This window comes from Podarcis raffonei, chromosome 8 (genome assembly GCF_027172205.1).
Source record: "Podarcis raffonei isolate rPodRaf1 chromosome 8, rPodRaf1.pri, whole genome shotgun sequence".
Classification (NCBI taxonomy): domain Eukaryota; kingdom Metazoa; phylum Chordata; class Lepidosauria; order Squamata; family Lacertidae; genus Podarcis; species Podarcis raffonei.
The window spans coordinates 13,536,760-13,608,635 of record NC_070609.1 but is presented as its reverse complement, the minus strand read 5'-3'; the positions used below and the strand labels follow the sequence as shown (position 1 = coordinate 13,608,635).

Sequence of the window (71,876 nt, the reverse complement as noted above, 5' to 3'; positions counted from 1 at the left end):
TAATTTCATTATATTTTATAAATATAACCTGTTATTAATAATCTTTGTGTCTTGAGACTCCTTTGGGTATGATGGCAATGTTGATTTACATCCGAGATATTTTTTTACCTGAACTTCTGATGTTGAAAATTTTGTATATTCATATTCTGATGAAATTATGAAATTTTTCTGATTTCTTAAATATATACAGTTTAAAACTAACTTATTAAAATTCTCATTTACCATCACTAGCACAATCTCCAATTCCTGGATAAAGGACTAATGTCAACATTTCTCTCCCCCCCACCAAGGTTTCTTTCTGCAGCACCACGATTTCACTTTCCAAGGTTGTGGAACAACAGATTTTTGTGCCATCCTGAGAAATGAAAGAAGAATAATCAGAATTGGGAGCTTTGTCCTTCTTGTTAAGCAAATAAACTGTTATAATGCTTTACGAATCTCACACCAGCTTGAACATGAAGGGTGAATAGGACAGTGTAGACCTCCTCCTTGTTTATTCCAAAATCCATAGCAATGAGAGGGAATTGGAGTCCTAGTGGTGAAATCCAGGACTCAGGATCTCTGGTTCTTACTTTTTTTAATTTTGGTGGTGGAAAAGGAAAGCAAGTGGCACAGAAAAAGGGGTTAAAATTGCCAGTTTGCATTTCTTGATGTAGAAAATATTGATCTGGTGACATCTTTCCTATTCTTATAAATTGAAGAGGGCTCTAGAAGCTTCTTTGTGTGAAAGAAACAAGCAGAAGGTTCCCTCAGAGAAGCTTAGTACAGCTGGGTTAAACTGGTTCTGTTATCTCTTCTTCAAGGTCATACTGACTATAGTAAGAGGCCAGAAGGAACCTGGGTTTCACTTTCACTTTCGATCTCTCTTCTGTATATAGTGTTCCGTATATAGTGTTAAGGTTTGTTGTTGTTGTTTAGTCGTTTAGTCGTGTCTGACTCTTCGTGACCCCATGGACCAGAGCACGCCAGGCACCCCTGTCCTCCACTGCCTCCCGCAGTTTGGTCAGACTCATGTTCATAGCCTCGAGAACACTGTCCAACCATCTTGTCCTCTGTCGTCCCCTTCTTCTTGTGCCCTCAATCTTTCCCAACATCAGGGTCTTTTCCAGGGAGTCTTCTCTTCTCATGAGGTGGCCAAAGTATTGGAGCCTCAGCTTCACAATCTGTCCTTCCAGTGAGCACTCAGGGCTGATTTACTTAAGAATGGATACGTTTGATCTTCTTGCAGTCCATGGGACTCTCAAGAGTCTCCTCCAGCACCATAATTCAATAGCATCAATTCTTCGGCGATCAGCCTTCTTTATTGTCCAGCTCTCACTTCCATACATCACTACTGAGAAAACCATGGCTTTAACTATACGGACCTTTGTTGGCAAGGTGATGTCTCTGCTTTTTAAGACGCTGTCTAGGTTTGCCATCGCCTTTCTCCCAAGGAGCAGGTGTCTTTTAATTTCGTGACTGCTGTTACCATCTTCAGTGATCATGGAGCCCAAGAAAGTAAAATCTCTCACTGCCTCCATTTCTTCCCCTTCTATTTGCCAGGAGGTGATGGGCCCAGTGGCCATGATCTTCGTTTTTTTGATGTTGAGCTTCAGATCATATTTTGTGCTCTCCTCTTTCACCCTCATTAAAAGGTTCTTTAATTCCTCCTCACTTTCTGCCATCAAGGTTGTGTCATCTGCATATCTGAGGTTGTTGATATTTCTTCCGACGATCTTAATTCCGGCTTGGGATTCATCCAGCCCAGCCTTTTGCATGATGAATTCTGCATATAAGTTAAATAAGCAGGGAGACACTATACAGCCTTGCCGTACTCCTTTCCCAATTTTGAACCAGTCAGTTGTTTCATATCCAGTTCTAACTGTAGCTTCTTGTCCCACATAGAGATTTCTCAGGAGACAGATGAGGTGATCAGGCACTCCCATTTCTTTAAGAACTTGCCATAGTTTGCTGTGGTCGACACAGTCAAAGGCTTTTGCATAGTCAATGAAGCAGAAGTAGATGTCTTTCTGGAACTCTCTAGCTTTCTCCATAATCCAGCGCATGTTTGCAATTTGGTCTCTGGTTCCTCTGCCCCTTCGAAATCCAGCTTGCACTTCTGGGAGTTCTCGTTCCACATACTGCTTAAGCCTGCCTTGTAGAATTTTAAGCATAACCTTGCTAGCGTGTGAAATGAGTGCAATTGTGCGGTAGTTGGAGCATTCTTTGGCACTGCCCTTCTTTGGGATTGGGACGTAGACTGATCTTCTCCAATCCTCTGCCCACTGCTGAGTTTTCCAAATTTGCTGGCATATTGAGTGTAGCACCTTAACAGCATCATCTTTTAAAATTTTAAATAGTTCAGCTGGAATATCATCACTTCCACTGGCTTTGTTATTAGCAGTGCTTTCTAAGGCCCATTTGACTTCATTCTCCAGGATGTCTGGCTCAAGGTCAGCAACCACACTACCTGGGGTATATGAGGCATCCATTTCTTTCTGGTATAGTTCCTCTGTGTATTCTTGCCACCTCTTCTTGATGTCTTCTGCTTCTGTTAGGTCCTTTCCACTTTTGTCTTTTATTATGGTAATCTTTGAACGAAATGTTCCTTTCATATCTCCAATTTTCTTGAACAGATCTCTGGTTTTTCCCATTCTATTGTTTTCCTCTATTTCTTTGCATTGCTCGTTTAAGAAGGCGTTCTTGTCTCTCCTTGCTATTTTTTGGAAATCTGCATTCAATTTCCTGTATCTTTCACTATCTCCTTTGCATTTTGCTTGCCTTCTCTCCCCCGCTATTTGTAAGGCCTCGTTGGACAGCCACTTTGCTTTCTTGCATTTCCTTTCCATTGGGATGGTTTTAGTTGCTGCCTCCTGTATAATGTTACGAGCCTCCATCCATAGTTCTTCAGGCACTCTGTCCACCAAATCTAAATCCTTAAACCTGTTCCTCACTTCCACTGTGTATTCATAAGGGATTTGACTTAGATTGTATCTTACCGGCCCAGTGGTTTTTCCTACTTTCTTCAGTTTAAGCTTGAATTTTGCTATAAGAAGCTGATGATCTGAGCCACAGTCAGCTCCAGGTCTTGTTTTTGCTGACTGTATAGAGCTTCTCCATCTTTGGCTGCAGAGAATATAATCAATCTGATTTCGATGCTGCCCATCTGGTGATGTCCATGTGTAGAGTCGTCTCTTGTGTTGTTGGAAAAGCGTGTTTGCGATGACCAGCTTGTTCTCTTGGCAGAACTCTATTAGCCTTTGCCCTGCTTCATTTTGAACTCCAAGGCCAAACTTGCCAGTTGTTCCTTTTATCTCTTGACTCCCTACTTTAGCATTCCAATCCCCTATAATGAGAGGAACATCCTTCTTTGGTGTCATTTCTATAAGGTGTTGTAAGTCTTCATAGAATTGCTCAATTTCAGTTTCTGCAGCACCAGTGGTTGGTGCATAAACTTGGATTACTGTGATGTTAAAAGGTCTGCCTTGGATTCGTATCGAGGTCATTCTATCATTTTTGAGATTGTATCCCAGTACAGCTTTTGCCACTCTTTTGTTGACTATGAGGGCCACTCCATTTCTTTTACGGGTTTCTTGCCCACAGTAGTAGATATGATGGTCATCCGAACTGAATTCGCCCATTCCTGTCTATTTTAGTTCACTGATGCCCAGGATGTCAATATTTATTCTTGTCATCTCATTTTTGACCACATCCAACTTATCAAGGTTCATGGTTCTTACATTCCAGGTTCCTATGCAATATTTTTCTTTACAGCATTGGACTTTCCTTTCGCTTCCAAGCATATCCGCAACTGAGCGTCCTTTCGGCTTTGGCCCAGCCGCTTCATCAGCTCTGGATCTACTTGTACTTGTCCTCCGCTCTTCCTCAGTAGCATGTTGGATGCCTTCCGACCTGAGGGGCTCATCTTCCAGTGTCATAACTTTTATATGCCTGTTGTCTTTGTCCATGGAGTTTTCTTGACAGGGATACTGGAGTGGCTTGCCGGTTCCTGCTCCAGGTGGATCACGTTTGGTCAAAACTCTCCACTATGACCTGTCCATCTTGGGTGGCCCTGCACGGCATAGCTCATAGCTCATAGGTTTAGACTTATTATAAGTTCTTGTAAGTTTAAGTCTGCTGCAAATGGATTGGATTTGTGACAATTATGCTCATTTGCCTTCAGTAGCCACAAAGTACAAAGCTCTGCTGGATGAAATGTTAATTGCCTGTGGTCTATTTTTTTGGGAATCCTGAATGTGTTTAAGTTTTTACTCTGCTAACTATACGTTGGGATCTGCTCTGGATCAATACTGAGTAGAATTTCCATGACAGGAATGTGGGGATTGTGGATTCTAACTACAAAGAACCTGGTAGTGTATCATTTTAAAATAGTTGAATTTTATTATGTTCATTGCAATAGAAAATAAATGGTTATGGGAAATAAAATGCTGGTTCTCAGATCTGTTTCTTTCACACACAAATGCAGTTATTATTTGTTTGTTTAGCTGAAGTGATTACAAAAGATAAAATATATAAAACAGGACACACTGCACAGTAAAAATCATTATTAAAATCAGATGTTTCGTTAGATGCGAAGTTTCTCCTCTGATGAATTTAACTTAGGGCATTTTTTCAGCCAGAGTTCACTGGAGCTCAGCTCCATCATCTCTCAGGTGGGTTCCATTGCCATTCTAAGTGAACAAGGGAGAGGTTCTTGGTGAGCTCTGGCACCGGTAAATCTAGAAAAATAGCACTGATCCCAAAAATCTTTTCTCCTTATAATCGTCACTGTAAGGGCAGAACAGACCACTTTTTCAGAGGTATAAGGGGACTTGTCCCTTAATAAAAAGTTAATCATATACCAATCCATCTCTCAATTGGGAGATTTAAATATTTGAATGAAGCTTCTCTTAAGTCCTCATAGATGGGACAAACCAGTAAGTAGTTGGGTAAATATGCAGGCACCTTACCTCTACGTAAGCAAACTTTTTCTACGTAGGGGATCCAGTGATAGCATCCTTCAATTATAACAGAGTTCATACACTGGAGTCACAGAGCTGTAAAACTTCTTCACCATTTGGTATTTGTGATGTTGGTTAAGTAGTGAGGGTGAGGGGGCTGAAAGGGACGTTTGGCATACCAAGGTGCAGGCTGGTCCCATCCACGAGGAAAGGTGTGGTGACCATAATAGGCCACTGGATCCATGAGGGCAGAAGATCCAGCCTCCAGGAATTCCTTGCCCACTGCTGCTGTCACAGTTGCAGTAACAGCTGCACTGAATTCCTCAGAGCCCAGATTTGCCCCCCCCCCTGATCAGGACACCTCTTAAGTGACCTCTTAGGCAATAGGAGGTGGTGCTAGTCTCCTTCCATCCTTGTTTCCTGTGGAGATCTTTATTCCTCACCCCTCACATTGTTCCTGATTTCAATTTTCACTCAACGCTTCTTTCCTGGAATGAGGAGGCAGCCTTGCCAAGGAGCACATTTCACCAGGCAGGCAGAAGTGTGATGAGCACACAAATCATGCTTTAGCATATGAGATTTCATATGACAAGGTGCCACCTCAATAGCTAACTCACACAGAATGTCCCAAGAAATATCATAATCATCAATAATGCATAGTATTTCTTTATCCCATGACGGGGGCTCTCTATTGTTAAAAGTCAGCATCTCCTTGAAACTTCCATCCCCTTTTAAAATTTAGCCAATACCTAAGGAAAAGGATATGCACTCTGGCCTTCACTGAACAAACACCAATTTACATAAGAGGCAACTCCTGGTGGCAAGGGTCCTTCACTCCCCCCCCCATAAAATGTCTGAGGGAGCTGGTCCCTCCCTAAGTTGATGGGCATTGCCATTAACATGGTATGCATGCACTGCATTCTGTGATTGATTATGCAGGGCCGGGCTTACCTTCAGCACCCCATATTTTATTCAAGGGGGCACTACTGCCAACTTCCAAAAGGAGAAGCTTTGAGCAGTTCAAATATAGTGCAAACATATTTATTCCATGGTATTTACAGATTCAGTTTTTTAGGGTATCCCCATATTTGTGCACCATAATAGATTTATGGGATGAGTTTGAGTTCATAAGTTTTGAGGGCTGGGGAAATCTGTCTACCCCCTTTACTCCAACAGAACCTTGACAAAGAGTTCACTGTAAATACAATGCATGGTATTTACAAACTGCTAATTCCAATTGAAAAGCATAAACCTAGATAATTAAAATTTCACCTGATCAGTGAGGTGCTCCTCAAGTTGCCACTTGTGTTTTTAAGCCTATTGGCAGAAATCAAAACATTAAGTTTTAGTTTTTTGCATTACGAAGCTTTCCTTCAGATGCATACTTCAGAATGTGGAAGCATATAAAGCAGACAGGAAGGCTGAAAGTTACAGGACCCTTGGGACAATCATGGTGAAACTTGAATATCAGGATTCAGGTTCAGTTTTCCAGTCACTCATCATCATCATCATCATCATCATCATCAAACCTTTATTGGCATCACTTACAAACATTCAGAATAAATAGGCCAGTGCGATCTCATCGCCATTTCAACAGTACAGTCATTTGCCAATGGGAAGAAGAGGCGAGCAATCTATTTCACCTCTGTGGGTCTCCAGCAAGGGCAGGGTCCTGTAGCATACTTTGGTGGCAAAAAATCAAATAGAGGAACTTACCTACTGTATTAGTGCACTCCTGGCCTCTTCCCTGTAATAAGAAGCGTATGACCTCTGTCTCTGGTTTCCATATTGGGATACATAGTTGGTCTAAGAAATGTTGGTGGAGATCATCATACATTTTACATTTAAGGACCATGTGAGCTAGTGTTTCCACCAGGTGAGCATCACATGGGCAGATCCTATCTCCATCTGCCATACGTCCAAACCTACACCAAATGAGGTTAGAAGGATTAGATTTGAACCTAGCCAGAAAAAAGCCCTTCTTTCTTGCGGGTGAAACAAAAATTGTAGATAATTGAAGTTAAATTCCTGCACCCAAGAGGGTCGAAAATAAAGAGGGGAACATGTTTTTTCCACAGCGGAAATTATTTCCTGGCAATCTATGTCCCACAGCCTAGTTTTTAACATAGCCTTGGCGAATGGAAAAGCCAGAACAACCTCTTTGTTCTGGAGACACCTCTGGAGGGTAAGGGGGCGCTGAGACAGCACAGGCGCAGTGTGCTAATGTTCCCACACATGATTCGTGTGCTCACTTGTGGCACAGGAGAGTGTCGCATAGCTGTTGGAAATATATCCAGAAGTTGCCAGAATGCACTGAGGGTTGCAAGATGAATGCATGTGATAAATTTTTGGATTGTAGGTCATGCAAAAGAGCAAAGATGAAAAGGCGCAGTTATCCCAGATTGGAGAGGGTAACCACAAGGCCTTTTGAGCTTGTGCATACAGACCTTTGTGGACCCATGCCAGTGCCGAGTCTGGGCGGAGCAAGGTATGCGCTCACGCTGACAGATGATTTTTCGAGGAACGGCTGGGATTTCTTGCTGAAACGGAAAAGCGAGGCGGCGCAACTGATCAAAGACTGGGTTGCGGCGGTGGAACTACAGTTTTCCACCAAGGTGCAGAGCTTTCAGAGCGACCGAGGCAGAGAGTTCACTGGGTCTGCTCTGCAGAGTTTCTTCCGCCAGAAGGGGATAAGTCACAGGCTGACGGTTGCTTTTTCTCCTCAGGAGAATGGCGTAGCGGAACGCAGGAACAGAACGCTAGCTGAGGCAGCTGATGCTCTACTGTTTGATGCTGGTTTGCCTCAGAGCTTTTGGGCCGAAGCTTGGAAAGCTGCCAGCTTCACTTTGAACAGGTCCTATAGCTCTGTTGTAGGAGACACGCCCTATTTTCTGTTGCACCAGAAGAAGCCCAAGGTGCATTTCTTCCGTGTGTTTGGTTGCGAAGCTTGGGTGCTTGTGCCAAAGGCTCAACGCAAGAAAGGTGACCCGAGGTTGCAGAAAATGATCTTTTGTGGGTACGAGCCTGGGACAAAAGGGTGGAGGTTTGCCTATCCAGAAGGCGATCAGTCCAGGATTCTAGTCAGCGGGAGTGCTGAGTTCTGTAAGCAGAGTGGTTGGTCAAAGATCCATGCGAATCCTGACGTTCTCTCAGAGTGTCTGTCTGATTCTGCTGAGGAGGGAGAGTTAGAAGCTGAACCTGTTGATTAGGACCAGGTTTCTGACCAGGGTCAAGAACAGGGAGGGGCATCTCCACAGGTTGTTTAAAGAGAGCCCAAAAGTGAGCCTTCGTCTCCCATTAGTCAAGTGCAGAAAGCCAGAAGACGCAGTAAGTCAGAGGGGGAGTCTTCTGATAACAAGGACATACTTGCTGGCCCCAGTGGGTCAGAGGGAGCACCTGAGACAGTGCTCAGACGTTCCACACACTCTACAAAGGGGGTACCACCTGAGAGGTTTGAGGTCACCAGCGTGTGGGTTGGTTTAGCACAATGCGAACCAGAGAGTTTTGAGGAGGTTCAACAGTTGCCTGAAGCGGAAGCCAGGAAATGGCAAGAGGCAATGGGAAAGGAGTTGAACTCAATGAGGTCCTTAGGTGTGTTCTCCACCACGAAGCTGCCAGAGGGCAAGCAGGCCGTGAGCTGTCGTTGGGTTTACAGGATTAAGCCCACAGCGTCAGGAGAACCTCAGTACAAGGCGAGGCTTGTAGCCAGAGGGTTCACGCAGAGAAGGGGGTTGCATTACACCGAAGTGTATGCTCCTACTTCCCGGAGTGAGACTCTGCGTGTGCTTTTAGCAGTAGCTGCTCAAAGAGGGCACCAAGTGCACCACTTTGATGTGGATGTGGCTTATTTGAACTCGGATCTGAAGGAGGATCTGTACATGCTACCTTCTCCAAGGTTTGAGGGCAATGAGCCAGGTGTTGTGTGGAAGCTGCACAAGTCAATTTATGGTTTGAAACAGTCAGCCAGAAATTGGAACATGTGCCTGAATGAAGCTCTGAAAAGTTTGGGTTTCCGGAAGAGTCTTGCAGACAGTTGCCTGTACCTGAAGGGGTCAGGAGGGACACAGGAAGCGATTCTGGTGTTTGTAGATGATATTCTGTACGTGGCACAGACAGGTAGACAGGTGCAAGGTTTTGCCAAAGAGCTTGGTAAGAAGTTTAAGCTCAAAAACCTTGGTCCCGTTCAGGTTTATCTAGGCATTAGGATAGACAGGTCTGAGAACGGGAGTTTCTTGCTCAGTCAGAAAGGCAAGATTGAGCAGTTGCTTGAGAAGTTCCGGATGTCTGACTGTGCAGGGGTCAGAACGCCCATGGAGACCAGCTTCATGAAGGACAGTCAGCTTGGGGAGCGTTCTGAGTTCCAAAACCCTGAGGTGTTTCAGTCAGTGCTAGGGAGTCTGTTGTATCTCTCTCAGTGGAGCAGACCAGACATAGCGTTTGCTGTGAATCTGCTCAGCAGGGAGGCTACAAAGCCCAGTGTGAATGCCTGGCAAGGCATCAAGAGAGTGTTGAGGTATTTGCAGGATACCAAAGAGTTTTGCCTCACGTTGTCAGCTGAAGGTGACGCACGGCTTACGTGCTGGAGTGACAGCGATTGGGCATCTCTTGGAGACAGGAAGTCTGTGTCTGGGCTGGTGGTAAAGTTCGGGGAATCCCTGGTTGGGTGGAAGTCCCGGAAGCAAAGTCTTATTGCACTTTCTTCCACTGAGGCTGAGTTCAGTGCGTTGTCGGATTTGTGCAGGGAGTTGAACTTCTACCGGTGCTTGATCCAAGAGATCTGTGGGGATTGTTACTTGCCCATAACTGTTTGGGGAGACAATCAACCTTGTCTTAGGTTGGCAGAATCTGGACAGTTCAAATCCAGAACCAAGCATTTTGACATACGTTTCCAGAATGTATGTCAGAGTGTCCAGGCAGGTTGGATACGGCTCAAGTATTGTTCGAGCCGGGAGAACCTAGCTGATGGGTTTACCAAACCCTTGACCTTCCAGCGACATGGGGAGTTCTGTGAAGGGTTGTGTTTGGGGTGAGTTATACTCACAGTTTCCCTCAGGATGCGAGATGAGAGGGTGTGTGAGGAGAATCAGAACTTCCACGGTTAAACAGTTCTGTGTGACGTCTCACATTCTGAGGCGTGGTTATGTTCACATACAGGAATCTTTCTTTGTGTGTGAGTTTCCTTTCGTTTTTGGCTGAGAGACGAAAGAATGTCCGCTCTCTAGCCTGGCTGATTTATGATGTTTTTCTTCTCATTAAAGGCTGTTAGAGATTAGCAAGAAGCCTGCGTTCAGTCTGATTTATTATCCACACACAAGGTAACACTTTCTACCGCTGCAGAACTCTGCTAAGAACTCTGCTATAAGAGCTCAAGTTTTTCTATCGGCACAGGTGTCCATCGGCACAGGTGAAGTGTGCCGGGCGCCATCTTATCTCAGCAGTTAATGATTCTACAATGATGCAGAAACTTACGGCTGAGAGTTGCATTGTTACACAGGTCAGTGTTGCAGCATTGCATCTTCATCTCAAAGAATTTACCATCCGCTGCAGTGAAGCTGTAATCGCCTGAGAAACAATATCTGGATGACAAACATGTATTCTGAATTTGCACTTCAGGTTTATCTATGAAAAAGAATTTGAAAGAACTATCAGGATCTGGGGGGAAATGCGGTCTATTGCTGCTAAAGCACATTCATTATAATGCTTCCAATTTTCTGTGTTGCCTGAATCAGGACCATTTCAAAGTAACAATATGGAAAGTATTATTCAGTTTGTCAATCTAAAGGTGCTCTTTATTTATTTAAATGTGTGCACATGTCTATATCATGAAAGAAAGAGATATGAAAATGTTTTTCAGTTATATTACATAAAAGATATATAAGAACCATATTAAAAGTAAATAGATAGATTTCAATAAACCAGTGTATTCTTAATTGTCTACACAGGCCTGGTGGAAAAGAAAGGTTTTCTGCAGGCATTTAAGAGTTCAGCTCTCAACCACAAGCCGTAGTCTTTTGCCTCCTTAATCCATAGGACCAGCCTCTTTTTTATGTTCACAATTAATTTGCAAAATGCATTAAATTAGGGATTTATGCAGAACTTCATTTTAGGTCAAATTTGTTGCATGAAGAATCATGCCTTTTTCTATACATCTGACAATACATCTGCCATACACTGCACTCTCTCTTCTAGTCGATTCTAACAGTTTGCAGGTTTGGGGCATGCTTCCCTGAACTCCTGTTGTTGAACACAAGACACTTTGCAAGGCACTTGCATTGCACCAACCTTACTAGCCCCTTGCCCCTCTCCTTCCAAGAATGTAGCAGTGAGGTTGGAACAGATGGTCAAGTAAACACCAAGCAAAGGGATCAAATCAACCTTAACCAATGGTTGAAGTAGGAACCAATAACCATCTAGGTGGAGGGACCCACTCTGAATCAAGCTGGGTAACTGAAACCCTTTTTAAGAGGTGAATTACAGGAATACTTCCTTCATGTTGGTTCCTACCTCATCATTTCATCACTGAGAATTCTTTCAAAATTACTTGAGGGGGGGATAAGGAGCCATGAGAGTGTGAAGCACCTTCATCTCCCATCCTGATTGCTCAGTTTTTGAATAGTTTTTATACAACTGGGAAAGGATTCTCAATTTTAATGTCATTTGCGGCAAAGGGGATATTCAGTTTAGATTCCAGGCTTCTTGTCCTAGTTTGATAAGCAAAACTAAACTGGAGTTCATTGGTTTGGCTCAATAGGGATTTCTGGTTGATGCAAATCAAGTTCTCCAAGCTTGACGATCAGCACCCAAATTCAGCCACTGCTTGTGATCAGGTGATATTAGATTCCCCATTTGCATATGCAAGACATTCATTGCTTACTTCAGATGTTGTTGGATTTCATCGCCCATCATCCCTGACTGGTGGCCAGGCTAGCTGAGGCTGATGGGAGTTCTAATTCATCTACAGCTGAAGTGCCACCGCTTCCTCACCTCACTTTTTTCTTCGGTGAGTTGCTCCAGCATAGACTTCTATATGCTAGTAGAACCCTTAAAGTTCACTTATCTTAACCTGGGTCAAACCCAACAGCAAAAGACAAAAAGACAGGCAAATCTTACCTATATTTGTACGCAGAACACTGGCAGAACAGGTATATATAACATTATTATTACAAGTTCTATTTGCTTTGCCTTTAGATGTTATTCCAGTCCCGTTAAACTTATGTTTGCACACCAGAAATACCGCTGAGGACAGGAGGAAAAGATTCGTGAATTATCATCATCATCAACATCATCATTGTTTTGTTTTGCTGTTTGCTTAATGAGGCACAGAGGAGGAGGTGATCGTGAATTAAACTTTTAAATTAAAAAGTGTTCAATTTAATAAGCATTTTAATAGAAGAGAATGAAATGAAATGAGTAAAACACTCATTAATTAAAACTTTTGTAGTCATTGTTCAGAACACTGGTTTAATTATTTCCAAGAAGTGGGGAGGTGTACCCTCCCTTTCCCACAGCCAACTTTCCCTCCCATCCATTAAAGACCTTTTAATCCCACTGTTTGGTCACAAGCTTGGATCTGAGCACAATGGTACTACCTCCAATATCAAAAGTAGCATATTTCAAATAACAGTTGCTGGAACCCACAGTAAGCCAGAGTTTTGCTGTGGTGTGGTCCCGGTTGTGTGCTTCCCATAGTCATTGGCCTGGCCAGTGTTGGGACAGGATCCTGGACTAGGGATGAACCAATCTATCAATTTCACTTGCTGTCAATTTCTTATTTTTCTAATTCTTTTATTTATCTGCAGCCACTTCCTCTAAGAAGCTCAAGGTAGTGTACATGGTTTTCCCCTCCCCATTTTATCCTCAGAAGATTCCTGTGAGGTAGGTTAAGCTGCGGGAAAGTGCCTGGTCTAGGATCCCCCAGTAAGCTTCATGGCTGAGTGAAGATTCAAACCCTAGCCTCCTGGATACTTGTCTGACACTCAAATCACATTCAACTCCCCGAATTTCCACAATCAACAAGTAGTAGTAGTGAATCTGGAACCTCACCAGTGGGTTGATGTGCTCTGTTCCAAGGAGTAGACTTCAAGGTGTCTTTCTTTGTAAAATGTATTTAATTTCTTTCGGCTATGGCCATACTTTCTCTTCTTCCCTTTCCTAAGCAACTTTTATGCTCCATTCCAATGGAATTATTATTCTGTCCTATCTTTAAGGCATATTTTCTCCATCTCTCCCACTAAAGAAAAGCTTATTCACCTTCTTAGCACTTTCCCTGCAATTTGAAATCATGCCCAACATTTTCATCTGGCAATCTCTTCCTTTTGCAAATCCCCCCTCTGTTTCCCTACCCTCACACACCCACACCCACACCCACTCAACACACCCTCACTCAGAGAGAGAGAGAGAGAGAGAGATTGAGAGAGAGAGAGAGAGATCTCCACATTTTGTGTGTATTGCTGAAATGCAGCTTCCATCTTAGAGTGGGAGATTTCATTATTTTTCTACATGACATAGTTTAACTGTATGACATCACAAGAAATGATCTCTTGATTTGACTCTCCCCTACTTTCTCTTTGTAACCCTGCAGTCCTTGCTCTCTATGGTGTTGTCCAGACTCCTAACTCCCCTTCCCTCCCAAGAAGCAAGTTTTCTTCAGTGTCCTCTAAATATCATCAATTGTTTCCCATCTTACCTGCAGAAAGTGGGGCCAAGAGGAGGCATGCGCTGAGGAGTGCTTTCAGTGTTCTAGAAAGATTAGGAGACTCAGAGCAGAGATGGATCAACAAGGGAATTGATGCAGGTAGAGGCTTGCCTGGAGGCATTTATTGGCCATGGTCTCATGTCACAGGGAACTCTTGGGAACAAAAGTGATGTCTGGGAATGGGAGTTGTTTTTTCCCCGCTACAAAGATAAAGAGGGAGATACTGAAATGCAAAGCTCATTAGTTATGATCTCATTAGTTGCTGATAGACGCTTCTGATTATTTTTTTGATATAGATAATTTACGATATAAATGGTGAAGGCACTCAAGAATGCATTTGAGAGCCAAATAGGCAAAGAGTGACTGGGGTGACCCAGATAGATGAGACCCACACCCCAAAGGAACTTAAACTGGACTTAACCATCTAGGGGTCCATCTAGTCCTTTTCTCCCCATCCTTTCTCAGGAAGCCACATTTAGTGGCTGGAAGTCGGGGGGGGGGCGCTTCCATACAAGAGATAGACAAAATCCTCACCTGCCCACATTTTCTGAATTTGTCCAAATTTGGTTTGCAGTTCCTCCAGAAGATTCACTTACCTGTCCTCCCTCCAGGGTAGGGCTCCCAAAAAGCATTGGAGCCTAACAGATGATTTGCATACTGTGCACATGTGGTCTTTCCCACCTATGTGGTTCAGAGTTTTTTCAGTAATAATTAATAAAGTGGCTCCAATTGAATCTGATACAGTATGTTTTTGTCTCCTCTCTTTATGCCCAGTCTCCTAACACAATGGGTGTAGAAGTACATCCACCTCTGGACTCTATAAAATCCACTTGTACCTTATGCAATTATCTCTGTCCTACAATCTGTTCCTCTGAGACATTGTTCTTTTATGCAGCCAGGCAACTACAGCTCTTCATTTTTATTTTTTATTTTTAGTAATCTGGATTTTAAAATTATTATTATTTTAACAGCATGCCACTCAGTTTTATAAAGCTGTATCTATATAGCAATTTTAAAGCAGAAACTCCTTAAAAAATACTAAAAAGTTTTGGATAGTGAGAATACAGGCAATTGTCTCTTAGCAAAAGAGGCAGCTGCCATATGTATTGGTGCAGGGCAGCAGGGAAGGTGTCGGTTCCCCCTGGTAGGGATACTGCAGGACAATAGGACAATGGACAGTTCAAAGGGAGCAACTTGTTGTAAGGAGGCTGAAAAGTCCATTGAGGCCATATGACTTTGTCCATCATTAAAGCAGAACAAATACTGTAATTTGTTTCTTTGGTTGTTCTGCTGCAAACATTAAGTGCTTGAATGGCTTGTGATAATATTTTTAAATATCTTCCCACAATGGCTGAGACCACCAACCATATTCTTCAGTGCCTGATTGTAGCACTCATTTGCTACAGACATGTGCACAAACTGCTAATACTATCACATCCAAGGTCTATGGAGAGTTGCTTGGTCTTTGATGAATAAAAGTATATTCTCTCTTTGCTCTTACTTGAAGTTGAGTCTTACAGAGTTGGACAGAGCAATATACTAATCAAATTGCAATGAAAGCCTCAAGGTACAGCTCAGGTGACTGCTCAGGTGGCAAAGCTAGGCATAGATCAGGGACACACTGGTATGCACTGAATGGAATACAGTGACTCCAAGATAATTACTGAGAACTAATTAAATCATATTATGGAACTTTGCTCCTCCTTGTTCTAATTGTGTCAGATTGTGTGTGTGGGGGAGGAGATACTTTAACTCAGCTGATCTGTTTGCTGATGACTGTCCTTAGCCACATTGTCTTGAATAGAGCCCAGCTAGTTGTTTATACCTGCTTCAAATCCCATTCTCCATTTTCAAAAGATAAGAAGAGCCCTGAAGTACAGCAGCATCCTTCTTGGAGTGGCTGTTCAGATGTCCATGGGTACAGGACTGTCATGACAGGAGGGCGGAAGGCCACTCCCACTGGGCCCTTATGCCTCTTTCGCTGTCTGGCAGGCTGACAGCAGCTCTGGCTGTGCTCATTTTGCCCTTCAAGATATGGCAACTAATAGGCTGCAGTGATGTCCACCAACTCAGATGACTTAAAAAGAGGATTAGATAAATTCAGAGAGGGCATGTTTTCCCACAATGCCTATGTTCTACTTCTACTGTAAAAAGAACTTTTGCCTTTCAATAATTGGTGCTGGGGATTTTTGATGGACAGAATATTGTCACAGTTTTGATCAGCTTGCAGGCTTTCCACAGGGATCGGTTGGGATGCTGGACTAGATGGGTGATTGTCCTGATCCAGCATGTTCACCTTGTGTTTAAAAGGGTGAGGGACAGCTTTTTGCCTATTTCCTTCTTCTCTTTCCACTGCTCTTAGACACAGAGCAATATCCTCATTTCCCGCTATACCACCAACCAAGGTGTTTTTAACCATACACAGCACAGAAGGCACAGAGGACATTCATCACTAAGCTATCTATCTTGGGGTGTCCTTCTCTTTGCTTCATTATTTATATTAGGCCTACTGAGCAATGCAACTCCTTCCTTGATAGCCAAAGATGCTTCTCAAGTTTCCACTCCATCCCTCACCAATACATATATTTGGCTGGAAGGATTGGAGGCGGCGTACAGATTTCAACACACTCCTATGCACTGTTGGTGGAAGTAGTAAGCATTTATTTCAAAGGGATTACAATGCAATTCTATATCTGTCTTCCTTGATGTAAGTGTCACTGATTTCAATGGGTCTTCCTCCTAGATAAGTCTGTATAGTTTTATATTGCAACTTCTTCAAAGTATATTTTGGAGTTTTGGTTTATCTGGCACTTCCCTTTATCTCCCCTGCCTCAAACTCTTTTCCAATTGAAATAACTATTATAATGCTTCACATATCTCACACCAACCTCACATTGATGGATAATTATGGTTCAGCATAAATCTCCTTCTTGTGAATTCAAGAATTCACAGCAATGGTGCAGTTGGGGAGTTGGAAGCCTAGTGGTGAGAGTCAGGCCTCAGGATCTCTGTCTCTTCATTTTTTGCTGTTGATGGAGGGAAATGGGAAGTACCGGTAGGATACAGAGAAAAAGGACTGTGTTGTTGTTTAGTTGTTTAGTCGTATCCGACTCTTCGTGACCCCATGGACCAGAGCACGCCAGGCATTCCTGTCTTCCACTGCCTCCCGCAGTTTGGTCAAACTCATGCTGGTAGTTTCGAGAACACTGTCCACCCATCTCATCTTCTGTCGTCCCCTTCTCCTTGTGCCCTCCATCTTTCCCAACATCAGGATCTTTTCCAGGGAGTCTTCTCTTCTCATGAGGTGGCCAAAGTATTGGAGCCTCAGCTTCAGGTTCTGTCCTTCCGGTGAGCACTCAGGGCTGATTTCCTTCAGAACGGATATATGTGATCTTGCAGTCCATGGGACTCTCAAGAGTCTCCTCCAGCACCATAATTCAAAAGCATCAATTCTTCCACAATCAGCCTTCTTTATGGTCCAGTTCTCACTTCCATACATCACTACCAGGAAAACCATAGCTTTATATAGTGCTGTATATTGTAGTGTATTATAGTGTATTATAGGGCTTTATTATAGTGTGTCATTATGATATTATGATAAATATAAAGGATTGTGTGAAATAAAAAGTTGGTTCTGAAATGTGTATCTTTCAAATCAATAGTTTGGAATGGGGAAATATGGTATTTCCTGATATAAATCATCAGAGTTTGAATGCATGGTTAGGTCATCTAACCCCAATGCAAGAGGACACATCTCTCAACTAAGTGAAATGAGAAAAAAGTTAGAACAGGTGGTGGAAGAGACTGGCTGGGCCTAACAATCTTTGTATGTTCAGGTACCTTAGCCTTTTTAAAACACAAAATACAAAAAGTCATATTTAAAAGGCAATGGACTTTTATGCCAATCCTATGGCCTTCTACTCTGACCATTTTGAGTTGTAAATGTTCTGATATTCTCCTTACAATTGAAGAGTACATTCACCTTGGAGGCAAAGTTATTTTCAAGCTGCTTTGAATGTATACCCCTCAACTGTCCCGATTTGGTCAAAATGGCGATGGAATTCATTAAGCTGTCATGGGCTGTGCCTTGATTCCAGGGTGTCCTGATTTCTCCCTGCCAGCAGAGAAGGGCCACGGAAGCAGTTCCTGGGGAATGAGGGCTCCTTCTCAAAGTCTAGTTACTATTTACCAGGCTTTGGGAAGAATACTGTTAGACTGTAGGACGATGTCGGAGTCCTCCTGTCAGAATCCGTACAAGTGCCTCCTTCTGCTGCTTCATTCATACCAGAAAGAAGGGGCTTTCCCAACCATTGCACTGCTCCCACACCTCTGTATTGTTCAGCCTGGGCACTAGTCGAAACCAACTGTGAAAAGAGGCATATCCCCAGGGAGGCCCACATAATGTCAGAGTAATCAAAAGCCAAATAGGCAACCTATGGAAGAAGAAGCTGACTTGGAGGGATTTATGGGCCAAGGATAGGTGCCCAAGGACCCCAACTGGGAAGCACTGGTCCAGTGAGGAGCAGGAATTTATGGAAATAGAGAATGCATGCTTTCCCAGAAATCCTATACTTTTTATGTTGTAACGCGAAGCTCTTTTTTCATATTGGATGCAATCTTTTTAAGGAACTCTGTGGGATTCAGCCAGATGCCTCTTCCAGTCTAACCACACCTACGCTGTCAGTAAACAGGTACTTTAAATAAATGTGTTCCTCCCTCAGGCTTTATAATAAAACTGAGATGGAAACAACCTAATTCTAATGAGGCACAAAGTAATCAACAATTAGCATGTCACACACATGCTCTTCCCAGAAATCAGGTGAACCTGGAACCTGCTCGCAACCATGGCACCATTCAAGTTTGAACTGTCAGTTTTGTAGCTTTTCAATATTTTTCTTTTTAAATGTAGTCATGATAGCTAACTTCCCTCCAGCATGAGAGCCTTTAAGCCTCTTAAAACCAGTTGTTGCAGATCATAGTGGAATATATTCTTCTTACAGTTCAAGAGTCCATTCACCTTGGAGGCAGAGTTATTTTAAATCTGATTTGAATGCACACCCCTCAAAAGTCCCAATTTGGCCGGAATGGCCATGGAATATATTAAGCTCTCATGAGTTATGCCTTGATTTGAAGGTGTCCTGATTTCTCCCTGCCAGCAGAGAAGAGCCACCTAAGCAGCTCCTGGGGACATGAGGGATCTTTCCCAAAGCCTAGTTACTGATTACCAGGCTTTGGGAAGGCTGTTGGACTCTAGGATCCTGTCAGAGTCCTCACACCTCCTGCCTGAAGCACCTTCTTTTGCTGCTTTTTTCAGACCAGAAACAAGGGGCTTTCCCAACCAGTACACTGCTCCCACACTTCTGTATTGTTTAGCCTGGCCAGAAGCCATCTGTCAAGGAAAAAGCCATCTGTGCATGGAAGAAGTATATCCTCAGGAAGGCCCTCATAATGCCGGAGTGACCTAAAGCCAAGGAAGAATGAACCAGCAGGTGACCTTTGGAAGAAGAAGCTGACTTGGAGGGATTTATGGGCCAAGGAAGGGTGCCGAAGGATTCCAACTGGGAAGGACTGGCCCAGTGAGGAGCAGGAACCTATGGAAATAGAGAGGGGGTGCTTTCCCAGAAATCCTATATTTCTATAATGTAAGACAAAACTCTTTTTTCATATTGGATGCAATCTTTTTAAGGAACTCTGTGGGATTCAGCCTCTGTGATGTTGTAAGTTATAGATACTATCCTCGCAACCTTCTCAACCCCAACTGACATTGTGTCTGTTCCAGCAGCAGAAGACTGTAGAAAAACTGTCAGCAATACAGAGTTTGCTAAAAGAGTGTTTGGTCTGTGCCAGGTTGTCATACTGACAGCCAGGCACCCAATTAATGTGGAAGATCAGGTTTGGCTGTGGACACATTATTTGCCCCAGCAGGGCAGATGCAGGAAACTGGACCCACAGAGATTGGGCCCATTTTAAGTTGTGGACCAGATCAACCCTATGACTTTCCGACTCCAATTGCCTGTATCCAGGAAGATTCACCCCATCCTCCACAGATCTTTCTTGTCACTGCTTGTACCTGCACACGCTTACCAAGCACCTAAGTCCCCTCCCCCCAAGTGGGCCCAAGCTGGCACTTCTGGGATGGGAGTTTTGGGGTGGCGTGTCATATGACATCATCAATCAAAGTCAGGAGGAGCAGGACATAAGCAATTGTCAGGAAGTAGTATCCTTCTGTATCTGTAATATCTGTAGTAAACCACAGAGCCTAGGGCTTGCCGATGAGAAGGTCGGCTGTTCAAATCCCCGAGATGGGTTGAGCTCCCATTGTTCAGTTCCTGCTCCTGCCAACCTAGAAGTTCAAAAGCACGTCAAAGTGCAAGTAGATAAATAGGTACCGCTCTGGCAGGAAGGTAAACGGTGTTCCGTGCGCTGCTCTGATTTGCCAGAAGTGGCTTAGTCATGCTGACCACATGACCTGGAAACTTTCTGTGGACAAACGTTGGCTCCCTCGGCCAGTAAAGCAAGATGAGTGCCGCGATCCCAGAGTCGTCCATGACTGGACTTAATGGCCAGGGGTCCTTTTAGTACCCCTATACTACTGGTGCCTGTTGCATGCATGACCAATGTATCCTGCCAGACTGCTCAGTCAGTGGAAAGGGGAGGGGTGTTCTGTCTATTTCACCCTGTCTGAAGGCATCTAGGGGAAACTGATAGACCAGTTGCCATGCCCCTGGCCTGCACTTCAATGTCAGGAGAGATGAGCTTGTTGTGTCGAGAAACGATACTCCATTGACTGGAAAACTGAACCTGAATCCTGATACTGAAGTTTCACCATGATTACCCCAAGGATCCTGTAACTTTCAGCCATCCTGTCTGCTATATATATTCTTCTGCATTCTGAAGTATTCATCTGGGGAAAAAAGACTTTATAATACAGTGGTGCCTCGCAAGACGAACGCCTCGCAAAACGAAAAACTCGCAAGACGAAAGAGTTTTCCGTTTTGGAGGTGCTTCACAAAACGAATTTCCCTATGGGCTTGCTTTGCAAGAAGAAAGCCCATAGGGAAATCTCCGCCGGCCTTCAGAAGAGGTCCTGGACCTCTTCTGAAGGCCGGCGGGGGCAAAAGTCTTTGCTCCCCCCGCCTGCCTTCCCGGGATAGCGGAGAAGCGCAGCGCGTTTCTCCGCTATCCCGAAGGCTTTTGAAGGCAGGCGGGGGGGGGGGGGGAGCAAAGACTTTGGCCCACCACCGGCCTTCAGAAGAGGTCCAGGACTTCTCTGCTGTCCCGGGGCGATCTGAAAATGCTGGTGGGAGGCAGCGAACGCTGCGCTGCCGCCCGCCAGCATTTTAAAAGCTCCCGGGACAGCGGAGAAGTCTCCGCTCTCCCGGGAAGGCAGGCGGGGGGAGCAAAGACTCCGGGGGCTTTTAAAATGCTGGAGGGCGGCAGCGCAGCATTCGCTGCCTCCCGCCAGCATTTTCAGATCGCCCCGGGACAGCAGAGAAGTCCTTGCCCCCCCCCCCAGCCTTCAGAAGAGATCGGGGGACAGACTGTCCCCGGACCTGGTCTGAAGGCGGTTTCCATAGGAACGCATTGATTGATTTTCACTGCATTCCTATGGGAAACCGTGCTTCGCAAGACGAAAAACTTGCAAGAAGAAAAAACTTGCGGAACGAATTAATTTCGTCTTGCGAGGCACCACTGTACAATAAAACCTAAAAGTTAATGTTTTGATTTTTGCCAAAGCGTGTTCTCCATAACAGAGAGCACGTGTTGCGGTGGGGGCCAGAAGGCCACCCCACTGTTATCGGGTTAAATTGGCCACGAGCTGTGATTGGGCAAGGAGTGTTGCTGGGGAGATTGTTATGTTGCTAAATGGTGGGAAGGGTCAGAGGTCTTAAATACAGGGCACGCAGCCTGGGGCGTTCTCTTGGGCTGCGTGCACCAGATCAGACTCTGAGCCTGTGTCGGAAGCCTTGGAGATGGTTGTATTAACTTTGAGCTTGCTCAAAATATTTTTATTATCCTATTCAGCTCCCTCCTAAGTCTTAAAGCCTGTTCCTTTTCTCCTTCCCGTCGCTTTCCCTTCCCCCTCCCCTCCGCAATTAGCGAATTTCTCCTTTTTCTTTTATACCCCCATTTCTTTTATAATTTGTTGAATCACTAAGAAGTGGACATTTGGGCCTGAGGGTGGGGTGTCCCCCCCCCCGGCCCTGGGGCAGCCACCACCCCACAGGGCCCCGATCCGCTTTGGGAGAACCGTTCTGCACCCTTGGCTGCCTGATGGGAGGGGGGAAGCTTCCGCTGCCGCCTTGCAGCCTTTCTGCAGCTTCGCCGGCGGCCCGGGGAGCAGAGGAGCGCCTGTTTAGGCTTGTGGGGAGGGGAAGCTTGTGGCGGCCTGTTGTGGCCTTGGCGGCACCCCATGGTTTCTCCCGCCGGTTGGGGAGCGATCCTTGGTGGTGCTGAGTGTCCGGGTGCCATCAGAGGGCTTGCGGGGGCTTTGGCCCGCTTCCCCCCTTCCACCTTGCTCTTGCGGCTTCTGCCGCCCTCGGGGGTGGTTATACTTCTCGGGGCCGCTGGCCGTGGCTGTGCTCAGCCGCGGCCCTATAAAAAGCATTTTCACGCCTCCTGAGGTACGGAGGAGGCGCGAGTGAGGCTGCCTTCCCCCTAGCACACCGCTCTTCGGTTGTGTGTGGGGGGGGATTTTTTGTGCTTCTGCGCTTCCCCCGGCCTGAGTTTGCCCGCCTTCGCACTAATGGGATCTCCTGGTCCCGGGGGGGGGGGGCTCCCCTGTGGGGAGAGCTGTTCGCTCTGCGTGCAGTCAGGAGCGCCCACCATTTTCTACTGCCGTGACTGGGCAAAATTTTCAGGAGTGCCATTTGGCCTATTGACTTCTGGTGGCCCTCTAGTGGCCAGCCTTAGGTATTGCACCTTTTTGGCTGGTTACTGTGGTGGTGCCCCCTCTAGTGGCTCAGAGTGGTATTGCGGCTTCTTTACAGTTCTGTACTTTCAACAGTGTTCTTGAAGCCACATACATGAGTCTGACCAAACTGCGGGAGGCAGTGGTAGACAGGAGTGCCTGGCGTTCTCTGGTCCATGGGGTCACGAAGAGTCGGACACGACTAAACGACTAAACAACAACTTTCAACTGCTTCGGGCCTGGTGGGGGCCTCTGCTGGCCATTCTGCAGAAGTGTGACTTATAATTTATTAGCCTCAGTAGAGGCCACCCTGTGGCGCTAATTGGTATTACAATGGTTGTGTAGTGCTGTTCTATCATGTTGGCAGTGTATGCAACAGAATAATATTATTCTTTTATTACCAATAACATCAATCCTCATTGAGCGTGAGTAATTCTGTATTTATTTTGTTTTGTTTACGATTTAGCAGGCATGGCTTCAAAGAAGGCCTCAGCCCGGCCTGCGCCTTCCACTGCTTCAGAGCGGCCTATCAGAGGCCTGTCCCAGGCCCTTCCGTCACCCACCCCAAGTCAGCCAGTGGGTTGCATCCAGTCTCTGGAGGCAAGCATGTCCGGTGACCCAGCAGTCTTATCTCGCTTTGCGGCTGAAATGGACGGTTTCCTTCAACGTTGCTCCTCTCAGCCTCCCTCTTCAGGAGGGCCCTCTCGTCCGGCTGGCACATCTTCTCCAGTTTCATCATCATCTAGTGGAGAAGGGGGAGAGGCGTTATTGTCCAGGGGGCTATTGGGGGATTCCCAGTTGTCCCAGTCCCCTGACTTACCTGCCTTACGAGCCTGTTCTCGGACAGTGAGTGGTGCTGTTAGCAGAGCAGTGGGGAGGAGAGGCCCCATGGCCTCCTCCACTCGTCGGAGTACATTCACCTGATCTCAGGTGGAACCGATGTCGGATTCAGCTTCTTCACATGTTGTGTCTTCTTGTCATTTACAGGGCGGTTGGCCAGGAGGGAAAGTGGATCTCCTCCCTCCATGTCTCAGGTGCTGGGATACTTGGCACACCTCTTTCAGATGGGCAGGGTGGCTAAAACGCTCAGAATTCAAGCAGCGGCTATTGCATTTTTCAGTAAATCCTTTTTTAATAAGGACCCTTGTGCGAAGTTTGTCATACACAAGGCTCTTGAAGGGTGGGATAGACTTTGTACCCCACGACCAGCAGCTTGTCACCCGGTCTTATTCGAGTTGTTGAGCAGGATGTGCACTAAGTTGCGGAGTGTGTGCTGCTCTAAGTACGAGGCCCGGCTGTTTTCAGCTGCCTTTTCTATATCCTTCTTCAGAGCCTTGAGAGTGGGTGAATTGGTTCTGGAGGTTGCTAAGGATAATCGTTCAAGGGGCATGCTTCTGCAGGATGTCTGTTTGTCCTCCTCGGAGTTGAGGCTCACAATTAGGAATTCAAAAATAGACCAGTTAGGCAGGGGTGCAGTCATTCATCTCCCTGCAATTGGGGAGGCAGGCCCTTGCCCCGTCAAGGATATGAGGAAATATTTGGCCGTTAGGGCTCCAGGGGATGGTCCATTGTTTAGACATTCGTTTCGCATTGGCGCCGCCACAACGGCTGTCCATTGGGACCTGTCAGTGGCCAGAATCAAGGATTTGCGTCATTGGAAATCTGATGCGTTCAAGGGTTATGTTTGTCATTCTTGTTGAATTCTTATATTTTCGTTGCTTGTTTTACCCTGCAGGTTTAGCAACTGTTCGTGTCTGGATGGTGGGGCACAGCATAGTGCATTGGGCTGGCATCAGAGTCTGGAGTGGGACCAGGACTCACTCGGCCTTCCTCAACATGTGCAGCTGTCCTGGCTGTCCAGACAGGGAATGCAGTGGGCAGAATTTCTGCCATTGATGCAGAGGCTTGTGTGAGTGGAAGGTCCCCCGATGGCGGTTGTGGTGCAGCTGGGTGAAAATGATTTGGTTTCCTCCGCTTGTTTTTCATTACGTGCCACAATACTGAGTGACTTGGGGGAGTTGCTGGCCCTTGTGCCCACAGTTAAAATATTCTGGTCAAAACTGTTGCAACGGCGCATATGGTTGGGTAGTCGTTGCCCAGCCGCCACCGAAAGAGGCAGGAAGCGTATTAATTTGGCCGTAACAAAAAAGGTGTTTGAATGGTGTTGGGATGTGATTTCCCATCCCGATATTACTTTCAGGCTGAGGCACTCTTTAGGGATGACGGGGTACATCTCAGTCCCTGTGGGAATGATGTTTGGTTGTGTGCGGTGGCGGCCAAGTTGAAGGAGTGGTTGGGTTTGTGAATGGTTTGGCGGTGAGCTAAGGCTCAGTGGCAGTTAGACATTGGTTAAAAGTGGTTGGTGGAGGGGTAAGTGCCTACCCCTCCAATGGTGTGCTGCATAGGGAATTCCATTAAAGGAATCCAGGGGCTTGCCATCCTTTTGTCCTAGTCCCTGGCATCGGACTTGGGCCATGCAAGCCCCCGGAGGCATGAGGGTGAGAGATGAGGGACTGATGCCCAGCTTCATTTCTCCCCAATATGGTTCTCCCTGACTGGCTTCCGCTGGAATGCGGAAGTCAGTTCTGTCCCTGGGGCAAGGACAGCTAGTTCTAACCAATGCCTAAGCAACCACTCACGTGTGTGTATTTAAATAAAGTTGTGGCCAATTCATGCCAAATACCTTAAACAAAAATTGATGTGTGGAGTGTGAGTTATTGGGGTGGCTTGGGGACCTCGATGCGCAATAGGTTTAAAAACACAAGTGGCAACGAGGAGCACATCACTGAACAGGTGAAATTCTTTAAATATCTAGGTTTATACTTTTCAGTTGGAATAAATACTTTGTAAATACAATATATTGGTTATTAATTCAGTCAACTCTCTATCAAGGTTCTGTTGCAATAAAGGGGGTACACTGATTCCCCCAGCCCTCAAAACCTGTTGTTGTTGTTAAATTCAATTTATATACTGCACTATACCCACACATCTCAGGGAGTTTCACAAGATAAAATTAAAATATAAAAACACTATATATACAGAAACAGCCAAATAACACCCCCCGAAAAACCCCCACATAAAAACAATTTAAAACAATTTTTAAAAATATCAAAGGCAATTAAAAAGCAGTTTAAAAGAAACAAAGTCAAAGTCAACCCACAAATCTGTTATGGTACACAAATATGGGGATCTCCTCAAAAGCTGAATCTGTAACAGAATAAATACATTTGCACCATCTTTGAGCTTGCAAGCCTTCTCCTTTTGGAAGTTGTCAGCAGCGGTAACTTGAACAAAATAGAGTGGGGGGGGGGGCAGGAAAGCCTCACTCTGCATAATCAATCACACCGTATTTTGGGATAACTCAGATCCTTTGACTTTGCTCCATTCCCTCCCCTGGTTCTTTTGTATTATCTTCTATTGTACATGTCTATAATTTCCTTATTCTTAATTATTCCCAATTTTGAACATTGTCCTTAATATTACAAGTGGTGTTTTGTTTTTTTTGTAGAACCTGTTATTGTGTTAATTTCCTTACAGTTCTTTTGTAAATATGCAGTAAACATTTTTCATTCTTTTTTTATATATTTGTTGTCTTCTTGATTTCTTAGTTTTCCGATTAATTTAGCCATTTCAGCATATGCCATTAATTTAAGTTGCCAATCTTTTTTGGTTGCAACTTGTTCTTCTTTCCAGTGTTGGGCTATCTATGTCCGTGAGGCTGTTGTTATGTACATAAACAGATTTTTGTATTCTTTCAGTATATCCATTCCAGTTATACCTATTAAAAAAGCTTCTGGTTTTGGGGCAGAATTTCTGCGATAAAGATGAATGTATTGTTTAAGTTGTTATTTTTGTTCCAAGTACTTCCTATCATTGAGAAGTTGAATTGTTTTAAGGAATGGCAAAATGTATTATCTAAATTTATCTGGCAGGGGAAAAACCCCAGAATTAAGTTTAAAATATTAAATCCCTGCCGGATTTAAGGATCTATTTTGAAGCTGCAGCCTTTTGCTGGTTGAAAGAATGTATGTTTTTGGAAGATACAAATGTTCTACATTTGGAAGGGTTCAATAATGTATTTGGTTGGCATGCATATTTATGGTATGACAAGATAAAAGCTCACAAATTATATAATCATATAATTAGAAAATCTTTGTACAAAGTTTGGATAAGATATAGGGATTTGTTAGAACGGAAAACACCCAGGTGGATATCTCCATTGGAAGCTAAGACCCATAAAAGGTTGAATATGAAAGATACGTGGATACGTGGTAAAGTATAATGATATTTTGATGGAAGCTGGGGACCAATTTAGATTAAAACCTTATCATCAGCTGAAAGATAAAGTAGACGATTGGTTCCAGTACATCCAGATAAATGAAGTGTTTAAAATGGATAAGAAAATTGGTTTTCAGACAGAGAAATCCAAACTGGAAACGGAATTCCTAGATACAAAAACAAAAACCTATCTAAGATGTATAATTTATTGCTGGAATGGCATACGAAAGATGAACAAGTGAAATCTGTAATTATTGAATGGGCCAGGGATGTGGGGCACAATATTATGATGGTGGATTGGGAGAAATTGTGGAAAAAGGGAATCAAATTTACAGCTTGTAATGTATTAAGAGAAAATTTGATGAAAATGATGTACAGATGGTATTTAACACCAGTGAAGTTAGCAAAAATGTATCATACTCATGATAATAAATGCTGGAAATGTAGAGAAAAAGAAGGAACCCTTTACCACATGTGGTGGACATGCCCCAAGATAAAAGACTTCTGGGAAAGGATTTATAATGAATTGAAAAAAGTGTTGTAAAACACATTTATTAAAAAACTAGAAGTCTTTTTACTTGGTATAGTGGGGGGTGAAATCCCCAAAAATGATGTTACTTTTTTTCTGTATGCCACAACAGCTGCGAGAATATTGTTAGTGAACAATTGGAAGAAACAAGATTTACCAACTATCAAAGAATGGCAGATGAAGATGATGGACTATATGGAACTTGCCGAACTGACCGGGAGACTCCAAGACCAGACTGGAAGAAGACTGGAAGAAGTTTAAGGAATATTTGAAAAAAAATGTTAATATTTAAACCTTAGAATAGCTTTGGAAGTGGATATAGGCTATAGGGTTAGAAGTAGAAGATAGGGTATTATTTGTAAGTGATAAAATGTGAAGTTATTTTAAGTGTGATTAAAAAAAAGATGGTTAGAAATTATGATATATGTAAACTGCTAAAGATGAAGTAAAATGAAAACTAGATAGGTGGGACTTGGGGAAACCCACTTAACAATGTTTAGAAAAATAAGGATATGACAAGAATTTGTTCGTATTGTTTGTCTTTTCTGTTTGTTTTTTATTTGTCTTACAAAATGAATAAAAAAAATGACAGAAAGAAAGAAAGCTAGCTTCCGTTTTTTAAACAAATGTTATTTTAACCTTTTTTTTCCAATTCATTATAAATCATTTCCCCAAAACTTTGTATAACCTTACATTGCCACCACATATGTTAAAATGTACCCCCTGCTTTTTTACATTTCCAACACTTCTTTTCTTTTCTTTTGTACTTTTTTGATAGTATAACCGGAGTTAAATACCATCTGTACATCATTTTCATACAACTCTCCTTAAGTGCCATAAGTTTTATATCACTTTTCCATAATCCTTCCCAATCTATCATCTGTATATTATGTCTCACATCTTTTGCCCATGGCACCCACATGAGAGGGGCCAGAGCTGAGCTCCAGTGAACTCTGGCTGAAAAAATGCCCTGTTAAATTCTTCAGAGGAGAAACCTCTTATCTAACAAATTGTCTGATTATAATAATGATTTTAGCTGTGTAATGTATATTATTATGTTTTTATCCAGTTTTATGTATTTTATTTTTGTATTCTCTTCAGCTAAATCAATAAATAATAACTGCATTTGTATCTGAAAGAAACAAATCTGAGCATTTTATTTTTCATAACAATTTATTTTGCATTATAATGATCATAATAAAACTTAACTATTTTTAAATAGTTCTTTGTATTTAGAATCCACAATCCCCACATGCTGACCCCCTTTTCTCTGCTCTTGTTTCTCTTTACCTCCACCAAAAGCAAGCAAGCAAGCAAGAAACAGAGATCCCGAGTCCTAGATTTCACCACTAGGCCTCCAATTCCCCCTCATTGCCATGGATTTTGGAATACACGAGGAGGTCTACAGTGTCCGATTTACCCTTCCTGTTCAGGCTGGTGTGAGATTCGTGAAGCATTATAACAGCTTTCTTCATAAACTGAAAGAATAAACCTCCGAATTCCAATAAAAACTCTTCCATTTTTCCGGATGGCACAGAAATTTGTTGTTGCACAACCTTGGAAAGTGAAATAGTTGGGGAAAACGGTATCTGGAAAATAGGAAAGAAGTGTTGACTTTAGTCCTTAACCAAGGGAACAGGAGATGGTGTCTGAGATGGTGAATGAGAATTTTAACACGTTAGATTTAAAAAGTGTATATTTAAGAAATCTGAAAACTATAATTTCATCAGAACATGAATATACAAAATTTTCAGCATTAGGAATTCAGGTAAAAAAATTACTGAGATGTAAACAAAAATGGCATTATACCCAAAGGAGTCGCAAGACATGTAAGGTTTATTAATAAACAAGTTATATTTATAAAATATAATGAAATTAGAGGTTCTGAAAACTGCCCTAATTAACTATGTTAACAAAATCAAATTCTTGTGGTCAAGTGATTTGCATTAAAATGCAAGGAATTTGATCCCTGCCATCTCCTGGCCCTGTTTAAAGGCACATGCTGTGGCTACACAATAATATTTGAAAACAACACTCCCTCATTTGTTTGTGAGCCTTGAGTGTGTGATCCTGGCATGAGTCAACAGTGTGATGCAGACGCATAAAAAGCTGGAGTTGCACTGTGTTGTCTCTCAGGATGGTTGGATGCCATACTGAGGCTCCCTCATTATCCCAAACTGACCTAAGCACGCAGAGAATCCTTTTATTTTACCATATCTATTTTCATGTTAAACACATCTAACATGAAGTGGGAGAAAAGGGGGGGGGTTCCCAAAAGCTGACCAGGAACTCCTATCAGAATTCTTACTCAGCCCTCAAAAGTGAAACTAGCAAAGCCCAGGCTGCAAAGGGGAGGAGAATATGGGATGATTTATTTGTAGCTTTACCAGCCCCCGGAGTCCACACGCTTCCTCTGCGCGGTGCTCTGCTCCGAAGGGCTCCTCACAGCTTCAGCAGAGTGTAAACACAGCGTAGAAACAGGAACAGTTGCCGTGTGTGCGTAATAAATCAGGCTTAACACACGGTGTTTTCCTTATCTTACAAACAGCTTTATTCTCGTAGCAAAACACAGTTCATAACTCTCCTGGTGACAGAGCACACATTCTTGCTCCTCTCTTGCAACGGAGCAATACACACACACTGAGAGACACAGTAAAACACTCCCCTCAGTATTCTAAACCACGCCTCAGAATGTGAGACGTCACTCAGAACTTCTTAACCCTGTAAGTTCTGATTCTCTCCACACCCCCTCTCGTATCACTTTCTGAGAGGAGTTGTGAACACACATTTACAGACCTCTGAGTGTTCAACACCTTCCCCACTGCCTTTCGCTCCTTCCTGGCATCATTGTCAGGCACCTGTTGAACCTCCTCACAAATCTCAGGTTCGCACTGTGCGAGACCAATCCACGCATTTGTGACCTGAAACCTCTCAGGTGGAATTCCCTTTGTTGCCCGAGATGACCGCCTGGGCACAAACTGGGGTGCTTCTTCTGGCCCACTGGGGCCAGCAAGTGCGTCTTCTTCATCAGACGATTCCCCCTCTGACTTGAACCGTCTGTGAGCTTTCTCCTTTATGCTAACAGGAGATGAGGGCTCACTCTTGGACACTCTTTTAACAACCTGTGGAGACGCCCTACCCTGGTCCTGACCCTGATCATGGACCTGGTCCCCATCATCTGGCTCTCCCTCCTCCTCAGATTCAAACAGACAATCTGAGTGAACGTCAGGGCTCGCTTTGCGCCTTGCCCAACCATCCTGCTCATAGAACTCAGCATGTTTACTGATCAGAAGCTTGGTCTGATCACCTTCTGGATATGCAAATCTCCACCCCTTTGTCGCAGGTTCATACCCACAGAAGATCATTTCCTGGTACCTTGGGCCACCCTCTTGCTGCTGAAACTTTGGTACAGGCACCATGGCTCTGCAACCGAACGCACGAAAGAAATGCAGCTGCGGTTTCCGTCCGTGAAGCAAGAAATACGGGGTGTCACCTACCTCTGAATTGTAGCGCCTGTTCATCGTGAAATTGGCCGTCTTTACCGCCTCCCCCCAAAAACTTTGAGGCAAACCAGAGTCACACAGTAGAATCTCTGATGCTTGAACCAGAGCTTTACTCCTAAGCTCTGCCACGCCACTCTCCTGAGGAGAAGTCACCTTGTGACGTATCCCTCTCTGGCGAAAGAAACTTTTTAGAGCAGACCCAGTGACCTCTGAACCTCGGTCACTCTGAAACCCCTGCACCTTGGTGGAGAACCTTAGTTCCACCTCTGCAACCCAATCTTTGATCAGTTGCGTTGCGTCCTCCTTCGTTCTCAGCGTGAACGCCCATGAGTTCTGCGTAAAATCATCTGTCAGCGTCAGCAGAAACTTGGCCCCTCCCAGACTTGGCTTTGGAACGGGACCAAAAAGGTCTGTGTGCACAAGCTCAAAAGGCTTTGTGGTTACTCTCTCCACCCTGGGATAACTGTATCCCTTGTTCTTGGCTTTCCTGCAAGCCCTGCAATTCAGAAGTTCACCACATTCTCTTACCTTGCACCCTTTGGTGCACTCTGATAACATCTGAATGTCTTCACAGGAGCCATGTGACATTCTCTTGTGCCACACGCAAGCACATGAAACATGAGTGTGAATGGTGGCTTTCCCAGCATTCCCCTCACCCTCCAGAGGTGTTTCCAGAACAAAGAGGTTGTTCTGATTTCTCTCAACACGTACTAGCTGCTTCCCCCCTCTGGAAATTGTACAGACATTCTTCTCAAAACAAACCTTATACCCTTCCTGTAAGAGACATGGTACAGATAAAAGACAATGTTTTATCCCTGGCGACACGTAGACTTCCAGCTGCGCCTGTAAAACAGAAACAAACATGTTTCCCACATTGGTTACACGTCTCTGTGACCCATCAGCAAAACACACTGATTTCCCAGCTGAAACAGCCCTGCAGTTCCTTATCTTGACACCAGGTGTCTCAGTCACGAGATTTTTATTTGCAGCAGAGTCCACAACCCAACGCAGCACTCTCTCCTCACTGGAGTTGTCCTTCGTTGTTGCCTTAGCAACAGACTTCCCGCTGCCCCCGTCCTTGGGGCCTTTGCAGGTGTTCTCTAAAACTGCCATCGAAGCAGATAGCTGATAAGCGCCTTCTTCCCCCTCTGAATCACATCGTCTCTGCTCCTTCCCATGCCTGCCTCCTCTGCTGGACTGGTTGCCATGGAAACCCGGCTGGTTCCCATGGGAAGCGACCTTGGAAACAGCCTGCCCTGTCTCCCTTGCTCTCTGTGGGCAGTTGCGACGCAGATGGTCAGGGGAATTGCAAACAAAGCAACGGCGAGTGGAAAACTTTGCAAACTTGCCTTTGGTCTTCTCTGCCCCCCCAACCTTGCCAGCAGCTCTCCTTGAGGCTGTACTGCTTCTGGGGACGTGGCTTTTGGCTTCCGCTGTGGTTTCTCTGCAAACCCTCTCCAGCTCCTGCCAAACAGCCTGGGCACTCTCAAGACCCTTGGAATGGCCTGCCTGGCCTGCACCCCCACTCCTGGGTGCATAGTTTCCAGAGGAACAGCTTGCCGCTGCTTCTCTCTTCTTTTTTGCTCTCAGCCGCTCTCCAGCACACAGCCCATCACACAGACGTGTGGAAGCATCGCAACAGCCTCCCAACACAGTCCCAGCCCCTTCTGGGCTTTCTGGGCATCCCTCAGCCCCTCCTGGGCTTGGTGCTTCCTCTGGGCAGCTTCCAGCCCCCTCTGGTCTGGCTCCCACTGCGGCCTGACATGCCGTCTCCAGTGCCTGCCACGCGACCCAGGGCTTCTTTCCGTCCACCTTATCAAAAGGGACTGAGTACGATTCATGGCTGTCTGCCATCTTCTCCCCCGGGGGCCCAGCTTACTTACGGTAGCAGCTTCCTTTCACACCCGGTTCAAGCGCAGATCTTCCCAGCGAGCTCCCTGCCTCAAACGTAGGCACAGCTCCAGCTGGCTTCGGCTTCTCTCCGGCATCTTCTGCGTTTCCCCAGCGTCTCTTCAGCTGACCACACACATAGGCACGTCTTTGCAACTGCTTCAAAGCGTTTGCTGACCACACCCATAACCTATGGGATGATTTATTTGTAGCTTTACCAGCCCCCGGAGTCCACACGCTTCCTCTGCGCGACTCTGCTCCGAAGGGCTCCTCACAGCTTCAGCAGAGTGTAAACACAGCGTAGAAACAGGAACAGTGCCGTGTGTGCATAATAAATCAGGCTTAACGCACGGTGTCTTCCTTATCTTACAAACAGCTTTATTCTCGTAGCAAAACACAGTTCATAACTCTCCTGGTGACAGAGCACACATTCTTGCTCCTCTCTCGCAACGGAGCAATACACACACACTGAGAGACACAGTAAAACACTCCCCTCAGTATTCTAAACCACGCCTCAGAATGTGAGACGTCACTCAGAACTTCTTAACCCTGTAAGTTCTGATTCTCTCCACAGAGAATAATGGGGGGGGGGTGTAGGGCAGAGGCAGCTTAAATGGCCTGGACTCTGCCTCTTCCTTCCTGGGGCAAATCAGCCCAAATACCCCTCCCCTGTTCATTCCCAATCTCTCTTCTTTTCAGGAAGGAAGGGTGTAGTAAATTTGCACCTCTCCAAAGAGCATTATTCTTCAAAAACACTGTTGATAGGGAGGTGTGCATATAAGGCTGGATCCAGGCACATGAATACAGTGATTCAGTTCAATGTGTTATGAAATCCCAATGCAGAAAGATAGGACTCCAAATCGACATCTGGTGTCACAGTGTAATAATGCATATAAAGCAATTTATCTTTTTCGGAATGTAGTTAAATTATAACTGCTAAATTTTGAAGCAGCTTTTAGGAGGATACAGAGCACCTACAGGTAGAAGAGAGTGGATATTCTGCTGCACAACTATAAATCCTTGCACTTATGGTCTGAGTTAGCCAGATACTGCTCATGGTCACAGAATTTAAGGAAATTTAATTACATTTCTTTTACACAATAAATATGCTTTTTGAGAAATAAATATGCTTTTTGAGAAAGAGGCACACATTTTGTCCTGGACTGCATCCCAGTGGTGGAAAGACTGAGATGCAACTGGGGTGGAGCAATGAATGCACTTTCCCCTTTTGTTCAGAAGGGTATTTAATATAAACATCATAATCTGAATCCTGCTTCTAGACAAGCAAGTGGCATTTTGAAAGTTAAAGGGCAAAGTCCAGGCAGGCAAGCAATAAGGAAGAGTGCAGAGTGCAGCCAGTAAGAGATATGATCCCTTTCACTTTTCCAGCCAAGTCCAATGGAAAAAGAGAGGAAGGAAGGGAGAGAAGGAGTGACCCAGCCGATGACTAGGCCTTTTCACCTGACTGAATAGCAATGTTACCTTTCTTAAAAGCTCCTCTAAAATCAACACATTGGGTCTCATTCTCAAGGCAGTTGATGATCGTCTCACTTTTACACTTTTCCTTTCCTTTGGAGAAGCACGATGGGCACTGCAGACCATTTTCAGCCAGCATGTTGCGATCAGGAACTGCCAAGATCAAATGTATAGTGAGCATCTTAATTAAGTCTTTGTCTGTTTTTGTATCTCTTTGTTATATAAATGGAATCCACCCTAGGAAATTACAGTTTTACTGGGGCAGCTGCAAGTGTTCTTGGATGAAAACATGCTCTAGAAGCAATCTGGGTTCAGGGCTGAGCATGGGACAAGGTCACCATTGGTCTCTGAGGTGAATGACCTTTACCCAAAGTGGGGTGGGAGAGTGTGAACTTTATTTTCCTTTTTATCTCTCTGAAGGTATTCATGCCATTGATTATGGTGTAGCCTCTCTGAAAATATAGGCTCTTAGTTCCCCATTTTTGTACAGAGATTCTGTCTCTCTTCTGCTCTTCAGCAATGAGCTATCAGTGTTTCTGTGAACTGATCCGAGACACCAAGGTACAGGGTGGTACATAAATTCAATAAATTCAATAAATAAATTTCGGAGAATGCTGTAAGGTAGGGTCTTATGTTTGCACCATTATAACTGCTGGCCAAGGTAGTGCTTGCCAATTAAAAGACAGAGAAGAACTAGCTGAAGGGTGATTCAGGAGGGCACTTGGATAAGATAGGTGGGTTGTAAGGTCGATGTTTGAAACAGCCAATGGAAAGTGGATTTGAAGGGACCATAAACTATTCATGAGCTGTTCAGGAGCTTAGGTATCCAATTATATATCTGATCCTTCATGGTGCTGCTTCAAGGGACAGGAAGAAGGAGAGGCCTGGCTGGAAAGGCAACCCATCCCTTCTCAGGCAGAGACAAAGCTGCCTAGTAGGTCCCTCTTTTTCACAGTTTTCTCCTCATGCCTGCCTCTCCGTCCTGCCTTATTCTCCATACCTTGAGAGCCCCTAATAGTCCTGAGCTGCTCAACCCAACCTGTAGCCACTTGGGCCTGTCTCACCCCATTTGAACAAGGCACAGGTCCCCTGAGTACTGCTGATTGACTAAGGATCCAAGCCTTGGAGAAACCCAGTGCAGAGCGTTAACATGTTAATCATTCTCCAATGATCCAGAAACTTACGGCTGAGAGTTTCATTGTTACACAGGTCAGTGTTGCAGCATTGCATCTTCATCTCAAAGAATTTACCATCCGCTGCAGTGAAACTGTAATCGCCTGAGAAACAGTATCTGGATGACAAACAAGTATTCTCAATTTGCACTTCAGGTTTAACTGTGAAAAAGTATTTGAAAGAACTATCAGGATCTGGGGGGAAACGCGGTCCATTGCTCCTAAAGCTCATTTATTATAATTCTTCCAATTTTCTGTGTTGCCTGAATCAGGACCTTTTCAAAGTAACAATATGGAAAGTATTATTCAATCTAAAATGAGGTGCTGTTTATTTATTTAAATGTGTGTGCACTGCTGTATCGTAAAAGGAAAGAGATATAAAAATGTTTTTCAGTTGTAATACATAAAAGATACAATAAGAACCAGTGTATTCTTAATGGAAAAGAAAGGTTTTCTGCAGGCATTTAAGTGTTCAGCTCTCAACCATAAGCAGTAGTCTCTTGCCTCCTTATTCCATAGAGCCAGCTTCTCTTTTAAGGTTCACAATTAATTTGCAAAATGCATTAAATTTTGAATTTATGCAGAACTTAATTTTAGGTCAAATTTGTTACATGAAGAATCATGCCTATTTCTATACATCTGACAATACATCTGCCATACACTGCACTCTCTCTTCTAGTCGATCCTAACAGTTTGCAGGTTCGGGACATGCTTCCCTGAACTCCTCTTGTTGAACGCAAGACACTTGGCAAGACACTTGCATTGCACCAACCTTACTACCCCCTTACCGCTCTCCCTCCAAGAATGTAGCAGTTATGTTGGAAGGGATGGTCAAGCAAGCACCATCCCACCCACAATTGCCCCAAGGCATTTTGGCACTGAGGTGTACCACAAAATGGCACCCACTCCCTCCTGGGTAGAAGGGATGGGTGAATCAGGAACAAGCAAAGGGATCAAATCAACCCTCAAGTGTGAAGCATGTTCTTCTCCCTCCTGGTTCCTCAGCTTTTGAATAGTTTTTATACATCTGTGAAAGGATTCTCAATTTTAATGTCATTTATGGCAAAGGGGATATTCAGCTTATATTGCAGGCTTCTTGTCCTAGTTTGATAACCAAAACTAAAGTGGAGTTCACTGGTTTGGGTCAATAGAGATTTCTGATTGATGCAAATCAAGTTCTCCAAGCTTGGCGATCAGCACCCAAATTCAGCCACTGCTTGTGATCAGGTGATGTTAGATTCCCCATTTTCATATGCAAGCCATTCATTGCTTACTTCAGATGTTGTTGGACTGCATCTCCCGTCATCCCTGACTGGTGGCCTGGCTAGCTAAGGCTGATGGGAGTTCTAATTCATCTACAGCTGAAGTGTCACAGCTTCTTCACCTCACTTTTTTCATAGGTGAGTTCCTCCAGCATAGACTTCTATATGCTAATAGATCCATTAAAGTTCACCTATATCTTAACCTGGGTCAAATCCAACAGCAAAAGACAAAAAGACAAGCAAATCTTACCTATATTTGTACGCAGAACACTGGCAGAACAGGTATATATAACATTATTATTACAAGTTGTTTCTGCATTGCTGTTATCTGTCATTCCAGTCCTGTTAAACTTATATTTGCATGTCAGAGATACCGCTGAGGACAGGAGCAAAAGATTCATGAATTATCATCATCATCATCATTTGGTTTTCCTGTTTGCTTAATGAGACACAGAGGAGGAGGTGATAGTATAATAAAACTTTAAAATAAAAAGTGTTCAATTTAATATGCATTGTAATAGAAGAGAATGAAATGAAATGAATAGAACACTCATTAATTAAAACTCTTGTAGCCATTGTTCAGAACACTGGTTTAATTATTTGCAAGAAGTGGGGAGGTGTACCCTCCCTTCCCCACAGCCAACTTTCCCTCCCATTCAGACTCTCACTTAAAGACAATTTCTTCCCACTGTTTGGTCACAAGCTTAGATCTGAGCACAATTAAACTATGGAATTTTCTACAAGAGGCACTGAATGCCACCTATTTCAATGACTTTTAAAGAGGATTCAATAAATTGATGGAGAATAAGACTACTAAAGCTACTAAGCATGATGGCTATGTACTACCTTCAATATCAAAAGTAGCATATGTCAAATAATAGTTGCTGGAACCCAAAGTAAACCAGAGTGTCGCTGTGGTGTGGTCCCGATTGTGTGCTTCCAATAGTCATTGGGCTGGCCAGTGTTAGGACAGGATCCTCGACTAGGGATGAACCAATCTATCAATTTGACTTGCTGTCAATTTCTTATTTTTCTAATTCATTTATTTATCGGCAGCAACTTCCTCTAATAAGTTCAAGGTAGTGTACATGGTTTTCCCCTCTCTATTTTATCCTCAGAAGTTTCCTGTGAGGTAGGTTAAGCCGAGGGATCCCCCAGTGAGCTTTGTGGCTGAGTGAAGATTCGAACCCTAGCCTCCTGGATCCTTGTCTGACACTCAAATCACATTCAGCTCCCCACATTTCCACAATCAATGAGTAGTAGTAGTGAATCTGGATCCTCACCAGTGGGTTGATGTGATCTGTTCCAAGGAGTAGACTTGAAGGTGTCTTTCTTTGTAAAATGTATTTAATTTCTTCCTGCTATGGCCATACTTTTTCATCTTCCCTTTCCTTTCCAAAGCAACTTTTACTATTCTGTCCTGTTTTTAAGGCATATTTTCTCCACCTCTCCCACTAAAGAAGAGCTTATTCACCTTCTTAGCACTTTCCCTGCACTTTGACATCATGCCCAACATTTTCATCTGGAAATTTCTTCCCTTTGCAAATCCCCCCTCTGTTTCCCTACCCTCACACACACAGAGGGAGGGAGGGAGGGAGGGAGGGAGAGACAGAGAGAGAGAGAGAGAGAGAGAGATATCCACATTTTGTGTGTATTGCTGAAATGCAGCTTCCATGTTAGAATGGGATATTTCATTATTTTTCTACATGACATAGTTTATCTGTATGACATCACAAGAAATAATCTCTTGACTTGACTCTCCCCTACTTTCTCTTGGTAACCCAGCAGTCCTTGCTCTCTATGGTGCTGATCTACACTGCTAACTCCCTTTCCCTCTCACGAAGCAAGTTTTCTTCAGTATCCTCTAAAGATCATCAGATGTTCCCCATCTTACCTGCAGAAAGCAGGGCCAAGAGGAGGCATGCACTCAGGAGTGCCTTCAGCATTCTAGAAAGATTAGGAGACTCAGAGCAGAGATGGATCAACAAGGGAATTGACGCAGGTAGAGGCTTACTTGGAGGAATTTATAGGCCATGGACTCATGTCACAGGGAACACTTGGGAACAAAAGTGAGGTCCAGGAATGGGAGTTGTTTTTTCACTACAAAGATAAAGAGGGAGATACTGAAATGCAAAGCTCATTAGTTATGATCTCATTAGTTGCTGATAGAAGCTTCTGATTACTTTTCTGAGATAGATACTTTACAATTTAAATGGTGAAGGCAACTGAGAGCCAAATAGGCAAAGAGTGACTGGGGTGACCCAGTTAGATGAGTGCCACACCCTGAAGGAAATTAAATTGGTCTTAACCATCTAGGGGTCATTTACCTTTACCTTTACCTGATACCCAAAGCTCACCTAACAAGAGGTGAGTCCTTTTCTCCCCATCCTTTCTCAGGAAGCCACATTTGGTGGCTTGCAGTCGAGAGGGGGGGGGGCGCTGCTTCCATACAAGAGTTAGACAAAATCCTCACCTGCCCACATTTTCTGAATTTGTCCAAATTTGGTTTGCAGTTCCTCCAGAAGATTAACTTACCTATCCTCCCTCCAGGGTAGGCCTCCCAAAAAGCATTGGAGCCTAACAGATGATTTGCATACTGTGCACATGTGGTCTTTCCCACCTATGTGGTTCAGAGTTTTTCAGTAATAATTAATAAAGTGGCTCCAGTTGAATCTGATACAGTATGTTTTTGTCTCCTCTCTTTATGTCCAGTCTTCTAATGCAATGGGTGTAGAAGTATATCCACCTCTGGACTCTATAAAATCCACTTGGACCTTATGCAATTATTTTTCTGTTCTACAATCTGCTCCTCTGAGATTTTGTTGTTTTATGCAGTCAGGCTACTACAGCTCTGCAACTAAAGTGGAATCTTACTGAGTTGGACGGAGCAATATACTAATCAAATTGCAATGAAAGCCTCAAGGTACAGCTCAGGTGACTGCTCAGCTGGCAAAGCTAGGCATAGCTCAGGACTGTTGAAAGGTGCCAGGGACACACTGGTATGCACTGAATGGAATACAATGACTCCAAGATAATTACTGAGAACTAATTAAATATTATGGAACTTTGCCCCTCCTTGTTCTAATTGTGTGAACACATTCTCTCGGCTAATGCAAATTGCAAACTTTTAGCAACAAAGGTAGAGCTGGAGAGCCAGGTCATGTTACTGGTCAAGGTGCATATTCCTCCCACCTCTACTGTCATAGCCAAGAACCATCAATGGGATGTCCTTGCACACGTGCTCGAGAATTTGGACACCATTTGCCCCAATCTACCTATTGTACTGACAGGGGATTCTAATGCCCGCCTAGGCCAAGGGAGGAAAGTATATACAAAAGGATCATTCTTGGAGTGGCTGTTCAGATGTCCATGGGTACAGGACTATCATGACAGGAGGGCAGAAGGCCACTCCCACTGGGCTCTTATGCCTCTTTCGCTGTCTGGCAGGCTAACAGCAGCTCTGGCTGTGCTCATTTTGCTCTTCAAGATATGGCAACTAATAGGCTGCAGTGATGTCCACCAACTCAGATGACTTAAAAAGAGGATTAGATAAATTCAGAGAGGGCATGTTTTCCCACAATGCCTATGTTCTACTTCCACTGTCAAAAAAAAGTTCTGCCTCTGAATAATTGGTGCTGGGAATAGCTGATGGACAGAATATTGTCGTAGTCTTGTCCAACTTGCAAGCTTTCCACAAGGATTGGTTGGGATGCTGGACTAGATGGGTGATTGTCCTCATCCAGCATCTTCACTTTGTGTTTAAAAGGGTGAGGGACAGCTTTTTGCCTATTTCCTTCTTCTCTTTCCACTGCTCTTGGACATAGAGCAATATCCTCATTTCCCGCTATACCACCAACCAAGGTATATTTAACCATACACAGCACAGAAGGCACAGAGGACATTCATCACTAAGCTGTCTATCTTGGGGTGTCCTTCTCTTCGCTTCATTCTTTATGTTAGGCCTACTGAGCAATGCAACTCCTTCCTTGATAGCCAAAGGTGCTTCTCAAGTTTCCACCCCATCCCTCACCAATAAATATATTTGGCTGGAAGGATTGGAGGCGGCATACGGATTTCAGCACACTCCTATGCACTGTTGGTGGAAGTAGTAAGCATTTATTTCAAAGGGATTACAATGCAATTCTATATCTGCCTTCCTTGATGTAAGTGTCACTGATTTCAATGGGTCTTACTCCCAGATAAGTCTGTATAGTTTTGTATTGCAACTTCTTCAAAGTATATTTTGGAGTTTTGGTTTCACTATCACCTCCTCCTCTGTGTCTCATTAAGCAAGCAACAAAACCAAATAATAATAATGGTAATGGTAATAATAATCTATGAAGTAATCTTTTGTTCATTTCCTCAGCATTATCTCTGAAGTGCAGATATATCTATAACAGGACTCGACTGACATATACTGGCTATTTAAAAACACATGCTGACTCCAAGGAAAATTTCTGTGAGGCCACTGTTCTGAGTACAAATATAAGTAAGATTTTCCTGACTTTTTGGCTTTTGTTGTTGGAGTAGATCCATGTTAATATATAGTTCTACTAGAATATAGCATATGTTAACATAGTTCTACTAGGGTTCTACTAGCATATAGAAGTCTATATGTCTATTCTGGGGCAACTCACCCATGAAAAAAGTGAGGTGAGGAAGCTGTGACACTTCAGCTATAGATGAATTAGAACTCCCATCAGCTTCAGCAAAGAAGCAACATCTGTTTAGCCTAAGATGCTCTCTTGGCTTTCTGCAAGAAGTGAAGTTACAGGGAACCAGGCAGAAGGCCTTCTCGGCAGTGGTGCCCTCCCTGTGGTATGCCCTGCCATCAAAAGTCAAGGAGATAAAGAACTACATAACTTTCAGAAAACATCTGAAGGCAGCCATGTTCTGGGAAGTTTTTAATGTTTGGTGTTTTATTATGGTTTCAAATTTATTGGAAGGCCCCCACCCTCTGAGTGATTGGAGCATTCCAGCCATATTTGGTGGGGTATGAATAATAAAATTCTTCTTCTTCTTCTTCTTCTTCTTCTTCTTCTTCTTCTTCTTCTTCTTCTTCTTCTTCTTCTTGCTGTTGTTGGCATTTCTGCATCATGTATGGCATTAGACTAGACAGCCTATCAGAAACAAAATCAACACATCAAACTTACATGGTTCTACCGGGTTGGAGTGTGAAGCTGTTGATCAATATTTTAAGGCAAAGACCCACAACTCAGGTGTTCTGACATGCTTAAATGGCTGCACACATGCAACTCCCCCCCACCGTTAAAGAGAACCCTTTGCAATTACAAAAGTGTCACCTGCAATCTGATTGAACAAATGTCCTGGGTTGGGCAGTGGTTGTGCACTGCAACACACTGTTCCATGTCACATGTGCCTAGGATATAAATTACCCAACATTGGAAAGGGTTGACTCTTCCCACTCATGAGAGCTGGTTTGGGAAAATCTGCGACAGATCTCTATTTGAGTACTTGATTCAGCAGAGGAGGGTACAGTGCCGGATTTACGTATAAACTAAACAAGCTATAGCTTATGGCCCCACACTCTTGGGGGCCCCTAAAAAATTTAATGGAAAAAAATATCATGATGCATATTTCCAAAATATAAGATTAAAAACAATAAAATAAAACCTACATACAGCAATAGTGGTTTGTGTTGTGTAGACTCCTATGATGTAAGTAGGGTATTTCAATCTGGTTTGAGCTATCACTAATTATGCTGCAGTCAGTAAGAAACCTACTAATTGTCTGTGGTGCAAGGTGAAATCCAAGTCTATGTTCAAAGATAGTAGGGCTAAGGCAGGAGTTGGATAAAGGGGTTGGCGTGTAATTCTGGATATAATGGAGACACTCGATTCCAAAAATTTTGAACATGGGGATATTCCCACCAAATATGCATAAATGAACCAAGCTTTCCACAGCCCTTCCAATATAAAGGGGAAAAGGTGGCATTAATTTTTGGAATAGGTAGGTTAGCTTCAGGAGGATTATCATTTTAAACATGACTATTTTGTCCAAGATGGTGACGTTGGTTTTATACCATCTCTTCAGGTCTATGTTGGTTTTCCACTGGGGGGTGGGTAGTTGTGAGGATATAGCTTGTTGAGTTTTCTAGTTATTTGTACTCCTAGGCATCTAAATTTGATGTGGCAGAGTCTGACATAGCTGAAGAAACCTTTTAAAAATTATTTTTAACCTATCTTGCAAGCCTGAGCTCATTCTGAGCTTTAACCAGCCTGACTTTCCCCCTGCAACTGTTGGCTTCTCTTGTGTACTCCTCCTTTGTGATTTCCCCTTTCTTCCATTTCTTATACATGCCCTTCTTAACTCTCAGCTCATCTGTAAGCTCCTTGTGTAGTCATACTGGTTCCCTTAGATGCCTCCTACTTTTCATTCTTGCTTGTATTGTCTGCATTTGGGCCTTCAGTATTTCTCCTTTTAGAAACCATGAGGAGATGAGCAAAAGGTCCAAGTCCCTGCCTGCTTGAACTTCTTTAAAAACCTTTTTTCTTACCACATTTCCCATGCCAAATTCTTGGCCAAATAAGGGAGATATGGACCCTGGAACGGAATGTGGAAAACAACCTCCCTCATCAAGATACAAAGCATCCTCCCTACGTGGATGATTCCACAACAACTCCTGCATGATTGTTATCCAAATTGGTCTGGGACCCTTTGCCAGAGGACCACTCCCCGGTCCTGGCTTCTTTCCATGAGCTTCCCTAACTCCACCTCTGGCTGGTCTAGCCCTGGGATAAGCTGTCAATCAATGAGTTGCTTCGCAAATGAAGCATTCATGCCTGAAGTGACATGGGTCTGTGCTACAAGCACCACAGAAACTGTATTCCCAACACAACAGGCAGAGTTGAACCCCTGCCACACTGATGCACTGAGTAATGTGGTCTGGGTTTGCCTAGTCATTAAGTGTACCACTGTCAGTCCTTTGGAGAAGTCCTTCACACAGGTGTTTAGAGGAAAAAAGGTAAAGGTAAAGGACCCCTGACAGTTAAGTCCAGCTGCGAATGACTCTGGGGTTGCGGCGCTCATTTCGCTTTACTGGCCAAGGGAGCCAGCGTTTGTCCGCAGATAGTTTTTCCGGGTCATGTGGCCAGCATGAGTAAGCTGCTTCTGGCGAAACCAGCGCAGCACACGGAAATGCCATTTACCTTCCCGCCGGAGCGGTAGCTATTTATCTACTTGCACTTTGATGTGCTTTGGAATTGCTAGGTTGGCAGGAGCTGGGACCGAACAATGGGAGCTCAACCTGTCATGGGGATTCGAACCACTGACCCTCCGATCAGCAAGCCCTAGGCTCTGTGGTTTAGACCACAGCGCCACCCGCGTCCCTTCTGTTTAGGGGAATGAAACAGTCAAACAATAGAGCTGTGATGCTGTAGGAATGATATGAAGCCATGGATGGAGAGAAGTGGAGACATCCTGAGCTGGCAGAGATAGTGCTGGGAGAGAAAGGACTATGTACAATTTGGAGTGAATTTAAAGGAGAAAGCTATTAAACCTATGGTGTTTTTCTTGGAAAAAGGGAGGAAGAAGCATAAATGGGAGTTTTCTTGTAATATATTTTTATTGATTTTTCAAAAGATTGACATATATACTCCAATACATAATAAACTTATCTTTTCTTGACTTCCTACCTCATTCGCCATGGTGTTTTAATCCCCCGCCCTCTGCTGCATGATACCTTCTTTTTCTTATATCAACACATCAATACTGTATTCTCTCATTCTTTCTGTTGCTCATATTTCAAATCCTGCTCATGAGGTCATCAAATTATAATATTTGAATAAAATTAATGAATAAAGTAAGTAAAGACCTATGGAATATTACTGTAATATATGCTCAAAGTGGAGAAACACTGGTGTGGATAAAGATGGTAAGATTTATTATTGTTTAATATGGAGGAATGGTTGTTGAAGATATTGGAGACAAAGTTCTTATGTTTGATTAGGGAAAAAATTATTGCTGACATTTGATAATAATAATTAGATAATCCATTTTGGACTATTGTGCAAAAAGGAAAATGAATTAATTTATTTTGTTCGGAAAATACGGAAAATATTGCCTAACCGAAAGTAGATCAATGGAGTTTCATTCTAGAGTGAATATTCTGAATAATTTCTTTTGTTGAACTGATAGGTGGAAAATCAGAAGTCCTTTTTAATTCTTTCTCTTCTCTTTTTTCCATTTTTTATTTTCTATTGTGTTTTCTTTTCCCTTTCCCTCTTTGTTTTTATATTTGTTTAGATTAGTTTCTTTTATTGCATTAACAAAATGTTTTGATAAAGTGTGTGTGTGTGTACGTGTGTGTGTGTATATATATATATATATATATAATGCATATATATATATATATATATATATATATATACATATATATATATATATATATATATATATATATATATGCATTATAACTTCTTAGACAGACATGGGTATGATTTGTAGGTTTCATAGTTACTCATTAGCAGATAAGAAAAGGGTGAATTTACTGTCTAAGTAAAGTTATTCCTTTGATTACAAGCTTGACTTGAGAGTAACATGTAGTAGATGCTTGTCCGTATTTTCTTTAATATCTGGATTGTCAAGATGCTGCAAAGCAGTCCAGAGCCCCTGTTTTGCCACATGACTCTAATGAGTGCTGCACACCCCCAGTCAGCATTGTCAGTGGTTAATGACGAGACAATGATAATTGAGGAATTAAGCATTTGTTTTATCTTAATGTGTCCATGTCTAACAGATCATAAAGTCTTTCGTTTGGGGCTTTTATCCTTTGGTTTGGAAATAACAACAAGGAGAGCATCTCTTCTATCTACTGTTCAAGGTCAATCTGCTTTGTGGATTTCTCAGCTTCATAGCATTTTGCTTTAATAGTCAGTAATAAAATAGCACCAAATGTTAAATTTTTCTCATTAAGGGCACACACACATCTTCAGTTGCACATCCTTGGAATATGAGTTTATAAGTTTCAATGACAAGATCTGGGAGATAAAAGGATAAGGTTTGCATTGGTTCTTTAATAAAACCTTGAGGGGGTGGGGGATGAAAATGGTTATTAAAGTGCTTGGAACTAACACACTGTATGATTAATCTGGCATCCACATATCACTAGTGGATGCCTTAGGAACCTTACCCTGTGAGCCAAATTAAGCCCAGCAGGTTACATAATGTGACCACTTTACCCAAGTGACACCCACTCGCCTTACATCGACATCATATTGCATCAGATGTGTGGCAGGTATGTTCACAGTTGCAGAAGAAGAACTAGGAGCCATGAAAATCACTCTGAATAGTTGTTTGAGAAGCAGGCCTAACAGTTACTGCCAAGCAGCCAAACACCTTTTTGAAAGCAATGTTTGCTATCAATGCCAATCAGCTAGGTGGCACTGACAGGAAGCTGTGCTGGCATTGGGATAAATAATTCCCTACTGAAGTCAACCCCTGCCAAACGCCGAGCCTGAAGGCTCCACTTTTGGCAGGGGTCTCCTTCTTCAGTCTGGCTTGAAAAGAAGAATGGAGGGAATTGGGCTGCCTACTGATTATTTGCTTTGAAGTTAGGTCTCATGACACCATAGTGATGAGGAGATTCCACCCCTCCCATATCCAAGAATCTGCTGATGTTCTCTGCTGATTCTCCAGAGAGGAGGGGGCGGTTTCTGCTCTCTACTTATTCCGCTCCAGCCTCACATCAAAGAGAGAGAGAGAGAGACTGAGTGTTAGAGAGGGAGAGTGTTATCTCTTTGTTGATAAGGTTGCTGCTAAGAGCAGCTGGAGACACTCAGTGCAGTTCAGCTTCTCCATTTAGCTCTGTATATAGTTTGTATGATAGTTGTAGATAGAATAAAAGTAGTTATTCTACAGAGCTGTTCTCCAAGTGGTTTATACTCTGCTGTACTCTGCTGTGCAACGATTGTCTTCAGAGTGAATCTGGTGCTCACAACTCTGAGTTGTGAGTCCACAGCACTTAGACCTGTTCCTGTGCAGAAGGTGGTCTCTGGAAGTGCTACCCCAGCTCGCCTGGCCCAGTCGGGGCTGAAGTGGATGAGTCCAGTCGGTGGCACTGGCTCAAGGGTGATGCTGACAAGTGATGCCAGGTAGTCAACTGGTAAGCATGCAGCAGCACCCACTTCTCCAGGCCCTTTAAAAAGCCTCAAAACCTCAAGGGTCAGGAACTAAATGTAAGGTTGAGGAACTATAAGCAGGAGCCCACCCCCACAGTCTTTGCCAACATGGCATTGTTGTTGTTGTTATTTGAATTTATATACTGCCCTACACCCGGAGGTCTCAGGGTAGTTCACAGAACAAAATCAAAATACAAAACCACAAGATATATAATCAAAATAAAAACAACAACCCAATAACCCCCCTCCCCCCAAACCCCCCTACATTTAAAAAGAGCATAGGATAATCAAATCAACCAAAGGCTTTATTAAAAAGAAACGGTTTTGCCTGGCACCTAAAGGTGTATAAGGAGGGTGCCAGGCAAACTTCCCTGGGGAGAGTGTGCCACAGATGGGGGGCCACTTCAGAGAAGGCCTGTTCTCGTGTTCCCATCCTCCGGACCTCTCTAGGAGGAGGCACACAAAGAAGGGCCTCAGGAGATGATCTCAGGGTCTGGGTAGGTCCGTATGGAAAGAGGCAGTCCTTGAGGTATTGTGGTCCTGAGCCATTTAAGGCTTTATAGGTCAAAACCAACACTTTGAATTGGGGCCAGAAACTAATTGGTAGCCAGTGCAGTCAGACAAGGATAGGTGTAATATGCTCAAATCATCTTGCTCTGGTGAGCAACCTGGCTGCTGAATTCTGCACTAGCTGAAGTTTCCGAATTGTCTTCAGAGGCAACCCTACGTATAACACACTGCAGTAATTTAACCTTGCAGTTACCAGAACATAGACAACAGTAGTTAGGCTATCTCTGTCCAGATAAGGGCATAACTGGGCCACCAGCCAAAGCTGATGGAAGGTACTCCAGGCCACTGAGGCCACCTGAGCCTCAAACAACAGTAAAGGATCCAGGGGTACCCCTAAGCTTCGAACCTGCTCCTTCAGAAGAAGTGTACCCCCATCAAGAACAGACAACCTCCCACCCATCTGGTCTATGGCCTCAGTCTTATCTGGATTGAGTTTCAGTTTGTTGGCTCTCATCCAGTCCACCTGCAGACGTAAAGGAGAAATAGAGCTGAGTGTCATCAGCATACTGCTGATAACGTACTCCAAACCTCAGGATAACCCCACCCAGCGGTTTCTTGAAGATGTTAAACAACATGGGGGATAGGATTGAGCCTTGCAGAATCCCACATTGAAGGTTCCATGGGGCTGAAAAGCATTCCCCAAGCAACACCCTCTAGGAATAACCATCCAAAGAGAACTGGAACCACCGCAATGCGGTGCCACCCACCCCTAGTTTGAAGAGTCGCTCCAGAAGGATACCATGTTGATGGTATCAAAAGCCGCTGAGAGGTTGAGAAGAATTAACAGGGACATGTTTTGCTTGTCTCTCTCTCGATACAGGGTGACCAAAGCAGTTTCTGTGCCAAAACCAGGCCAAAACCATGACTGAAATGGATCCAGAAAATCTGTTTCTTCCAAAAGCTCCTGAATCTAGTCTGTGACCACTCGCTCCAGAACCATGCTCAGGAAAGGGAGTTTAACAATTGGCAGGTAGGTAGTTAGGTTTTCTGAATCAAAGGAAGGTTTCTTAAGGAGTGGTTTTACCACTGCCTCCTTCAAACAGGCAGGCACTATTCCCCTCATAAAGAGGCATTGATCACCTCCCTGGCTCAGCCAGTTGTTCACTCCCTGCTGGTTATTATCAGCCAAGAGGGGCAAGGGACTAGAGTGCAAGTGGTCACCCTGACTTATCTGAGTCACTTGTCCACATTCTTGAGCCCTGCCAACTGAAACTCATCCGACACAACAGGACTAGACTGTGCTCTGGACACCCCTCAAGATACATCTGCTGTAACAGCAGAGTCAAGGTCTTGGTGGATGTAAGCAATTCTATCCTCAAAATGCTTTGCAAACAAGCAACAGTTAGCTACCGCCTGTTCTATCACCTCCTTTAGGCCAGCCTGCAAAAGGCCCCGTACAACCTGGAAAAGCTCTGCTGAATGGCATGATGAGGATGCAATGGAGGCAGCAAAGTATGCCTTCTTTGCTGCCTTCACTGCCACTAGGTAGGCTCAATAATGAGCCCTTACCAGTGTTCAGTTGCATTCATTCAGATCTTTCCTCCACATGTGTTCAAGCCATCTCCCAGCTTGTTTCTTCATCCTAAGCTCTGGAGTATACCAGGGGGCCAATCAGGCTCTACAAAGTGGGATAGGGCACTCAGGGGCATTGTAAACAGTAAATTACCATTTCCCACCCCTTGTATTTTGCTAGACTAAGATCACAGTTACCGGTATTTTGCATACTTGCAAAGTTTGTTTCCTCTATTATGGCATTGTAACTGGGGTAGTTTGGAATCCTAACCAGGACTAGAACATCCTCTTTTCCCTCAGAAAAAAGAATAAAAGCTATACATACATAACACATACAAAAAGCAAACAAAGATCAGTCATTACTTTTCTGGAAGTGAGAACCAGACAGAGAGAAGCTGGTTTTCTTGGCTGATTTGCAAAATTACTCACATGAAACTATACTAGAATAGTCAATGCACTTGGTCTCATCGCCAACGCAGGCAATATTCGTCCAACTTTGGCAACTTGATTTTTTTCATTTTTGTCGCTTTCGAAGCAAGCTGGACACTGCAGACCATTGGGGGAAAGTTCCTCACGAGGTGGAACTACCAAAGTAAAAAACTTAAGTGAGCATATTGATTCACTTCATTTCCCACTCTTCAAATTATTAACTTTATTTCATTTTTTTATGCCTTCTAGTAACTTCTGACCCTAGCTGGATTTGCTACCTCCACATTGTGCCCTACATTTGCCACTAACTTTGCAGATCAGGCATGCCTACTGACCATCTCTAAGTAATGTTTTCGTGTTTCAAATTTTCTCATGCATGCTCTTTTTTTTGTAGAGGTTCTGGTGTTCTCACTTGGTATAAGGGCCATCTGACAAGCTATCTGCTCTCTGTTTCCAAACGTCCATATCTGAAGGTATAGACACCTGCATTCTCTGGGAGGAAATTCTTTTTCTCCGTCTCTCTCTGTGGGTGCAAGAAAGTAATTGGCAGGTCCAGATCCCAAACTGGACAGAGCTATGCCAAGTTTTCCATATTTCTTTCTACATCTTTGCTTCCAGCCCCACCCATTACCTGTATGAAATTTAACTGATGTATTTAAGGAGTAAAGTATTCTGCCACCTAAGAGAAGATAATCTACTCCATCTATTCCAGATTCAAGAATCAACTGTTGATACTTCTTGGACCCAGTGTCTTCTGAATGGACCAAAAGACAGAATACCATCCTTTGTCTGTAACTAGGCAGCACTTACAGTGGTGCCTCGCAAGACGAAAAGAATCCGTTCCGCGAGTCTCTTCGTCTTGCGGTTTTTTCGTCTTGCGAAAAGTGGATTAGCGGATTAGCGCTATTAGCGGCTTAGCGGATCAGCTGATAAGCGGCTTAGCGATCAGCTGTTAAGCGGATTAGCGGCTTAGCCGATCAGCTGTTAAGCGGCATAGCGGCTTGGGAAAAAGGGGGGGGGGAACCCCGCAGGAACTCGCAAGACATTTTCGTCTTGTGAAGCAAGCCCATAGGAAATTCGTCTTGTGAAGCACCTCCAAAACGGAAAACCCTTTCGTCTAGCGGGTTTTCCGTCTTGCGAGGCATTCGTCTTGCGGGGCACCACTGTACATAATAGTTTTATGCAGTGCTTTAAAAAAAATGCTTAGGGCTACTCTCATTTTCTTTCTCATATTGAAATACTGCCCCTCAATGAGGCCAAACTTAGTTTCACAAAATGTTTAGGAGTATGCGTACTCCTGCATCCCCCCCCCCATAAAAAAGCACTGGTTTTATAAGGCCTCAACCTTTCACAGATGCAGATACTCACCATGTACAATTTCCGAATTACACTTCTATGTTTGGCAACAAATGAGCTTCAGCTGCGGAAATTTACCCTTGGCTGAAGTTAAACTGTAATCACCTGAGTGGCAAAGTTGGGAATTAGCACATCGCAGGAAAGTTGATTTTTTATACATTTCAACTGTAAGGAACAAAAGGAAACAAATCACAAGAGCGGCAAAAAAATCTGTTTAATTCCCTCCAAGTGTGTTTACTTTTAATGGTACTTGCAATTAACTAAATTGTTTACTCTTCAGTGAGAAACTGTCATTCACAATTCTTGGATCTATAGGTGAACCAAAACACTAAGCAGTTCTCCAACCAAACAGTGCATACAAAGATGCGAATATTAAATACATGCATAGACCAATTGTACTTAATGAGCGTAATAAGCATAATAATATATTTTTTGTACCCCGCCCATCTGACTGGGTTGCCCAAGCCACTCTGGATGGCTTCCAAGATATATAAAGACATAATAAAACATTAAACATTAAAATGCTTCCATATTCAGGGCTGCCTTCAGTGTACCTAACTTAGGTTCATTAATTTCAATCACTTACTCTGAGTAGGACTTAGCTGAATGCAATCCAGCTACATTAGTTGAAAACAACCAACTCAAATACATTAAATTAAGGAAAATGGTTTGCAAATACATTTATATTAGTCAAACGTGCATGAAAGTGTTTTCTTATGAGAAAATTGCTCCCAAATCCTGGCACATTTTCCTGACTTATTTATTTAATTATTGTGCAGTGACCTTGGGCAGTCATTGCACCACAACCTAACCTACCTCACAAGGTTAAATGCCACGTAATAGAACCTTGTAACCCACCTTGTGTTCCTTGGAGAAAAAGTGAGATATAAAGGCAATAAATAAATAGTAAAAATTTACACTGGCAAGTCATTCCTTTGGGGTCACCAAGAGTAAGTAAAATGTTTTGCCTTACCTATATTATTATTCAGAGCACCACAGGCACAGATTTCATAAGGAAGACAAGTATAAATTACACCCGCATAACATGGAGTTGTATTAGTATGACACTTGAAACATTTCAGAGATGTCACTGCAGAAAGGAGACAGAGGTTGGTGCAGGAGATTTCTTGAGATGTTAATGAACTTAATGGTATATTGGCTGGGGATGGAACAGTCAGTCTATAAAAAGCATGAAAACCCTGCATGCAAGTATGTCAAATACATTTCAGATTTATTCTTTGAAATAGTGAAGGCAAATGCATGTTAATCATCCTACTGCTGTTTTAAGAACTAGCCAAAGTACTATAATGTGGGAGAAGGTGTCCTTCTTCCTAAGGAGGTGGCATGCAAGAGGGTAGGTGTGTGTTAAACTAGAAAGCTATGACTTTTTAAATTAATGTTTGTGAGCCATATTTACATAGCTGTCAAGTGTCCCTTATTTGAAGGGACAGTCCCTTATTCCAGCGCCATGTCCCGCTGCTGTCCCTTATTGATGGATGTCCCTTAAATGTCCCTTAAATGATGTCCCTTAAATTTCAAAGGAAGCAGCTCCTCTCCCTCTCTCCCTGCTGGCCAGGGAGGAGGGAGGCTCCAACTGTGTTGCTTGGCTGTGTTGCTCACCCAATAAGAAGTCTAAGAACGAGTGGGGGGTGGAGCTTGCATGCCTTGTGTGTGGCTAGTTAATGCAAGCTGAGGGAGTTTTTGAATGTTGGACGCCATTTTGTTGTATGTGCTGCTGCAAACTTTGCAGTGCAAAGCCAGGCCAGGGAGCCATCTTAAGTTGAGGCTGCATAGGCCTTGTGGTGCATGTGATTCAGATTCTATTCAGTTGAACCTCTGGTTACAAAGTTGGTTGGACAGTGTTCTCGAAGCTACCAGCATGAGTTTGACCAGACCGCAGGAGGACAGGAAGACTGGAGTGCCTGGACCAGGAGAGGCTGCAGGTCCCTTATTTTGGCTGCTGGTCCCTTATTTTCAAGGCTGCTGGTCCCTTATTTTCAAATCTGTAAGTTGACAGCTATGATATTTAGACAATGCAATACTCGCCTTCTCCAGTAATTAGGAACAAAAAGATCTCAGTCTTGATATATGCCAATGATTTTTTGTATGTGTGAACTGCCCTGTGGTTTTTGGGTGAAGGACAGTATAGAAATTTATGTATAAAGAAGTGAGTAAATTCAGTGTTCATTTCTCTTTCAGAATGAGGCCTGAAGAATCTCATGGAGGTGTTCAGTGCATACTGTAGGTAAAAAAGCCTATCTCTAAATTACTTTAAGATCAAGATTATTATTTTTGGCAAAAACAAACCTAGGTGTAAATGGAGTTTAGATCAGCAAGCTATAGAACAAACCTGCTCATTCAGATACCTGGATGTACTCAATAATAATAATAATAATAATAATAATAATAATAATAATAATAAATTTTATTTATACCCTGCCCTCGCCGGCCACAGCCGGGCTCAGGACAGCTAACACCAGTAAAATTACAGTAAAAACATAATAGGGAAAAAAACACCAATTTAAAATACAGGTTAAAATGCAATTTAAAATGCAGCCTCATTTTAAAAGTAGGCCATAGATTTAGCAAAAACCTCTCTTGGAAGTGGCATATGGAGACAATGAAAGTCAAAGCAGAGATAACCATAGGGGAATTGATGAGGTTCTATTACAATAAGTGGGGTAGCTGAATAAACCTGCCCTATATGGTAGCAAGGGACGCGGGTGGTGCTGTGGGTTAAACCACAGAGCCTAGGGCTTGCCAATCAGAAGGTCAGCGGTTCAAATCCCCATGACGGGGTGAGCTCCTGTTGCTCGGTCCCCGCTCCTGCCAACCTAGCAGTTCGAAAGCATGTCAAAGTGCAAGTAGATAAATAGGTACCACTCCAGAGGGAAGGTAAACGACGTTTCCGTGTGCTGCTCCGGTTCGCCAGAAGCAGCTTAGTCATGCTGGCCACATGACCCGGAAACTGTACGATGTCTCCCTCGGCCAGTAAAGCAAGATAAGCTCTGCAACCCCAGAGTCGTCCATGACTGGACCTAATGGTCAGGGGTCCCTTTACCTTTACCTTACAATTTAAATTGTAAATGAATTATAAGGAGGAAGAATTCTGAGAAGTGTCTGTCAACAGCTTATGAAATCAAAGATTTCATAATTTCAGCATTGAGCTATGAATTTCACTTTGGGACTTCTTGACAAACATACCACCCCTATTTCTAGACATCGCTGAACCATTTGTTCCTAAGTGCGGCCTTTGACACAAATTATTGGCCTATAAATCTCTTCAAGTAAGCCTCTACCAGCTTCAATTGTCTTGCCTGATTCATCTCTGCTCTGAGTCTGCTGATCTAACGATGAAAGCACTTCTGAGCACATGCCTCCTCTTGGCCCTGCTTTCTCCAGGTAAGTAGGAACCAGTAGAATTGGATTATTTTCACCATCTTCAAATAGCGGGGGAGAGAAGACAAACAAAATGCGAGTCAATATGGCAGCAAATTTGGAAAACTCAGCAGTGGCCAGAGGATTGGAGAAGATCAATCTACATCCCAATCCCAAAGAAGGGCAATGCCAAAGAATGCTCCAACTACCGCACAATTGCACTCATTTCACACGCTAGCAAGGTTATGCTTAAAATTCTACAAGGCAGGCTTAAGCAGTATGAGGACCAAGAACTCCCAGAAGTGCAAGCTGGATTTAGAAGAGGCAGAGGAACCAGAGACCAAATTGCAAACATGCACTGGATTATGGAGAAAGCTAGAGAGTTCCAGAAATACATCTACTTCTGCTTCATTGACTATGCAAAAGCCTTTGACTGTGTCGACCACAGCAAACTATGGCAAGTTCTTAAAGTAATGGGAGTGCCTGATCACCTCATCTGTCTCCTGAGAAATCTCTATGTGGGACAAGAAGCTACAGTTAGAACTGGGTATGGAACAACTGATTGGTACAAAATTGGAAAAGGAGTACGGCAAGGCTGTATAGTGTCTCCCTGCTTATTTAACTTATATGCAGAATTCATCATGTGAAAGGCTGGGCTGGATGAATCCCAAGCCAGAATTAAGATTGCTGGAAGAAATATCAACAACCTCAGATATGCAGATGACACAACCTTGATGGCAGAAAGTGAGGAGGAATTAAAGAACCTTTTAATGAGGAGAGTGCAAAATATGGTCTGAAGCTCAACATCAAAAAAACGAAGATCATGGCCACTGGTCCCATCGCCTCCTGGCAAATAGAAAGGGAAGAAATGGAGGCAGTGAGAGATTTTACTTTCTTGGGCTCCATGATCACTGCAGATGGTGACAGCAGTCACAAAATTAAAAGACATCTGCTTCTTGGGAGAAAAGCAATGACAAACCTAGACAGCATCTTAAAAAGCAGAGATATCACCTTGCCAACAAAGGTCTGTATAATTAAAGCTATGGTTTTCCCAGTAGTGATGTATGGAAGTGAAAGCTGGACCATAAAGAAGGCTGATCGCCGAAGAATTGATGCTTTTGAATTATGGTGCTGGAGGAGACTCTTGAGAGTCCCATGGACTGCAAGAAGATCAAACCTCTCCATTCTTAAGGAAATCAGCCCTGAGTGCTCACTGGAAGGACAGATCGTGAAGCTGAGGCTCCAATACTTTGGTGACCTCATGAGAAGAGAAGACTCCCTGGAAAAGACCCTGATGTTGGGAAAGATAGAGGGCACAAGGAGAAGGGGACGACAGAGGACGAGATGGTTGGACAGTGTTCTCGAAGCTACCAGCATGAGTTTGACCAAACTGCGGGAGGCAGTGGAAGACAGGAGTGCCTGGCGTGCTCTGGTCTATGGGGTCATGAAGAGTCGGACACGCCTAAACGACTAAACAACAACAAAGTTATATAAAGTGTTGTAATTAAATTATTAGCCTGTCGTGTTGCTTTTAGGTTGCCTTATTTTTTCTGTTCGCAACACAGGGGATCTTTGCTGCCAGATCAAAGTGCAGCTGAATCCTAAAGGTACAGCTCAGGTGAGCGCTCATGTCGTAATGCTAGATATAGAGAAGGGATATTGTTATGTTCCAGGGATACTGTGTTGTGCCTTGAATATTACACAGTGACTCCAAAGTCATTACTGAGACTTGAAAAACAACTTTGCCCCTTCACATTCCAATTGCATCAGATTGTTTGTAGAGTAGGGGATGATTTGAGTCATCTAATCTGTTTGGTGGTGGTTGCCCTTAGCCACACTGTTTTGAATAGAACCAAGATAGTATTTTACAGATGCCTCAAATCCCATCTTCCATATGGACCTCCTCAATATGTCCTATATCTGGAGGTATTCAAGCACAGGCTGGACTGTAATCTTGTTGGACGTGCTCTAATGTCGGCTTCCTGCATTGTATATGGCGTTTGACTAGACAGCGTACCAGAACCCCACCCCTACACCAAACCTAAATGGTTCTACAGGGTTGTAATGTGGAGATATTGATAACTGTTTTAAAGCAAAGACCCCCAAGTATTTGTCAGAAAGTCTTGAAAATGAAATTCAAAATCAATCAATATGTGTTTCTCAATTCCACAGTTTGTAATTTAGAGATAGTTAAGGTATTGTACACACAACAGGTAGAATCTGCCAGGGGTGTGTTCAAATGGCAAGTGGTTGCACTGCACAAGTGCTAAGGAGTCAAGTGATGATGCTTTGCTGTCACTGGAGAGCCAGTGTGGTGTAGTGGTTAGGAGCGGTAGATTCGTAATCTGGTGAACTGGGTTCGCATCTCTGCTCCTCCACATGCAGCTGCTGGTTGACCTTGGGCTAGTCACACTTCTTTGAAGTCTCTCAGCCCCACTCACCTCACAAAGTGTTTGTTGTGGGGGAGGAAGGGAAAGGAGAATGTTAGCCGCTTTGAGACTCCTTCGGGTAGTGATAAAGTGGGATATCAAATCTAAACAGCTCTTAATGTCAGAGTTTTTTTGATGTTTAGTCGGAATTTCCTTTCTCAACTTGAAGCCATTGGTTTGGGTCCTACCATCGAGAGCAGGAGAAAACAAATTTGCTTCATCTTTCATGTGACCACCCTAAAACGTTGACTTACTACAGCTGAATCTTCCAATCAATACCTGTTATACGACAGAGGAACTTGCATTTGGGTGTTTTTTGTGGTACTACATAAATTTAGCAGTAGAATGAAGTAGGGTTGAACAAAATACTATGCCAATTCTCATATTTCCTGTCAAATACCCTTTCTCACCATTCTACACATTCTGCAAATAGGAAACATAAAGATACAGAATACAGATTCTATATGCCAGAAGAGTTTATTTTGATCATGAATTTCACCAATTGTGAAAAAGAAAACCCAGGAGACCTGAGTCCCTCTTCTTACCACTAGGCTCCTAGTATCTTCTGCCACTACCATGAATGGTGGAATTAATAAAGAGGAGAGCTTTCCTCTCTCCTGTTTACCCTTTGAGGTCAATCTGTCTTGAAGATTTCTCAGGATCGTAGCATTTTGCTTTAACATTAATTAATGCAATATAGCCCAAGCTAAAGTGTTTTCCATCAAGGGCACACATGTCTTCAGATGCACAGCCTTGGAATTTGAGGTCGAAAATATCGTGGTGAACTAGGAAATAAAAAGCGTAAGTTTTGCATTAGTTCTTTAATGGGACCTTGTGGGGTGTAGGAATTACTATGGTTATTAAAGTTCAGTGTGCTTGGAACCAGCATACTGTATGATTAATCCAGCAGACACATATATTGCTAGTGCATGCCTTCGGAATCTTACCCTGTGAGTCAAATTAAGCCAAGCAGGCGGCATAATTTGTCCATTTTAACCAAGCAACACTCACTCGCCTTTCACCAACATTGTATTACATCACATTTGTGACGGGTATGTTCACAGCTGCAGAAGAAAAACTAGGAGTCTAGGAAATCTCTCTGAATTGTTGCTTGAGAAGCATGGCTTACAGTCACTGCCAGTCATCTGAATCTCCTGTTGAAAGCAATGTTTTCTACCATTGCCAATCAGCCAAGTGACACTGGTAGTAAGCTGTGCTGGCATTGGGATCAAAAACTGCATATTGCAGTTGATCCCTGCAGGCTCCACGTTTGGCAGGGATCTTCCTTTTCAGTTTGGCTTGAGTTGAAGCTTTGCTGCAAAAGCAGAATGGAGAGAATTGGGTTGCCTACTGATTCGCTGCCTTGAAGCTGGGTTTCCTGAAAACATAGTGATGCCACTTGGCTGGTAGGCATGCCACACCACACACTTCTCAAAGTCATTTAGAAAGCCTCCCAATGACATGTGTTGGGAATTAAATATAAGGGTGAGGAGCCATAAGCAGGACAAATCCCCCACTAATCTTTGCCAGCACGGCATTGTAAACATTAAATTACCATCTTCCACCCCTTGTATTTTGCTAGAATAAGGCTGCAGTTCTTTTGCACACTTCTAAGGCAGTAAGACTCGATGAACACTGTGCAACTCATTTCTGAGGAACAAGGAACATATTTGTACTGCTAGGACCCTTCTTTCTCCCAGCTTCCTTTGCTTTTAATAATAATAATAATAATAATAATAATAATAATAATAATAATAATAATAATATCTTTATTGTCATTGCCCCCTCTCAGGGACAACGAAATTACCTGACTGCTCCATAAAAACACTAATTAAACAATACAGTTTAGTACAGCAAGGAAGATTAGATGACTTTCAAAGTCCAGGCTTCCCATTCAGGGCCGAGATCGCTCTGGAGAAGAAGCTGTTCTTAAGACGGCTCATTCTTGTCTTCATCGTCCTGTATCTCCGTCCCGACGGCAGGAGCTCGAAGAGACAGTGACCAGGATGCGACGGATCTTTTACTATGTCCAGTGCCTTCCTATGGCACCTTGTGGCATAAATCTGCTCTAAGGTGGAGAGTGGGCAGCCAACAATGCTCTCTGCTGCCTTAACAACTCTGCACAACCCCATCCTGTCCTGGGTAGTACAGCTTCCGTACCACACACATAAGCCATAAGTGAGCACGCTCTCAATGGCACAGTGATAGAAGGCAAGCAGCAGTTTCTGCGGAAGATGGTTTTTCCTTAGAATTCTCAAAAAGTACAGTCTCTGCTGCGCCTTCTTCACAAGCCCCCTTGTGTTGACACTCCAGGACAGATCCTCTTGTAAATCAATGCCCAAAAATCTGAACGTTGTTACCCTCTCCACACAGACCCCATCAATCAAAAGTGGCTGGACATTGCTCTTCTGTCTCCTGAAGTCCACCACAAGCTCCTTTGTCTTCCTTGTATTTATGAGCAAGTTGTTAGCTCTGCACCACTCTGTCAGCAGCTCCACCTCATCTCTATAATCCGTTTTGCCCTCCCTTTCAGGGATGAGCCCAATCACGGTTGTGTCATCTGCAAATTTGACAACTCTATTACTAGGGTGAGTAGCGACATAGTCGTACGTGTAGAGAATATAAAGGAGCGGACTGAGTACGCATCCCTGTGGTGTTTCTGTGTTAGTCTTAAGCATATTAGAGGTATAAGGGCCCAACCGAACCCTCTGGGGGCGGTCTGACAAAAAGTCCAATATCCACCCACAAAGTGATAACAGAAGCCCCAGATCTTCCAGTTTAGACATCAGACGCTGTGGTAGAATGGTATTAAATGCCGAGCTGAAATCTAAAAAAAGCAGTCTGGCATAACACCCCCCCCCCCCCCGCTGCTCCAAATGTGCAAGGACGGCATGGAGGGCAATCGCCACAGCGTCCTCTGTCGATCTTTTGGTTTTATAAGCAAATTGGAATGTGTCCAGTCCCTCTGGTAGGCAGGCAATGACATAATTTCGTACCAGCTTTTCAAAGCACTTCATGATTATAGGTGTGAGTGCTACTGGATGAAAGTCATTCAGATCTTCCAGGTTAGATTTTTTTGCTATTGGAACAATAATAGAGGACTTTAGGCGGGATGGAACAATAGCCTGGGCTAGGGATCGATTTAAAATCCCAGTGAAAACTCCTGCTAGTTGATCTGCACAGTCTCTCAATACCCTTCCAGCTACCCCATCTGGCCCTGTGGCCTTCCTTGGGTTGATTCCCTTCAACACCTTCCTCATCTCTTCTTTTTCCACAGAGACTACTACATTCCTTTGTACTGATGATGGTAATGGTGGTGATGATGGCAAAGCCTTCCCAGGGAGTGGTGGTGGTAGTGGTAAAACCTCAGCAGGTGTTGCTGCAGATGTTACTTCAAAACGGGCAAAAAATGCATTCAAATCCTCTGCGAGGGATGCCCCTCCCTCGTCTGCCAGGGAATTCTTGGATTTATACCCTGTTAATTCTTGTACACCTTGCCACACCTGCCTGGTGTTGTTACTTTGTAGATGATTCTCCAGCCGCTGTCTATACGCCTCCTTTGCTACATGGATACCTCTCTTTAGATCCGCTCTAGCTAAGCTGTACAGCGACTTATTTCCACTTCTGAAAGCAGTATTTTTGCCTTTAGCAACCCCTGGACCTCCCTTGTCATCCATGGCTTCCTGTTTGGGTAGATCTTTATCCGGCGCCTCTGTGTTACATTGTCAGTGCAGAACCTAATATAGTCCAACACTTGCTCAATATGAGTCTCTACATCCTGTTGGGCGAATACCTCCCAATCGGTGTCATGAAAACAGTCTTGTAGTTGTTGGGATGCTTCAGCTGGCCATATTGTAATATCCCTCTTTATAGCTGGAGTCCGTTTCCTCAATGGAATATATTCAGGAGTCAGGAGCAGGGACACATGATCAGATTGGCCTAGATGTGCCAATGGTTCGGCCTTATAGGCCTGTTTGACATTTGTATACAGCCTGTCCAGAGTCTTTTCTCCCCTGGTTGCACACTTTATGTGTTGATAGAATTTAGGTAGGACCACTTTCAAATCTGCCTGGTTAAAATCCCCGCATACAAGAAATGCAGCCTCGGGATACTTGCCTTGTTGCCTGCTAATGGCATCATGCAGAAGACCCATTGCCTCATTGATGTTCGCATCAGGTGCAATGTATACTATAGTTATCAATACTGCTGTAAATTCTTGGGGGATATATATAGGTCTGCATTTAAGCATCATAAATTCCACAGTTGGGGAGCAATGACTAGCTATCACAGCGTGGTTTGTGCACCAGCTGTTATTCACGTATGCACACAAACCTCCCCCCCTTCTTTTACCAGAATCCTCTGTTCTATCATGGCGGAACACTGTATAGCCTGTTAGTTCTATGGCTGAGTCAGGAATAATTGGTGTCAGCCAAGTTTCTGTAAGCAGCAGAAGACAGCATTCACTCACAGTTTTCTCCGTTGCTATCCACAGTTTCCACTCCTCCAGCTTATTCACCAAAGATCTCACATTCGCATAGAAAATGCTGGGAAGCGGTAAGTTATAATGTTGTGTCTTCAACCTTAATTGCCTTAATCGCCTTCCTCCTCTGCAGCCTCTCTTCTGTTTACGGTCTCTCCTGTGTCTCTTTACTCCCCAGTTCTTTGAAGTCAAAAAATCTTCCTTGCAGACGTGGAGACACTCACAATTTGTGCAGCACTCACTCCGTAGCCGAATAGATAACATGTCCTGCCGACTATAAACAAGTCTATTTTGGCAGGACAAAAAAGCCAAATTCTGAGTTGAGGAGCAACCAGCCGCTGCATCTACACGCGCCACCATCTTCCCAAAGGAAGGTGTCCAAGGTGTGTGGCAGAACACAGTCCTCCTGGACCAGCACCCAATGGTTCATACTGCTATGAGGAGGAGCAGTGATGTGCTGGCTGGTCCTGCACCCTCCCTTGAGTCCCTCTGCTCTGATGCCCCTTGTGCATTAGAAGAAAAGGTGTGCTGTAAGGAGCCTTTTGTACTTTTGTAAGGTGCCCACAAAATGTAAAACCCTGCCATGAATGAGTCTGTCCCATCTAGTTCTTATAGAATTCTAACAGGTAGATTGGAATCCAAAACAGGACAAGAGCATCCTCTTTCCCTCAGAGAAAGAAATCAAAGATATAAACATATAAAATGCAAACAAAGTTAAGTCAGTGCTTTTTTGGCAGTAAGAAAGAGACAGAGAGGAGTGGACTTTCTTGGATGATTGGCAATATTACTCACTCATAAGTATACTAAAATAGTCAATGCACTTGGTCTCATAGGCAAGGCAGCTGACATTCCCCTGACTTTGACAATTCTGTGGTGCTCTAGTTATGACCATGCTGTAGCAGGCTGGGCACTGTAGACCATTGGGGGGAAGATCCTCACGAGGTGGAACTACCAAAGCAAAAACCTACAGTTAGCATATTGATAGACCTCATTCCCCACTCTCTTTATTGTTAACATCACTTCACTTTTTTCATGCCTTCTAGTAACTTAATACCATAGCTGGAATTGAACCTCCACATTGTGTCCTACAACTGCCATCAGCTTTGCAGATTAGGATTGTCTCTTGATCATCTCTGAATAATGCATCAGGCAAACTATCTGCTGTTTCTAGACTTCCATATCCGAAGGTACTGACAGCTGCTTTCCCTTGGAGGCAATATCTCTCCCTCCCTCTCTCTGTAAGTGCAAGCAAGTACTGGGCAAGATCAGAACCCAAATTGGGCAGTGCTATACCAAGATTTTCCATATTTCTTTCTACTTCTCTGCCTCCAGCGCCACCTCCTACCAGCATGAAATTTGACTGATGTAAGTAAGGAGCACTAGATTATTCTGCATCCTAAGAGGAGATCATTTACTCTATCCATTCCAGATTCAAAGATCAACTGTAGATACTCTTGGACCCTTGCACACTATGTCTGAATGGGCCAAAAGACATAAATGCTCTACTATGCCTGTAACTAGGTGGCTCTTATATAATGGTTTTACAAGCCTTTAAATTTCATAGATGTAGATACTCACGGTGGGGAGGCTCCAAATTGCACAGTTCTGTTCTGCAGCAGATGACCTTTGTCCAGAGAAATTTACCCTCGGCTGCAGTGACACTATAATCACCTGAGTGACAAAAACTGGGGTCCTCACATTGACGGTAAGTTTCCTTTTGATACCATTGAACTGAAAGGAGCAAAAGTAAATAAACCCCAAATCTCCAAAAATTCTAGTTAATTCACTCCAAATGTATTTATTTTTACTCTTCAGCGAGAAATTACGTAATTCACAGTTCTTGAACCAAAGGATGAACCCAAACACCATTATCCTTCAAAATCCCTATATAGAAGATCCCACTGATTACCACCAATTAATTAAGTAGAGGATTCACCCCCCTAATTGCCTCCAATTAAATATAGCAGACACACCTCATGGTATGCTAATTAAATGAATGTCTACAATTTACCACAGGCTACCTTGGAAGGGGGTGGTCTTGTGTAAGGGAAAATTTAGTGATTTAGAGCCTTGGGTAGAAGTTGAACAATCAAGAAAAGTTTTATTTACAAAAAGAATTTGTGAAACAAGGTTGGATCAGGAGATGCATTCTTTCAGGTAGAAGGTAACTTATTACTTAAACTAAATATAAGGATGTCACAGGCCTAAAGACAGTATTATAGGCACAGCTCTTCTTAAACTTCAGTTGCTAAAAATCAGTTGGTTCACTTAAGGTAGATGTTCAGGTTTCTAGTGAAGGTAGTATAATGCTTAATAGTTCCTCTCGTTCCTTTACTTAGATATAACAGGTGTTACAGTTCCTCTTGCCATAGATAGACTCTGTGTGAATGTTCAACTCAAATTAGAACCAGTTCTCCCTCTATCATATAATATTGTATCCTAATCACTATCTCCCATCTCAAATCTAGCCCTATCTCTCAACCTGAACCTTATCTAACATCTCAAATCAAGCCCTTTCTAACTATCTCCCCCAGAAACAGGGCTGCCATATTTCAAACAGTGAAAATCCAGACAGAAAAGTTGTTGAGCAGTTTTTGGCAAGATCACAAAAAAATGATGGTTCTGAGCTATTTTAAGGGGAAATTGGCAAAATCAGCACTTCCGACATGGGCTGCTATACGTCCAGATTTACCCAGACATTTAGCCAATTTCCGCCCAGACGCAGCTGATGAATGTGTTATTCCATATATGTCCAGGCAGTCCTGGACAAATGGCAACCCTACCAGAAACTGCTCCTTTTATTCTCCCTCCCAAAGTGCTGCTCCACCTCCCTCTGGCTAACTGTTTTGTTAACCAGTCAGAGAGAGGCTCCAGGACTCTGGTGAAATTTCTGAGGGACTGCATCACCAGGCTCTGCTGTCTATCAAACCATAATTTTCTGATTTTTGCTAATCAGTTCTCCAGCAAAACAGTACACAGTACATTCAAAGATGCAAATATTAAGGAAACATGCGTGTAAACAGCAGGTGGTATTCAATGCTAATCCAACTCATTTTGGTTAGTGAGCAAGGCTATTTTAGGGCCATTCATTTCAGTTACAGTGGTACCTCAGGTTACAGACGCTTCAGGTTACAGACTCTGCTAACCCCAAAATAATACCTTGGATTAAGAACTTTGCTTCAGGATGAGAACAGAAATCGAGTGGTGGTGGCATGGCAGCAGCGGGAGGCCCCATTAGCTAAAGTTGTACCTCAGGTTAAGAACAGTTTCAGGTTAAGAATGGACATCCAGAACGAATTAAGTTCTTAACCTGAGGTACCACTGTATTTACTCAAAACAGTACTTAGCTGAATGCAACTCAGCTATATTAGTTAAAAGAACTGACACACGTATATTGTGTTAAGGGGAAATGGTTTACAATCACATTTTTATTAGTCACAACTGCACAAAAATGTTTTATTAGGAGAAAATTGCTCTCAAATGTTGACACATTTTCATGAGTTATTTATTTACTTACTGTGCAAAGCACTATATAAGTTTGGGGAAAATGAGAAAGTAAAAGAAACAAAAATTGACACATTCACCCATTTCTAATAGAGACTGGAATAAATTTGTCTGTCTGGAAGATACTAGTTGAAAGATGTAGCAGATGAAAAGGGCATCTGATTTCTCTGATGGGGTGAATTTGCACCATTCTGATGATGGAGGAATCATTTGTCTAGGGTGTTATACAGACAGGTTTCCCTCACTTATTGCACAGTTGTCCCAGCCTGCACTTGTTGATCATTGTTGCTGAAGACCCACAAATTGTAGTGGGTCTATAAATTTCTGCTTTTATACCACAGTCTTGTATCTCAGGTTATTATTCCAGGGCATGCAGGCAATGAGAGAAATGGAAGCTGAAACCTAGTGATGCTCAATGTTCAAGGGGCCTTTGTGAAGCCAAGAGGCCATATAGCCCTTCCTTGTGTTCTAAAATTACTGGATACTCAGGATAAAAGGAAGATGTATCTGCTTTTGAGACAACAATCCTATTAATCCCCCCAAAATGCACAGTATATGAAGATGCATGGCTTAGTATCATTGCACTTTGATTTTACTATCCCCCTGCAACAAACTGAAGGGGACCAGGGTCTCTGAGACTGATGACATCACAACACACATCTTCTTTCACAGGTTTTTGATGTAAGAGACTGACTAGACAAGGAGGAATGGTGGGAGGCTACAGCCAGGGACCCCCCCCCGAAACATCAGAGGGGGAAGCCTCTGAGCCAGGAGAATGATGGTGCTATTCAAAAGACAGATCAGAGGTAGAAGGTGGGGGGGGCGGGCAGGCAGACAGGTTGGAGGCAAAGCAAGTAACAGACTTGAGTCAGAGTGAGGCAACTGAGAAGGAAGAAGCTGACACTTTGACAGACACCCAGCAGGCTGACAGTTCCATGGTTTTCCTCTCCCCTCCTCCCCTGTCTCCAAGAACGAGAAGGGTTTTCCATGTAGCAGAACAAAAGGCACAGAGAGCCCCGCCTCAGAGGAGACTGTTGGGAAGACAGCCAGCTGGGGAGGTGCTTTAGGATGAAGCAGAAGGCTCATATCCTCAGCTCTGGCATATGCTTCATTGGGCTAGACCTGTCTGTGCAATGCTCTGTTTATGTTTTGTGTCTTTGAATAAAGAATCAGTTTTGCTACTCAACTCCATGCCTGGTGTCTCTATGCCTGCTGTCAGGGACTGGCTAGATGACAAGGGGTGGTGAAAACTGTCTGACGAAGGGCTCCCCGGGGGATATACAGAGGAAGAGGATTTGGAGCCCGGATTTGGTGCTGCATAACTAGACACACCCCAGAGGAGGTAAAGATTGGGAGCTTGAAGGACAAGGAAAATGGAGGGGGGAAGCAGGTGCCCCCACAAGAAGCAAAGAGAGGAGTCAGACTTAGCAGCTTTACCACAGAGCCCCCCTAATAGTGTTTCTGTTGACGGCCTGCAAACTCCCAGAACATGGGATTTGATACACATAACTGTGCAGAGAACCAGGCAAAGATAGAGAGGGTCTCTTGGGACTCACTGTAGATAGAGGGAGGGTCCTGACACAGAGGGAATGGAGAGAAGTGGGAGGTGCAAGACAGTCTCAGCAACTGCTTGGTATAGTGTGTATTTTGGTGTCCCTGTGTGTTTTCTGTTCTGATTCTTTAATAAAAGACTAACTGCAAGGTATCTGGTGCTGCCTTGTCTCTCTCTGAGCTGCGGATGAACTGTGCTATGTGTCAGCTCCCTTGATACTTGGAATAATGCAGGAAGGAGAAATAGGGTTCTAGGACAACCATCTGTTTTCTTTGTACAATCTAATCTGGACCATCTGGTGCAGCAGCAAGAAGAGAAAAAAGCTACAGCTGCCACAAATGATGCCTGCATTGAATTTGTAATAATTTAATTAACTTACTGCCTCACCTTATGATGGAAGTCTAACCAAAATCAAACCAGAGTTCATGGTTTCTGATATAGTGCAGATCGCTGGTTAATGCATGGATGGCTAAACTGTGGCCCTCTAGAATTTACTGAACTATAGCTTCCACCATCTCCATCCATTGGCCATGCTGGCTGAGGTGGATGTGGGTGGTGGTCCAGCAACTTCTAGAGGACCATAGCTTAGCCAGCCCTGGTCTGATGCATGCCAGGATCTCTATGCTGAAACCGAAATGTGATTGAAAGAGACAACCAATGTTGGAGTAAATTCATGAAACAGAGGATGGCTGCTATGTGTCAGGCTAGGACATGAGGTGCCAGGGTTCAAATCTCCACTTAGTCATTAAGCTCACTGGGTGACGTTCAACACTCACTGCCTCTCAGCCTAACCTACCTCACAAGGTTAAATGCATGGGGGAAGTGTTAAGTATAGTGGTGTAATTCACACAGAAATGAAAAAATCTGTATGTATGAAAATGGAAAATGACTAAACATGTATTGGTAACACTGAGCATTTCGAAAGGACTCTGAGCTCCTTGCAGAGTTAATGATTAACTAACTGATTATTGTTCTCTGTTAGCTAACATGTCAGCGCTGTAAACGTTGGGTCATGAGAGAGGTACTGAGTTGAAATCCCCATTTCAAAAAGAGTTGCCTTTGAGTCTTTGCCTCAGTGGTGTGAAGATGCAAATAGAGTCATCTCTCTAAAAGCTACAGACAAAACAATGTATGTAAATGACTCTCCTGAAGGGAGAACAAACAGCCTTTAGACTGAAAAGCAGGCTGGAGAGAGAGAAAGCGACCTTTGCTTATAGGTCAGTTTGGATTATTTCATATTTTATAAGAAGCTGAGCCTGTGCTGGACAGCACAATATATTATATGGATATTTTTGATGTTTTAATTCTGTTTTGAAGAAAGTTCTGCCAGTAAAAGTTTAAACAATATTTCATAAACAACATTTCATTTTCAAAGGAGTCAGTTCTTATAATTCCAGTCACTTCAAACTGTGCAATATTTGATATCTGTAACAGGAAGAACCATGTACACCACCTTGTGCTTTTTGGAGAAAAGGTGGGATATAAATGCAATAAATAAATAAATAATAAATAATACTAATTTACACATGAAAGTCATTCCTTGGGGTGACCAAGAGTAAGTGAGAAGATTTCACTCACCTATATTGCTCTGCAGAACACCAGAGGAGCAGATTCCATAAGACCTACAGACACGATGTGGATATTTAACGACGTCACAAGCGTCATAGCCACGTGGCAAACGACAATTGGAACATGTCAGAGATGTCACTGCATAAAGGAGACAGAGGTTGCTGCAGGAGATTTCTTGATATGGTAATGAAGTTAGTGGTACATTGGGTTGGGATGAGACAGTCTGGCTATATAAAACACATAAACCCTGTATGCAAATATAAAATATATTTCAGATTTATTCTTTGAAATAGTGAAGTCAAATGCATGTTAATCATCCAACTCCTGTTTTCCTAACTAGTCAAAGTACTATAATGTGGGAGAAGATGTCCTTCTTCCTAAGGAGGTGGCATGCAAGAGGGTAGATGTGTGTTAAACTGGAAGGCTATAACTTTTTTTATTAATGATTGGGTGTCATATTTATCCAAGGCAATTTCCCCTTCTCCAGTAATTAGGAAAAGAGAGATCTCTCTCTTGATGAGTGCCCATGATTTTATGTTTTGAACATAAATTTAATAATAAATACATACATAGATAAAATTAATAAATAAGTAATATATTAAATAATAAACAAAAAGTGAATAAATTTAGAGCACCTCTTTTTTCTTAATGAGTCCTGAAAAAACTCTTGGAGGTGTACAGTACATATTGTAAATAAGAAAGCCTAGACCAAGAACACAATACACAGAACACTCTCCTGAAAGTGTCAATGAAAGTTAAACACAGAAAATCATAGCGGTACTCAAATTCTCTATGGCATTGAAATCTGAGTATCTGAGTCAAACCCCATTAAAGTTTTTGAAACTGTGTAGAATAAAAAAAAGAAGCTATACTCTCTACCATCAAGAATATCAGCAGTTTTTATCCAGGTGGAGTGGAATGTGCTCAATTAAAGTATATATTTTTCAAATTGCTACTATTCCAATGTAGCATTTCCATGCCTTGTGCTATATGGAATTGAATATCAGCATGTTTTAAACTACCTCTAGTTTCTCTGAACTGAGCTCTGCATTGCCCTTGAATAAGTGTCAAGAAAAGGGGATGCAACTAATTAGAAACACCAAAGTTTTCCCTTGGTATCCACTCCTAAGAATAGAGTATTCTAGCACAAGTTATCTGATCAAATGCTTGCCACTTTCCTTAACAAATGCCGCTATTGAACTGCCAATTTCCAAGGGATGCCCAACACAGCCTTCAGTGACTGCTACAACAGACAGACCTTGTATTTGTGATCAGCCTCAGGTAGAAGACATCACTCATTATCTCTTAGCCTGCTCCTTATATAGAGACCCAAGAGACTGCTTTCTGAAACCTTTATTGGCACAAGCATGTGGGTATATCAAAGCAGAAATGGTTTGGTCTATTTTGTGAAACAATAATAGCATTGTAACACAGAGAGTGGCACTCTATGCATTGAAGGGGGTTCCTTCCAACTTTAAAATTCTATGATTCCCCCCCCCCCGCATTATTCTCATCTCCTGTCCCCATTCTCACTCCCTCACAAGGAGCAAGGCTTTTCAGTGTCTTCTAAAAAGGATAAAAAGAGTCCATTTTACTGGTTCCTACTTACCTGGAGAAAGCAGAGCGAAGAGGAGGCAGGTGCTCAGATGTTCTTTCATCATTTTAGAAAAATAAGGAGACTCAAGAACATGGATGGACCAGTCAAGAGGACTGATGGAGGCAGAGGCTTACTTAGAGATATTTATAGGCCAAGGATTCATACTACAGTCAAAGTGTGGGAAAAATGGTTCAGTGAAGTCTGGCAATGGGACCTGTGTATTTGTCAAGAGAACAAAGAGAGACATGTTGAAATTCAAAACTCAGTGTTGAAATTAATTGAATGATTTATCTTTGAATGATTCCACTTTGATTTAATTAGCTGAATTATTCATCTTTGATTTCATTAGTTGTTTCAAGGCAGTTGACAGAATTATTTTTCTATAAAATTACGTTACAGTTAAAATGGTAACGACACCAAAAAAAAGAAAGAAAGAAAGAAAGAAAGAAAGAAAGAAAGAAAGAAAGAAGAATCTGGGAACAAAAAAGACAAGTGCAAAGCCTATATGGCAATCTCTCTCTCCTAGTCAAGTGCACCTGGCAATGTGCAAAGAGCAACTGAGGAAGACATTTTTGGTTCCGCTGCAGATTAACCTAAGTCATTAGTGCAGCCAAGCTGTGGGATGAGCCAATGGCAGTGAAGCAGTCAGCTGGGGTTTAGGGATGTAAGGTTGAGGTAAAATGTAAGCCTGTGTAAGTGGAAGTAAAAGACCATGATATTCCATGTGTGATATGTTGTGATATCAGTTATTACTGCCTACCAAGGAATTATTTTTAAAGCCAATTTTAAAATTCATTAATAGTGTAGCCTCTGCTTTGAGAAACGGAGTCAGGGGGGTTGCGGCAGACACAATGCTTCTGTACCCTGTGCCTTTGCCTACCCTCGCATTCCATGAGGAAGTGAGTGCCAGACCTCAGGGCAAACCAAGGATGAAAGACCATTCCTCTCAAGCCCAGAGAGGAATTCAGAGAATGGTTTAACCCCCAACATTCTCATTATCTTTATCTGCTTCTCCCTGCAATGTTGAGGGAGGCATCCATTCCTGCTGCAGAGCAAAAATGGAAGCCATCCTTGGACATATCTAGGTAGGCTGCTATGGGTGCAGACCCAATCCAAAAAGAATTGATCACAATGTCCCTTAGACAGACTCTCTCTATGATAAAATAGCATCACAAAAATGTATCATAAATTCTTGGCCTTGCAGCACCACCCAGCATGAAAAATTTAAACCACTAACTCCTGCAACTCTCATGAAGTAACCTTGAACACTGCTTGACTGAATCCAACTCTATACTTAGCAAAGTTCATGCTGCACTAGGCCCCTCTGTCTTTTCCTTTCCCAGAGGAACCATCAGTTCCTCTACAATATCACTAAATTCCTGTGTCAGGTGAGAACATGAGAACACCAGCCTGCCTCAGCAGGGCATATAAAGAGGATGTCATCCAGATAGTAGACCACCTCTGCCAAACCTGTCCACTTCTTGACAGTTCAATTAAAAAACAACAACTGAAGCATTCAAAAGTACGTTTGGAGCACAATTCAAAGTGTTCGTGCTGACCTTTAAAGCCCCCATCATTCAGCCTGGACACTGAGGTCCAGTACCGAGGGCCTTTTGGCGGTTCCCTCATTGCAAGAAGTGAGGTTACAGGGAACCAGGCAGAAGGCCTTCTCGGCAGTGGACCGTACCCTGTGGAACGCCCTCCCGATGGATGTCAAGGAAATAAACAACTATCTTACTTTTAAAGGACACCTGAAGGCAGCCCTGTTTAGGGAAGTTTTTAATGTTTAATGCTGTATTATATTTTTTAATATTTGGTTGGAAGCCGCCCAGAGTGGCTGGGGAAACCCAGCCAGATGGGCTGGATATAAATAAATTATTATTATTATTATTATTATTATTATTATTATTATTATTATAGCTGCACATGAAATAGAGCAACCCATAGGCAACATCTTCAGTGTCAACACCATCCATACCCCCCACATCTCACTACTTACCCCCCCAAAAGGTCTGTTTTCTTTGTTGACATCTGAGCTTATTGGGAATCTCTTCAAAGAAAGCATCCAAGGAGCATTTCTTATCATGATATGAAGTATAGGTAGAAAAACACCACATCTTTCACAAAAGGCTGCAGTCCAGAGCACACTGCATTATGCACTAGGTAGCCATCTGGCATCAGCAATGGAGCAAGCCGATTGGGTGCCTGGGGTGGCACGCATGCCCAGCGCCTAAGGGTAGGGCCAACTGCCCGTGGGGGCAGGGACAGCCCGGGCAGGATTGCTCCGTGGTGCCTCCGAGGAGTCTGCCTGCCCTCTCCCACTCAGCTGCCCTACAGCTGGGGGAGGCAGCGGGCAGACCGTTTGGGGCAGTGTGAAATCTGTGGGCGCCCAAGCCACTGTGTCACTCCCAGGAGAGATGTGTGGCTCCGGCACGCTGCAGGCCCCACGATTAGTGCCACCTGGCATTTTGTCACCCCCCTCAGTGGTGACACCTAGGGCGGACCACCCCCAATGCACCCCCTTCCTCCACCCCTGTCTGGCATGAAATCTCACAAATCAAGGGCTCAGCCAAACTTACCTTTTGCCTTGTGCTTTCCATGTACAGTTTAGTGCTTAAAGCTCTGCCTTGTGTTGGGAAATTCAGGAAATATTGCTTAACAGAAAGTAAAGTAGTTAGGTGTAATTCTAGAGTGAATATTTGAAT

The 71,876-nt window shown here is 43.4% G+C and overlaps 2 protein-coding genes across 2 annotated transcripts; both read right to left on the bottom strand.

Moving 5' to 3' along the window:
- Window positions 1–28,579: 28,579 nt before the first annotated feature.
- LOC128419172 (uncharacterized) lies at window positions 28,580–50,088 on the bottom strand. The gene is made up of 6 exons (XM_053399586.1): window positions 49,938–50,088; window positions 49,353–49,461; window positions 38,551–38,669; window positions 35,407–35,556; window positions 34,229–34,375; window positions 28,580–28,942 (listed from the first exon to the last, which is right to left on the bottom strand). The coding sequence occupies exons 1-6, from the start codon at window positions 50,086–50,088 to the stop codon at window positions 28,770–28,772; spliced, it is 849 nt and encodes a 282-aa protein (XP_053255561.1). The 3' UTR covers window positions 28,580–28,769.
- Window positions 50,089–56,945: 6,857 nt separating this feature from the next.
- LOC128418373 (phospholipase A2 inhibitor NAI-like) lies at window positions 56,946–69,404 on the bottom strand. The gene is made up of 5 exons (XM_053397983.1): window positions 69,184–69,404; window positions 67,584–67,712; window positions 62,528–62,680; window positions 61,742–61,897; window positions 56,946–57,254 (listed from the first exon to the last, which is right to left on the bottom strand). Exons 1-5 carry the CDS (start codon window positions 69,233–69,235, stop codon window positions 57,091–57,093), a joined length of 654 nt encoding a protein of 217 aa, XP_053253958.1. The 5' UTR covers window positions 69,236–69,404; the 3' UTR covers window positions 56,946–57,090.
- Window positions 69,405–71,876: the final 2,472 nt, after the last annotated feature.

Bases quoted from the DNA above. Each gene is read 5' to 3' on its own strand.
- LOC128419172 (XM_053399586.1), bottom strand. From the start codon at position 50,088: ATGGTATTCTGTCTTTTGGTCCATTCAGAAGACACTGGGTCCAAGAAG. The intron at 49,462-49,937 runs GTAATGGGTGGG...TTACTTTGGTAG, and splicing joins ATCAGTTAAATTTCATACAG to TTCCACCTCGTGAGGAACTT. The intron at 38,670-49,352 runs GTTGGCGATGAG...AATTCCTCCAAG, and splicing joins GTTGGACGAATATTGCCTGC to TAAGCCTCTACCTGCGTCAA.
- LOC128418373 (XM_053397983.1), bottom strand. From the start codon at position 69,235: ATGATGAAAGAACATCTGAGCACCTGCCTCCTCTTCGCTCTGCTTTCT. The intron at 67,713-69,183 runs GTAAGTAGGAAC...TCCTTTATGCAG, and splicing joins CTTCGCTCTGCTTTCTCCAG to TGACATCTCTGACATGTTCC. The intron at 61,898-62,527 runs GTGAGTATCTAC...TTGCTTTGGTAG, and splicing joins CAATTTGGAGCCTCCCCACC to TTCCACCTCGTGAGGATCTT.